Source organism: Saccopteryx bilineata, chromosome X (genome assembly GCF_036850765.1).
Source record: "Saccopteryx bilineata isolate mSacBil1 chromosome X, mSacBil1_pri_phased_curated, whole genome shotgun sequence".
NCBI lineage: Eukaryota > Metazoa > Chordata > Mammalia > Chiroptera > Emballonuridae > Saccopteryx > Saccopteryx bilineata.
Window position 1 is genome coordinate 8,438,491 of NC_089502.1, and position 72,089 is coordinate 8,510,579.

Sequence of the window (72,089 nt, forward strand, 5' to 3'; positions counted from 1 at the left end):
GGGGTTCCCGCCCTTCTCCCGCAGGCTGGATTACAGGCTGCCTGCAGCTGAATTTGACCGCTTTTGCACACCTCCTTCCCCCAGCCAGGCAATATTGAGCTCACACCTGAGCCCAGTGGTGGCCAGCTGGCTTCCGCCCCTGCCAGCAGAACCGCGCTTTTGTCTCCCATTGCCACCAGCTCTCCGGTGCGCCCTCAGCCGCATGGGTGGGGGCGTTGCAGCTCGGACCCTAAGACTCACTACTGTAGACCCAAAAGCTCCCTCCTTCTATGCGACTCTGCTCTGAATGCCGCGGGGAAGCTTGTTTGTCTTCTCTCCTGCTTCCCTTTGCTGGTATTGCTGTTTCCGGGGGAAATATTTACTTCAGCTTTGGGGAGTGACTCGTCCCAGGTGTTAGGGTGGCTATCTCCCAAAATGTTTCTCCCTGTGCCTCCTAGATTACACTCTCTTCCTGTTCCTGTGGTCCTCTCCTCTCTCCCCCTGTCCCCAGGAGCCCCAGGTGATTGTTTTTGAGAGAGATGTTCTGCGCAGTCCCTTTAAGAAGGATCCTGGGTCTGAGAAATCAGACTCTCTCACAAACAGTATCCTGACTTGTTTCCAGCTAAATACTGTCCTTACGCCTCTTCTGGTCTCTGGGGCTGCAGGCTGGGGCTTTGTTCCTGGGGTTCAGGACCCTTCCCCCTCTGCTAAACTCACTTCCAGCCACGTGAGTCTCTCCCTGCTGCCGTTCACTCCGAGGAGCTGGGCAGCCCTCTCTGCGTTTCCACGTTTCCGCTTTTCCTACCAGTCTCGGTGTGGCTTCTGCAGTGTTCCTTGGTTGAAGAGTCCTCTTAGTTTAGTCCAAAGTTGGTTTTTCCAGATGATAGTTCATAAAATTAGTTTGTAATCCACTTTGGTTCTGGGATGTAGATGCTGGTATGTCCGCCTACTCCAACGCCATCTTGTCTCCAGCTCGACATTTTTTTTCTTAAGTGAGTAAATGAGAGGTGGGGAGACAAAGAGACAGACTTTCTCATGCACCCTGACTGGGATCCACCTGGCAAGCTCCCTATGAGGTGATGCTCTGCCTATATAGAGCTATTGCTCCATTGCTCAGCAACCGAGCCATTTTAGCACTTGAGGCTAGGCCAGGGAGCCATCTTCAGTGCCTGGGGCCATGGCTGCTGGAGGAGGAAGAGAGAAAGAGAGAAGGGAGTAGGGTGGAGAAGCAGATAGTTGTTTCTCCTCTGTGCCCTGCCTGACCAGGAATCAAGCCCAGGACTTCCACACTCCAGGCCAATGCTTTACTGCTGAGCCAAACATTCAGGACCCAGAACGATTTTTATGTTTTATTTTTCAGTAAGTTTGAGTGGGGAATCAGGGCAAGAGAAAGTGTATTTCCAAGACCTTGAATGGAAAGTTCTATCCAGGCATGCCACAGACTTATTGTAGTCCAGCAACCTTATTGTACAGGTGGATGAAATTTGAGGCCCCTCATGAAGAAAGGTCATACAGCTAATACTGGGACAATGGAAATCAGTTCCTATTTTTGCAAAAAGTACTCTAATTAAAACTGGCTTTCTTGTCTGTTCTGCAACCAAATGCTCACAGTTACGATTCTTATTACCTAATTCCCCCCCCCCCAAAAAAAATGTTAAGAATGAAGAAGAGAGGAACTCTAGGTAAAGGCTTCCCAAATGGAATAGCAATGCAATACGTCTAAACAGAATGGAATTAAAGGTATGACCTTTAATACCTTTGCATGCCTAGATTTGCCATGTTTCTGCATTTTCAGTGGATAAGAATGTGGCTGAAACCTTGGTGGTCAGCCCTGTTTTAGCCACATCTTCCACCCCCAGGCTTTGACTCAAGGTAATGGTAGAACTAGGCAATACTCCCCACTCTTCACAGGAAGTCCTTTCCAAAGTAATATCAGGTCCAAAATAGCATGTTTATATGGAGATTATAAGCCATAAATTCTCCCTGAGTCTTAATCCCAAAATGGCCAATGCTTAAGCCTAGCAGACTGCCTTTCTATGGATGTCAGAAATGAGGGCTTTACCAAAAAGGAGACCATTCACTCTTCAACAAACATTTGCTGACTGATAATTCTGTGCATGGCATGAGGCTAAGACATGAGGATACAGAGTTGAACTGTGGCTGCCCTCAGTGAGCTCCCAGTCAAGTAGGTGAGTCAGACAGCAAACAATTTCACAGGGCAGCTCAATATCAACATCTACAGTACATAAGGCACAGTGCCCCATCTTGGGATGCAAAGGTAGATAAGACTAGTCCTCACCACCTCAGATACAAATAGGAAAACTATGACAAAGTGTTTAATTGCTGTGAGAAAAGTCTTCCAAGAGAGGTGGGGGAACTCTGAAGAAAGGGACCTAAAGGGACTCTTGTTCTCAAAACCTGGGAAATTGCCAATTGGAATGAGGCAGTAAAGGCCTCTCTGTAAGACTTTGGCAGGTAAATCAGATTCACCACAAGCCGTATAGCCTCAAGAGTGTTTTTGAGAGCATAGGGCAAGGACAGGAGATCAAGGAAAGGTTTTGCCTATACTAGTTGCAGGCACAGTTGTAATGCAGACTGAAGTTTGTTTGCCATTCTGGAGCCTCGTCCCAAGTTCTGTTTCATTTCTCTTTTTATATGAAAGGTCTTTCCCAGAAAGAATCCTAAATTAATTATCCCTAATATGTGAATAACTGGTAATGGCAGTGTCTTCTAGACTTGCCTGAGGATATAAATCACCTGGTGTCATTCTTAATAGTACTGCTGACCTTATTTTTCTTCTGGTGTGATATTGTGATTCATAATAAATCTTTATTTGGTATTCCTCCTGTTTCTAGCACAGTGCTCCTAAAATCTTTGGGATTTCCTAAGTGATGAGAGCAGAAAAAGGTGTCTAGATATTCATAACCCCTTTCAACCACACCTGAGTTTATTTTAATGAGATGACCTTTGTACCACAGCTAAGGATGGGAGAGCTGGTTTCCAACCTCATGGTTGAAACAACCATGTGATTGGAGAGGTGGAATTTTTAGTCCCATCGCATCGCACCCACCGACCTTCCGGGAGGGGTAAGGGACCGAGGTCGAACCAATTACCAGTGGTCAATGATTTAATAAATCATGCCTATGTAATGAAGCCTCCATAAAATCCCCAAAATACAAGGTTTAGAGAGCTTCTACGATGGTGAACCAGAATTCCTCCACTTTCTGCCATCTTGGGCCTCAAAATCCACAGGAACAGAAGTTCCTTTGTTTGGGATCTTGCTTGTGTGTCTCTTCTTCTGGTTATTGATTCTTGTCTTTTAATATCATTCATAATAAACTGGTAATCTAGAGAGTATACTGATTTTCTGAGTTCTGTGAGCTGCTCCAGCAAAGAATTGAACCCAAGGAGGGAGCTATGAGAACAACCTCTGATTTATAGCCAATAGATCAGAAGTACAACACAAATAACAAGCTGGACTTGTGATTGGCAACTGAAGTAGAGGGTAGTCTTGTGGAACTGACCCTTTTACCTATGGCTTATTACATTATTTCTCAGTGGATATTGTTCCTTTTTTTTTCTTTTTTCTTTTTTATTCATTTTAGAGAGGAGAGAGAGAAGGGGGGGAGCAGGAAGCATCAACTCCCATATGTGCCTTGACCAGGCAAGCCCAGGGTTTTGAACCAGCGACCTCAGCATTTCCAGGTCGACGCTTTATCCACTGCGCCACCACAGGTCAGGCCTCTCAGTGAGTATTGTAAAAATTTAGTTGAATTGGACCCTATGATTCCACTTCTGAGTATGTATCTGAAGAAACCCAAAACACTAATTTGAAAGACTATGAATACCTGTGTTCTTTGCAATGTTATTTACAATAGTCAAGATATGGAAACAGCTAAACTTCCCATCAGTAGATGAGTGAATAAAGAATTTGTAGTACATATACACAATGGAATACTACTTGGCCATAAAAAGAAGGAAATCTTACTAGTGAGAGCCATGGATAGACCTACAGAGTATTGTGCTAAGTGAAATAAGTCAGTTAAAGAAAGACAAATACCACACAATTTCACTTATGTGTGGAATCTAAAGAACACAATAAATAAATAAATGAAAAAAATACAAGCAGATTAATAGATACAGAGTAGACTGATGATTACCAGTAGGGAGGGGTTTGGGGGCTGGGTGAAAAATCTGAAGGGATTAATAAATACAAGTTAGTACTTACAAATTAGTCACAGGGACATACTGTACTATAAAGTACAGTATAGGAAGTATAGTCAATAATATTATAATAACTATGTATGGTGTATGTAAGTACTAAAAATATCAGGGGGGGAGGATATTTTGCTGCAGACCTAAAACTAATACAAAATAATATAGAATATAAACTCTCTTTGAAAAATAAAATAAATAAAAAATTTTAAATCTAGTTAAATTGTAGGACACCCAGCTGGTGTCAAAGAATTGGTGGTATAGACAAATCCATATTTTAGAATTGTTGGAACAAAATCTTACCTGGAAATTTCTATTCAGTAGATCTGGGGTAAATTATGGGAATGTGTTTTTTTAACAACAGCTCCCAGTGATTCTTATTCTGTGGCAAATTTGGAACATTGTGATTGAAAACATTATGCTGGAATTCATAATAAAGGCTTTGATTACAAATGTGGAATCTCAAACACACATACCTAAGTAATAGACTATAAAGGTTTCTAAAATTGTAATAATAAAACAGACTTTATATTTGAAGAGCACCCTATATTGGTATTATCACATATGCTATAAATATTACCACATTAGAATATTTTAACAGCCTGGTAAACTGTTAAAAGGATAGATCAAGGATTCTTGTCCCCATTTTAGGAATGAGGAAACCCTGCCATGGTGTGGTTTGTAATATAATTGGAAAGAAAACAAATACACATTAAATGATGAAAGAACAACACAATACAAGATGCCTATTTTGTAAAAGAATGCTTTACAATGAAGAATACAAGGTCTGAAGGGGTATGGAGCCCAAGGGTAGCCTGGGAAAATAGGAGTCCCAAAACTTCCCAAAGGTAAAATATATGTCTGCATTTGGAAACTCAGTTATTTTCTATGGCACCAGTAAATTTTTCTACACTGGATTTTCATGTGAAATGTACCAGTTACATTTTCCACAACCACATACTGTACCACAAACCAGTCTGACCTGCAAGGGAAGTATAAGCTTTGGTCCCTTTGCAATTCTTGCTGCCTAACCAGTTTGTGCTTGCAAAATGACACATGACTGGGTCAAGATGGAGATGACCTAGTGAAGGAAGGGTGGTTGTTATATGAATCATGGCTTAGGATCCTTTCTGAGCCTACTTAGGACCTCAGATGCTGTGTAATTGAAAGACTTCATTTCACCCAATTGCACTAATGTTTTTTCTGGATCAGGCATTGGTGCTGGCAGCTGAGAAATTCATAGTCTATTTAGGAAAGATAGGAAGACATTTATATGACTCATAATTGCATAAGTCAGGGAAAACTGCAAAGCAGAATGAACAATATTCTATGGTGATGGAATACGAGTTAACATTTCTCATGGAAGTCCCATTTGTTTATTTTTGCTTTTGCTTCTCTCAGTCAGGGAGACATATCAAAAAAGACATTACTATAAAAGTGTTCCGATATACCACGGTTGTGGGTTCAACCCCTGATCAGGGCACATACAAGAATCAAGCAATAATTTGGCATGGTTTTGGGGCCAACTTGGACTTGGTGAACATGATAAGGACACTACTCTTTTATAGATTCTTGCTGTATTGGCCAAGAGTTTGCTTAAAGGCTTTAACCACTGTAAAAAAAAATAGAAGACTGGATTAAGAAGATGTGGCACAGCCCTGGCCGGTTGGCTCAGCGGTAGAGCGTCGGCCTAGCCTGCGGAGGACCCGGGTTCGATTCCCGGCCAGGGCACATAGGAGAAGCGCCCATTTGCTTCTCCACCCCTCCGCCGTGCCTTCCTCTCTGTCTCTCTCTTCCCCTCCTGCAGCCAAGGCTCCATTGGAGCAAAGATGGCCCGGGCGCTGGGGATGGCTCTGTGGCCTCTGCCCCAGGCGCTAGAGTGGCTCTGGTCGCAACATGGCGACACCCAGGAGGGTCGCAACATGGCGACGCCCAGGATGGGCAGAGCATCGCCCCCTGGTGGGCAAAGCGTCGCCCCCTGGTGGGCGTGCCGGGTGGATCCCGGTCGGGCACATGCGGGAGTCTGTCTGACTGTCTCTCCCTGTTTCCAGCTTCAGAAAAATGCAAAAAAAAAAAAAAAAAGATGTGGCACATATACACCATGGTGTACTATTCAGCCATAAGAAATGATGATATTGGATCACTTACAACAAAATGGTGGGAGCTTGATAACATTATACGGAGTGAAGTAAGTAAATCAGAAAAAAACAAGAACTGCAGGATTCCACATATTGGTGGGACATAAAAACGAGACTAAGAGACATGGACAAGAGTGTGGTGGTTACAGGGGGCAGGGGGAGGGAAGGAGGGAGAGGGGGAGGGGGAGGGGCAGGGGCACAAAGAAAATTAGATAGAAGATGATGGAGGACAATCTGACTTTGGGTGATGGGTATGCAACAGAATTGAATGACAAGATAACCTGGACATGTTTTCTTTGAATATATGTACCCTGATTTATTGATGTCACCCCATTAAAATTAATAAAAATTTATTTATTAAATAAAAATAATCAAGCAATGAATGCATAAATGAATGGAACAACAAATTGATGTTTTTCTCTTTCTACAAAAATCATTAAAAATAAATAAAAATTTGCCTGCCTGACCAGGTGGTGGTACAGTGGATAGAGTATTGGACTGGGATGTGGAGGACTCAGGTTCAAGACCCCAAGGTCACCAGCTTGAGTGTGATCTCATCTGGTTTGAGCAAAGCTCACCAGCTTGGACCCAACGTTGCTGGCTCGAGCAAGGGGTCACTCCATCTGCTGAAGGCCCACAATCAAGGCACATATGAGAAAGCAATCAATGAACAACTAAGGTGTTGCAATAAAAAACTGATGGTTGATGCTTCTCATCTCTCTCCGTTCCTGTCTGTCTCTATCTATCTCTCTCTCTGACTCTCTCTCTCTCTCTATCTCTGTAAAAAAACTTTTTTTGCCTGATTAGGTGGTTGCACAGTGGTTAGAGCATCAATCTGGAATGCAGAGGACTTATGTTTGAAACCCCCAGGTTGCTGGTTTGAGTGTGAGCTCATCTGGCTTGGGCATCGGCTCACCAGCTTGAGCATTGGGTCACTGGCTTGGCTGGAGACTCCCAGACAAAGCACATATGAGAAAGCAGTCAATGAACAACTAAGGTACCACAATGAAAAATTGATCTCATCTCTCTCCCTTCCTCTCTGTTTGTCCCTATCTGTCCCTCTCTCTCTGTCTCTCTCACTATAATAAATAAATAAATAAATAAATTAATTAATTAAAATATATGATAAAAATCAGACTGATTTCAAAAGTTTACTACCCATGTTTTTGTCTAGGGGTTTTATGGTTTCAGGTCTTATATTTAAGTTTTAATCTATTTTGAGTTTATTTTTGTATATAGTGTAAGAAGAATGATCTAGTGTCACTTTTTTTGCATGTATCTATTCCCCAAAACCACAGCCTACTGAATGGGAGAGTATATTATCAAATGATATATCTAATAAGGAATTGATTTCCAAAATATATAAAGAACTCATATAACTGAATAACAGCAACAAAAATAAACAATCCTATTCAGAAATGGCAGAGGACACATAGAGACATTTCTGCAAAGAAGACACACAAGTGGCCAACAGATTTGAACAGATGCTCAACATCACTAATCATCACGAAAATGCAAATCAAAAGCAGAATGAGATTTTACCACCTCAAACCTGTGAGAATGGCTATTATCAAAAAGTCAACATATAACATGTTGGTAAGGATAGGGAGAGGGACCTGAAGATGGCAGCGGAGCAGGCACATGCACAGACACCCAGCTCACACCACCAAATTGTAATACAAATCAATTTAGGAAAAATAAGCATAAAAACCAACCCTGGACTACAAGAAGAGCTCTCAAAAACCAAGGAGCAAAGAAGAAGCCACAACAAACCTGGTAGGAAGCTCCTGAATCTCCCCTGCTTATAGGAATGGAGGGGGGGGTGAGGATGAGAGCCCAGAGGGGATCTCGCCCCAGGGAAAGAGCAGAAAATACTGCTCACAGCCACTTGCCTGGTGACCAGAGAGCAAGGTGTGTTGAAAAGACCAGCTTATCTCCCAAGTGGAAAGGAAAGAGAGAGGGATAGACTGTGAGGGGCTAAGAAATGCAGGAGACGATCTAAAAAAAGCTGACTCATCCGTGCTGGAGGCAGCGATAGCTGGGGGAGGGACTGATCCTTACCTACAAAACAGTACTGAATTGCTTCCAGATCAGAGATCTCCAGACATCTCTCCAGCTCCAATCAGTGCAACAAGACACAGCTGAAAACAAGAAGTGGGGAGGAGGGGCAGTAACTCAGGTCTCCATGGAGATCTGAGATACACCTCCCCCTACTGAAGCTGAGAAAACATCCTGCCCCCAGTGAGTCTAGCTGGCTAAAGAGGCCTTCAGAGTCTCAGGTTACACCCACCGCATTCCTGGATACAGTTTCAAGGAAGCCCCCTGCTGAGATCAGTAAACAAGACTATCACCTGTTAAGAAAACAAACAAATCAAGACTTCAAAGCTGCCCAAATCCGAAAGTGGATTACAAATAATAGCTGATACCAACCCAAGAAGACCTAGAAATAACACAGCTGAAAACTGGAGGCAGACAACACCAAGCCTAGATTCAACCAACTCTACAAAGAAAACACAGACAATGAGAAAGCAAAAAAAGTGCAATCCAAATGAAACCTTCAGGAGATGAACTGAGTTATATGGACATAATCAAACTTCCAGATGCGGAGTTCAAAATAATGACTATAAGGATGCTTAGGGATCTTAGTACAACAATGGATGGTCATTATGAACACCTAAATAAAGAAATAGCAAGTATAAAAAAGAATCAGCCAGAGATGACAAATACAATATCAGAAATAAAGACCACAATGGAAGGAATTAAAAACAGTATAGATAGAGCTGAGGATCGAATCAGCGAGTTGGAGGACAACTGGAATGAAGGCATGAAAGCTGAGAAGAAAAAAGAAAAGAGACTCAAAAAGTCAGAGGAAACTCTTAGAGAGCTCTGTGACAACATGAAGAGAAATAACATCCGCATCATAGGGGTTCCTGAAGAAGAAGAGAAAGAACAAGGGATAGAGACTTTGTTCAATCATATCATAGCTGAAAACTTCCCTAAATTAATGCAGGAGAAACTCTCACAAGTTCAAGAAGCACAGAGGACTCCATTAAAGAGAAACCCAAAGAAACCTACACCAAGACACATCATAATTAAAATACCAAAGCTAAGTGATAAAGAGAAAATATTAAAAGCTGCAAGAGAAAAAAAAAGCTATCATCTACAAAGGAGCCATAAGGATGACATCCAACTTCTCAACGGAAACACTTGAGGCCAGAAGGGAATGGCAAGAAATATTCAAAGTAATGCAGAACAAGAACCTACAACCAAGACTAATTTATACAGCAAGGCTATCATTTAAAATCGAAGGAGAAATAAAAAGCTTCCCAGACAAAAAACAACTCAAGGAATTCATTACAACCAAACCAATGCTACAGGAAATGTTAAGGGGCCTGTTGTAAACAGATCAAAGTGGGGAAAAATATAGCAAAAAAGGAATACAACTTTACAGAATAAAATGGCAATAAACAACTACATATCAATAATAACCTTAAATGTAAATGGATTAAATGACCCAATCAAAAGACATAGGGTAGCTGCATGGATAAGAAAACAGGACCCATACATATGCTATCTACAAGAGACACACCTTAAAACAAAAGATACACATAGATTGAAGGTAAAAGGATGGGAAAAAAACATTTCTTGCAAATGGAAATGAAAAAAAGAAAGCTGGGGTAGCAATACTTATATCAGACAAATTGGACGTTAAAACAAAGGACATAGTAAGAGATAAAGAAGGCCACTACATAATGATAAAGGAAGTAATCCAACAGGAAGATATAACTATTATAAATATCTATGCACTTAATATAGGAGTACCTAAATATATAAAGCAGACTTTGATAGACTTAAAGGGCAAGATCAACAGCAATATTATAGTAGGGGATTTCAATATCCCACTAACATCACTAGATAGATCCTCAAGAAAGAAAATTAACAAAGAAACAGCAGACTTATTGGACACAGATCAACTCGATTTAATAGATATCTTCAGAACCTTTCACACTAAAGCAGCAGAATATACATTCTTTTCAAGTGCTCATGGTACATTCTCTAGGATAGACCACATGTTAGGGCACAAAAGTGGTCTCAACAAATTTAAGAAGATTGAAATCATATCAAGCACTTTCTCTGATCACAATGGCATGAAACTAGAAATGAACCACAACAGAAAAGCTCAAAAATTCTCAAACACATGGAAACTAAATAGTAGGTTGTTAAATAACGAATGGATTAAGAATGAAATCAAAGAAGAAATAAAAAAATTCCTAGAAACGAATGACAATGAGCATACAACAACTCAAAATTTATGGGACACAGCAAAAGAGTACTGAGAGGGAAGTTCATAGCACTACAGGCACACTTTAAGAAGCTAGAGAAAGCTCAAATAAACAACCTAACCTTGCTTCTAAAAGAACTAGAAAAAGAACAGCAAGTAAAGCCCAAATGTAGTAGAAGGAAAGAAATAATAAAGATCAGAGCAGAAATAAATGACATAGAGGCTAAAGAAATAATACAGAGGATCAATGAAACTAGGAGCTGGGTCTTTGAAAAGATAAACAAGATTGATGAACCTTTAACTAGAATCACCAAGAAAAAGAGAGAGAGGACTCAAATAAATAAAATTAGAAATGAGAGGAGAAATAACAACTGACACAACAGAAATACAAATTATTGTAAGAAAATACTATGAAGAACTGTATGCCAAAAAACTAGACAACCTAGATGAAATGGACAAATTCCTTGAAACATACAATCTTCCAAAAATCAATCTGGAAGAATCAGAAAACCTAAACACTATGGAATACTACTCAGCCATAAGAAATGATGACATCTTATCATTTACAATAACATGGATGGACCTTGATAACATTATATGGAGTGAAATAAGTAAATCAGAAAAAACTAAGAACTATATGAATCCATAGATAGATGGGACATAAAAATGAGACTCAGAGACATGAACAAGAATGTGATGGTAATGAGGGTGAGGGTGTGGGGGAGGGCGGATGGGGCGAGTTAGGAGAAAGGGGGTAGGGGAGGGGAGGAGCACAAAGAAAACCAGATAGAAGGTGACAGAAGACAATTTGACTTTGGGTGAGGGGTATACAGCACAATCAAATGTCAAAATAATCTGGAGATATTTTCTCTCAACATATGTACCCTGATTTATCAATGTCACTGCATTAAATTTAATTAAAAAAAAAAAGAATATAAGGGCCCGTGCTGTCATGCTCGCTGGCACCGGCCCCATTGCAGGGCAGACTCTGCCTTCTGCCTACAGATCCAGATACTGCTAGACGCTCTGAGCGTCGCTCCAATGAGATCCTTTAATATGAATTCATTCCACCACAACAGCCTCAGCAACACCAGGGAGCGAGAGCCTACCACGCCTCCAAGGAGACCATGGGCATGGCAGCACCCACTTGGGATTTTAGGTACAATGTGTGCCCTTTATACCTACTCCAGGAGAGAGAAAGAGAGAGAAAGAGAGAGGAATTAATAGGGTGGTTTAGTCCAGATGGTTATGTTAACTCTATATATTGGATAATCCTCCAAATTTATGTTGAATAATTGTATAATAAAAACAGTTTTTGAAAAATCTAAAAAAAAAAGGAGAGGGAGAAAAGGGAACCCATGTGCAGTGTTGGTGGGACTGCATATTGGTGTAGCTGGTATGGAAAACAGTATGGAGATTCCTCAAAAAACTAAAAATAGATCTACCATAAAAGCCAGCAATTCCACTTCTGGATATTTATCTGAAGAAAACAAAAACACTGTATCAAAAAGATTTATGCACCCCTATGTATACTGCAGTATTACTTACAATAGCCAAGATATGGAAGCAACACAGGTGTCTATCAATAAATGAATAGATAAAGAATAGAATTATGCAGCCATAAAAAGAATGAACTCTTGCTATTTGCAACAACATAGATGAACCTAGAAGGTATTATGCTAAGTGAAATAAGTCAAACAGGTAAAGACAAATACTGTATGGTTTCACTTATATGTGGAACTTAAAAAACAAAACAAATGAACAAACAAAACAAAAACATACTCATAGAAAGAGACCAAAAGAATGGTTGCCAGCGAGTAGGAGATGGAGTACTGGTAAAAAAAAGAGAGAGAGAGAGAGATAAGGGGAATATAGTTAATAATACTGTTATATGTTTGCCTGGTGAAAGATGATTACTAGAATTAGTGGGGTGATCACATTGCATGATATAAAAATGGTGAATCACAACATTGTACACATGAAACTAACATAACTAATATAATATTGTACACCAACCATATTTAAATTCAACAATTACAAAAATAGTTCTCAGGAAGATTGTGGAAGGTTTATTTGAGGACATGGCATTTCCCCTGGGCCTTGAAAAAATAGGTAGTATTCCAAAGACAGAGAAGGACATTATAAATGAAGGGAATCTGTGAGCAAAGACATCAGTAGCTTGAACACAGGGAAGATCTGCTCACAGCTCATTGCTCATTTGGACAACTGAGGAGAATTTTTGGGCCTTATACTTGTTGGGAGGGGAACCTGTAGCAGTTGCAAGTTAACCTTCCTTTCTGAAATCATGAAAATTTAATTTTTGAAAATCCTGTCATTGATCATACTTCCAAGGGGTCTATGAACATTACAGACTGGGAAGATTTGAGGTAGCCAGTTCTAGTTGAGTTATCTCAGGTCCTGTTGTCTTTCATGGACATCCAGTTTATTAGTTTAAAGTATTGGGTGCACCACAAAAGGATTACAGAGGGCCCTATATACCATGCTAAGGGGTGTAGGTACTTCTGAGACATTAAAAAGGTTTTAAGCAGAATAATAATACTCCTATACATCTTAGAGAAATCCCTCTGGTTGCTGTCTGGGAGATGGTAGAAAAAGGCGAGAGTGAAAAGGGAGAGTCCAAGCAATAGGCTAAGTGAGCAAAGGGTCATTGGACTTAATAAGAGCTTGTAGCACTGAGGATGGAGTGGAGAAGAGTTGTCAATAAGACATGCCTCAGAAGTACTATAAAATCAACTAGCCTTGGGTACTCGCTGGATTTGTGTGTAGGGAAGTAAGAAACGGGAGGAGTGGAGGATGGCTGCATAACAGTGCAAAAGCAGGTGGCACCTCTGTAAAAGTTTCCAGTCTCCCGAAAGAGTATTGGGAGAAGAGAAAAAAAGAGAGGAGAGTGGCAGATCAGACACAGGGAATAAGTTTGTTGTATCAAAAAGGAAGAAACCGGAAAGGCCAGGTGGCAGTAAGAAAATCCCGCCTTCTGATCCGGCCCCGTCCCCGGCTCCACCTCTTCTCCCTTCCCCCTACTTCCACCCCAACAGCAGCTCTCATGCTAGAGGGCGGAGAGGTGGCACTTGAGTCCGCCGGTATCCCAGCAGGCTGTGCAGCCTAGAGACACTGACAAAGGACCGGAGGAGCAGTTAACAGCTGCTTTCCGAGGAGCTGGTGTTACTGAGGTGAGAGTCCCCCACCATCCCGTCACCCTGTTCCTCCGACTTCGGGAAAACGTGGACATTTACGTTGCTGAGAAAGCCTGTGGAAAGAAAGAGCAGTCCCCAAACCCTGAGCTTGGCTTGTTGATTGACAGCAGGGCTTCGTGCCGCTGGGATGTGGGTGGGAGTTGGAGGGAAGGAATCAGAGTCTTTTCTGCTCCATCTCTGACTCTCAGTTGCTCCGCCGTACGCGGATCCCAGCCTGGTATGCAGATATGATCAGCCTGTGTGTGTGTCTCTCTCTACCTGGTTGGAGACAGATCTTCACTGTGCCTAAACGACAGAATTCGGTTACCACGGGGATGTGACTCCGGGGACAACTCTTTGGCGATTGTTTTGAGGAGGGCTGGGGGACAGAGGTTGAGTCCCTGTTCGGGGTGACACTGTGCTTGCCTTTTCCTCCTTCCTCCAGCCCTGCTGGTCCCCGCATTGAGCAACTTGAAAGAAATCGGCGGGGCTGAGCCAGGCATCCCGGGGTGTCTAGAAGGACACAAAAGTGGGGTGGAAGGCAGGCAGGGAGAGCGAACGCCTTGGAATAATGGCAGGAGGTGTAGGGAGTACGTGGCCTGTAGGCTTTCCCTTTCCAGGACTTCCGCACGGATCCTCTTGGTTGCACCAGCTGCTCAGCTGTAAACAGGCTCACATGACCGGTTTTGCTAGGAGCCGGCCTGTGTGGGGATAGGGGATGGAAAGGCTGGGCCTGGACCAATCAGGTGGAGCAGAAGTCCTAGGACAGACAGTTTGATACTCCCTCTTCTGTCCCCTCGCCCTTAATCAATGTTCTGCCATTTCCCCTTCTAGGTAAAGTAACTGACATCTGTCCTCTGAGGACTGTAGTAGCATTTGTACACCAGCAGACTCAAAGACACCTCTCATGTTGGGAAGCAAGAGAGCAAATATTAGGTGAAAACAGTCCCAGATTTTTGACCTTTGAAAGGAAATGAGATCGACGCAAAACTAAAAAAAAAAAAAAAAAAAAAAAAAAAAAAGTCCTTTGTATCTTTTGGAAAAGCAGTCCTGTTCTTTAGGAATGCATTACATTCTTACTGTGAATTCCAGACAGCAAAAAGTCTACTTTTTCCAGCGAGGCACACATGGGGTTTAATATATTCTTGATGATGAAAATCTTGTCGACATTTCTTGGAAGTTCTGGGAAATCTCTCTGACTGTAAGATGCTATATACAGGATATTTTAATTTCTCTTCAGGTCGTGCAAATATTTCGCCTTTTACTAAATATTTCTGTGGAGAATAACAAAAAAAAGATGCTCTATACAGGATATTGTATAAAGAGTAGACATCAACTTTTACCTTATGTTATATTTGGTGATATAACAGTGATAAATTTGAAAAATGTGGTCAAATGTGCCTTTCAAGTTGTTCAGCTCTACATACTCAAACAATGCAAGTTAAAATTAGTTTCTGAAACATTTCTAGAACTCTCAAAATAAGAAGTTTTCTCAAATACCAGGTATTTGAAAATATGGAATTTTTCAAATCTGTGAAGGGTAGTTATGACACATTCCCTTTACATGTGATATATAATTAAATATAATGCATGATATTCAGTATAAAGTTACCCCTATATAGGCAATGACAGAAAATAAAACAAATAGCTTATAAAAATGCATGTTTCTCCCCTTAAACTGTTCATGCACATTTTCTCTCCAAATATTTTAATTTATAAATTTTATTTATTATTTTTTAAATTTATTTTTTATAATTTTTATTTATTGATTTTAGTGAGAGAGGATGGAAGAGAGAGACAGGAACATAGATCTGTTCCTGTATGTGCCCTGACCAGTGGTGGAACCAGCAACCTCTGTGCTTCGGAACAACGCTAACCAACCAAGCTATCTGGTCAGGGATATTTATTGATTTTAAGAAGGGGGTGGGAAGAGAGAGAGAAATAAAAAAGGAAGGAAGGAAAAAAGAAGGAAGAGGAGGAACAGGAAGCATCAACTCATAGTAGTTGTTTCTCGCATGTGTCTTGAGCCTGGCAAGTCCTGGTTTCAAACCAGGGACTTCACTGTTCCAGGTCGACAGTTCTATCCACTGTGCCACCACAGGTCAGGCTACTTTTTTCTTAAGGAACTTTTACATTTAACTCCAATTCCTGAAAACATAAAACAGGAAACTACGAGAAAAGCTTCCTCATTCTCTAACAGCCCAACAAAGTAAGTGATTTGCTATTTTTCTATTTTTGAAAGGTTTAAGATAGAAAATAGAGGAATTTAAAATATTGTCTAAAATTTAAAGAGACAGGTTATCAGTATTGCTCTTAGTCTTGTTTTGCCACCTTATAGCATTGTGGAGAACGTTGTCCTACAATAAACAGATAAGTGATTTTTCTTTTTTAAAGACTTTATTCATTTTTTGAAAGAGGCAAGACAGAGAGAAAGGTGGGGATGGGGGAAAGCAGCAGGAAGCATCAACTCATAGTTGCTTCCTGTGTGTGCTTTGCCCAGGCAAGCCCAGGGTTTTGAACCAGCAACTTCAGCATTCCAGGTCGATGCGCTATCCATTGTGTCACCAAAGGTCAGGCAAGTGATTTATTTTTTGAGGCCCTCCATTTCCTCATCTGTAATATTAAAGTTTTGTTTTAAACTCCAGGGTCTTTTATAGTTCTCCAATTCCATAAAATAGTGCAGTTTTTGATTGGGAATTATTCTTGGCCAAAAGAAGATAGTCAAATAAGTCAAGATATTGGTATCAACTAAAAGAACATGCAGTAAGTATGAAGAGGTATCCAGAGTCCTAATAGAAATAGAAATTTCACTCTGAAAAACTGTCATTAGATAATTTAGCCAAATAGGTTGACCTGTACCTCTCTTTTCCATCAGGGAATTGAAAATTTCCTCAGCTAAATCCTGCCTCCAAAATTAGAAATGACAATTCTGCTTGATTTTCTTGACTTTCACGGCACAGTACAAAGTCTGATTCTTTCACTCATTAAAACTTTTTCTTGAAATAAGTGGGCTATGTGATCAGTGGTAAAGTTACTATAAATGAAGGTGGCTTTAGCAGGACTTTTCCTTGGTAATACCTTGGTTAGATCAACAGAATTTATGTATCTTTATTTTTAATTTTTTTTTAGCTTTTCAGGGTTTGAACTTCAGTTTTTCCAGCACATGCAGAAATTATTTATCAGTCTCAGGGACTGATTCACACTAACCAAACTCACAAAATATTTCTGTTAATATGTGAATGCCAGTTTACTAACTTAATGAGAAATAGAACTGACAAGCAGACTATTAGATTCACATACCAGCCAAGACACCCTTTGTTCTTGAGATTATGGAACACATAGAAATTGCTCTTGACTTTCCCTTATTCTATGGTCTATGTGGATCATTTTTTTCTTAAAACATCTAGTGGTCAATACATTCAACAAGAGTGTGACATGCTTTTATATAAAAACCATTTTAGTTACACCTTTGTGTGGATCTATCCTTGTCACTTGCCAAACATCTCTAAAATGTGTTTCCTTCCCATTTTTACTGCTGTAGTCTAGGTCCTCGTCATTATTCTATGCCACAATCAACAGCTTTTTTTTTTTTCTTTTCTCACTATCACTACTCTGGAGTTAAGTGCTGTGCTTAACTGGTCAATAGCAACTGGTTTCCTCCTTCAAATATTATCTACTCAGTGCACTGCTTAAGATCTTCTGGAGGTTCCCATTGCCTGCAGCTATGGTTCTCAACGTGTAGTATGCATCAGAATCATCTGGAGGGCCTCAACCCCAGAATTTCTGATTCAGTAGGGCTAGTTCATGATGCAAGAACTTGCATTTCTAACAAGTTGTCAGGTGAAACTGCTGCTGCTGTTCCAGCACCACATATTGTGAAACACTTGCATTTATAATCAAGTCTAAACCCTCAAACTTGGTTTACAAGATTTGTCTCCATCTGCCTCCCATTCTCCTTTCGAGCCACTCCCCCATAGATACCATTTTTTTAACCATATCCAGTGTGAAAGCTCATTTTAATATTCCCTTTGATGTCTCAACACAGATTTTTCCTGGAATTCACCCCTCTCTCCACATCTAGTGCAAACTCCTATTTAAGGCAGACCATCACCTTCTTTCTTTCTTAGATTTTATTTATTCATTTTTAGAGAGAGAGGAGAGAGAGAGAGAGAGAGAAAGTTTTGAACCAGTGGCCTCAGCATTCCAGGTGACACTTTATGCACTGCGCTACCACAGGTCAGGTCAAATTATTTTATTTATTTATTTTAGAGAAGAGAGACAGAGAGAGAGAGAGAGAGATAGAAGGGGGAGGAGCAGGAAGCATCAACTCCCATATGTGCCTTGACCAGGCAAGCCCAGGCTTTTGAACTGGTGACCTCAGCATTCCAGGTCAATGCTTGATCCACTGCGTCACCACAGGTCAGGCAGTTTCTCCACATTCTTTTTTTTTTTTTTTTTTTTGTATTTTTCTGAAGCTGGAAACGGGGAGAGACAGTCAGACAGACTCCTGCATGCGCCCGACCGGGATCCACCCGGCACGCCCACCAGGGGCGATGCTCTGCCCACCAGGGGGCGATGCTCTGCCCCTCCAGGGCGTCGCTCCGAGACCAGAGCCACTCTAGCGCCTGGGGCAGAGGCCAAGGAGCCATCCCCAGTGCCCGGGCCATCTTTGCCCCAATGGAGCCTCGGCTGCAGGAGGGGAAGAGAGAGACAGAGAGGAAGGGGAGGTGGAGAAGCAAATGGGTGCTTCTCCTATGTGCCCTGGCCGGGAATCGAACCTGGGTCCCCCACACGCCAGCCCGACACTCTACCGCTGAGCAAACCGGCCAGGGCGCTCCACATTCTTTAGCACAGTGTCTAGTATATAAGTGCTCAGTAACTATTTTTTAATGAACTTGATTCTAAAACTTTTGAAAGTATAATGTATAGCAACATATATATTTCATATAAATAATTAATATGGATTTTGCTTTGAGAATTGCACATACATCTTGAAATAACTGAAGACTTTGAGATATTATAAAACAAATGTTGAAAATAAGTAATTTAAAATATTTTAAAAAAGACATTTCTGGAGGGTATCTTTATTTTTAAATGCATAAAGCATACACTACTCAACTTTACATCTTGAATATGTAGTAGACTATCACTATATATCATTTATAGCACTCAATCCCATTAGTAAGATACTAAATTATACAAAAAGCCTAGAAAATATATAAAAACAAAACTGCCTGATATTGAGCATTGAGCCATTTAAAATTTAAAACTATAAATTAATATTATAACATCATTTGTGAAAGATTTGACTTTAAGAATATACCAGCCATTAAAGATCCCAATAGATGATACTGAAATTCCAAGAGGCAGAGAACTCTGTGAAATGGGAAGGAGAAAGGTTTTAATACGATTGAGAGTAAAGCAAAAGATCTTACTGCTAACTATTTCATGTTTAGTTGGCCATTGGCAAGGACTGCACCAAGTGTGGAAGAAGAAGATAGCCCCTGTGCCCAGATAAAAGGGAGTAGGCCTGGAAGTGGAGCTAGAAACACTAATCAGAGTAAACATGAGAAGCAGGGACAAGTAAGTAGTAAGTAGCAGCTGCTCTGAAGCCACGTACATAGGTCACTAGTTTATGGGGAAGTCTGTGCTTTGAATCATCTCTGTTTCAAACGTTGAACCACTTTAGTACAAGAATACCTAAGTTTTGCTTATTTCATTTTATTTTTCTTGCAGCCTCCTCAAAAAAGGAGGAGCAAATGACAATATGCTTTTAAAGTGTTTTCTGTGGTGTTTAAATTTTTGAATCAATGGTGGTAAACGACGTTGAAACTCCCCTGTTTATCTCAGAGTATCATCTTTTTCTTCCTCTGGTCAATCTAAAGTGAAGGAAACAGAAAATAATTACACTTTTGTGGTACTGGTCTCCCTGGACTGGTGGTGGAAAGTATGCGTGAGGAGTTCGTTGTGTTTAGGCTCTTTTTTGTGGGAGAGTCGTTTGCAAACTGGTCACAAAGTGGTGTATACACATTGCGTTTTCTTTGAAATTTCACTCAGGATTGCATTTCGTTAGATTAGAAGGAAAGGACAAGGTAATTTCCTGCGGCACCAGTTCCCAGCTGCACTGTCCTGTAAGGTCGAAGGTATGGGGATATGTTGAGGCCTTAGATCTAAACACTGCTGGCACAGTTGAGCACTGAAGAACCAGAGGAGATGATGGGAGGGAGATGGAAGGGAAAAAGGGAAGGATGGGAGAGAGGCATATGGGATTGCTTATTGTCTGTTTTCCTCTTACCCCAACTCCTGGCAAGTAGCCACTATAGATCAACTGTTACTGTAATGGGAGTCTGTTGCCTGTGTTTGGATAAGTGTGTTACACTACAAGGAAGGGAGTGTTCTTTGATGAAGGAGACAAAAGTTAGTAGACATCTCTAGATTAACTGCCAAGCTCAGTACCTGCTAAGAGTCTAACACTGAGCTTGGGTATATGAAGGATGAAAAAAAAAAAGAAAAAACTCACAGGAAAACAATATGGCATTATGTCTGAAGTCTGGGGAGTCAAAATTAATCCACACAAAACAAATGTCAAAATAGCCAATCCATACAGTAAGTATTAAAAATAGAATAATAAAATAAGTGAGATCTATGTAAATTGGGCTAGTAAAAGAAGCTTGCGAGGAGAGGGAATTTGAATTAGGCTTTGAAGAATGAGGAAAATTTTGACGTCCAGAGAGATTGAATAAGATAAACCTTGGTTATTAATGCCCTAATGAATAGTTATTGACAACTATAAGTATTCTTTTATAACCAGAAAAAGAAAGTGTGCACAACTTAGTAAGTGGAATTGTCTCTTGATTTTTTTCTTTATAATACTGAAAACATATAAAGACTTGAATTTTGGATCATCTTTTGAGAACTCTCTGGAAAAGCAGGGAAATTTTGTACAGTTGCGCTTGTGCATGGATGTCAGCATCAGGGAGGCAGGACTTTTGAATTGAAACACAAAGGAAATTATGACTGTATAGGGAAGTGTGAGACCAGAGTCTGGCCACCGATACCTTTGTAAGTCCTCTACTCACACTGGGCCTGCACTGCTCAACAGTAAAATGATAAGAGTCAGGAGCTCACATTCTTTGACTTTGTGCATGCTCTTATGAAAGCAGCCTTATAAACACATTTTCAGGAAGGTTTTACTGGCTTAGTATTAATCTCTCCCCAGAACTTTTGTACTTGAACATTTTGCAGTATCAACTGGAGCAAGGAGAATAGAAAATGTTAGTCTCAAGAAAACTATCAAAGGCACGTGTTAGCTTCATTAGGTTTGTTGGCAGTCTCTAATATTGCACTGGTGACCTAGTGCTTAATCCTCCCTAATTTCCACTAGTTGAAGTTTAGGAGGCAACTTTTATCTTAGCCAAGATAAGTGAGAAATGGAAACAGGAATATGAAAAGAAATAATAAACTGCTAAAAATAAACACTATGGTGACCAGGGGATTAACAGCCTATTCACAATTCGTGAGAAAATGTGTACATATTCAACTGTTAAAAAGAAAGCTTGAAAATTAAAAGAATGAGAATTTCTACTAAACCAATATATAAAGCTAGTAAAATTTCTACTCTGACCTGTGACAACTAACTTCTCCTTAAAGTTAGAACCAAGAGTTTAGCACTTCTTCTGTATGGTTAATTTTAATTTCCTGGCTAAATTTATAAACCATTGTTTACTTTTTTGTAACAAAAAGTTTTAACATTTTCTTAAATCTGTAAGTCATCGTAAATAAACTTTTGTTTTCCTCATTGCAATGAGTTTGTTGCATGTAAAATTATTTTAAATAATTGAAATTCTATTTTACACACAGTTTTAAGGTTTTCAATGTTATTAGAAGATCATAAATTGGAAATACAATTAGCAGATGTTTCATACATTGTTTCTAAATTGCTTCTTGTATTTCAAAACTGGCATCTTTTTGAAATTAAGTCTCAGCAATGTTGTTTAATTTGAATTAAAAATGTGCTTTTGAATAGGTGTTCATAGCATTGAGAATTCAATAGATACAAAGGGTATCTGGAGAAAACTCTCAAACTCCTGTCTCTCCAGGGGTAACCCTGGTTATCCTTCCAGATGTTTTACGCATATCTAACAAAATATCTTTACATATTCTTTTATCTCCCTTTTCCACACAAATGGCAGCATACTTGACACTCTGTTTTATACCTTGATTTTCTCACTGAATGCTACATTTGAAGATCAGTCCTAATGCACATTACCCAGAGAGTGTCCTCTTAATTCTTGACAGATATCTGCTATCCCAACAAAAGGCTATATCATATTATTATTTTTTAAATGTTGGGCCATACCCATTTACTGGAGGATAACAAAGACAGGTGAGTGAATAAACAACAAATGGAAAAGGGCTAATACACAAAGAAAAACTTGCTTTTCACAGTAAGGTCAAGGGAGCAGGCTGAGGCAGATTTAATGGCGGATGCACCGGGCACATGCCCTGGGCCCTGATTTCTGAAGGGCCCCGCAAAACCCCATCTTTACACTTTTTTCCAATGACACCAAGTTTGGTTTTATATGTGCACTATATCATATTATTTAATGAATCCACTATTAATGAACAGTGGGCTGTTTCCAATATTTTGCTATTGACACAACAAATTACTATTGAGTGTCAGATTTTATTCCATGTGCTTCACATGAACTTTATTTAATCCTCAGTGATAAAAGAGAAACAAAAACAAACAAAAAATTTTCACATGCACTATTTCATACAGCAGGAATATTTATACTGGATAAATTCCTAGAAATAGAATCTCTAGATATGAGGGTATATGCATTTAAATTTGGCAGATATAGTGGAAGTGCCAATTTATATCCATGCCAGCAATGTTAAGAGCATGCATGATTGCTCCCAACATGTGTTATCAAACTTTTTTTATTTTTGACAATCTGACAGGTAAAAACATTTATTTTAGTATATAGCTTTAGTTTGTACTTCTCTTGTAAGGTCACACAATCATAAGTTCAAGAAAAATCTGTATGTCCTTTCTATAAATATTTTATTGTTTGCTCATTTTTATAGAGTCATCTTTTTCATAATGATTTGTAGGTCCTTTAGATATAGTAGGAAAATTAGACATTACCTATGATATGAATTGAAAATGTTCTTTTGGCTTTGCTTAAAAAGTATTTTGCGCCTTGGCTGACTAGCTCAGTTGGTTAGAGCATTGTCCCCTAAGGGTCAAGTTTGCAGGCTCAAGCCCCAGTGAGGGCACATACTTGAAACAACCATTGAATGCATGAATAAGTGGAAAACTAGATCAATGCCCCCCTCCGTTTCTCTCTCTCTAAAAAGTAAGTTAAAATTACCATTGAAACCCTGGCTGGTTAGCTCAGTGGTAGAGCGTCGGCCTGGCGTGCAGGAGTCCCGGGTTCGATTCCCGGCCAGGGCACACAGGAGAAGCGCCCATCTGCTTCTCCACCCCTCCTCCTCTCCATCCTCTCTGTCTCTCTCTTCTCCTCCCGCAGCCAAGGCTCCATTGGAGCAAAGTTGGCCCAGGCGCTGAGGATGGCTCTGTGGCCTCTGCCTCATGCACTAGAATGGCTCTGGTTGCAGCAGAGCGATACCCCAGATGGGCAGAGCACCACCCCCTGGTGGGCATGCCAGGTGGATCCCGGTTGGGCGCATGCGGGAGTCTGACTGCCTCCCCATTTCCAGCTTCGGAAAAATACACACAAAAAAATTACCATTGAAAAACATATTTTGCCATGCAGAATTTTTAAAGTTTTAAGATTAGTTGAATTTAGTAATATTTTTTTGTTTCTGTTTGTTAGAAAGCCTAAGATTATTTTTAAAAGAGATTTCCCATGGTTTCTAGTGTTTTATTTCTTTACATTTAAAGCTTTGATTCATTTCGAATTTACCCTAATAAAATTTTGGAATTTTAAAAAGAGTGAGGGATAAATTTAACCTTTTTCACCCTAGATGGGATACTAGTTGTATCAACATTTATTGACTAAACTATCTTTCACAAATCAGAAATTCTACCTTTTATCAAAAGCTTAAATTATCATCCTAACAGTTTTAAAATATGTTGGATTTAATTTAGTGATGTCAAACTTGGATGTTTTATTCCTAATAGCCAGGCTTACTAAGAAAGTAATTATAGAGCTTATGATTTTTTTTTTTTCTTCATTTTTCTGAAGCTGGAAACAGGGAGAGACAGTCAGACAGACTCCCGCATGTGCCCGACCGGGATCCACCCGGCACGCCCACCAGGGGCGGTGCTCTGCCCCCCAGGGGGCGATAGAGCTTATGATTTTTTATTGAAAGAAAATAAAATACTAAAGTTCTGAGAGCACATTTTCCAAATACAAACATGTATAGCTCTTAGGGGGAAAAAAAGAAATTTATGGCAAATAAAATTCAAAATTAGAATTATTTATTCATGTGCATTTCAGAATAATCTGAGTTTTATTTTATTGAAATGGACAGTTATTTTGATAGAGCAAAAAGAATACTAGACTAGGAAACAGGAAGCCTGCTGACACTTTTTGTCTTAATTGGTCTCTTCCTAATTTAATAACAACAACAAATACTTAGACTGTTGCCTGGCCTAGATTAAGTGCTAAAAATTTTACATATATTAATTCATTCAGTATACGTAACTAATGAAAAGTTTGCAATTTGTTATAAATTATACAAACATTAAATATTATTACAAATAAATATGTTGATAGGTATTTTTGGTAAAAAAAAATGAACACTGTTGTGAGCTACATGCTATGAAATATGTGGATATAAAGTAGCATGATTATCTAGGAGAGCCTGTGAATTATGACAACCTTTTCAACAGTCTCCTTTACCTTCCTGTTTCTGCAACATTTGCTTATGCTGTTGTTCCCTAGGTCTGAATGCCCTACCTAGCCACCCCTACCCCACACCCCCAGCACAGAAGTATGCCTCCTTCTTTTCTTAAGAACTACCTCAAATGCCATCTCTTGACCTCTCTTCCAGGAAGAATTATTTATGAAGTCTTCTAATTCCCTTGTACTTCATATACAACAGTATGTATTACAATAAAGGTAGCTTAAATACTTATTCTGTTTTATCAATGAGACTTGAGATTCTTGAGGACAGGGCCTGTACATGATTTATCTTTGTACCTTTGTGCAGCTCCTGACATAGTGACAGACCTATAATAGGCACTCAGCTGAAAGAAAAAGATAAAAATGTGCATACTTCACTATACAGTATCCTATTTGATAAAAGGTGGAAATGTTTTCATAGAATCAGAGTACATGAGCCCCAATAACTGGTAAAATAAAAAACAATAATTTGTTATATTTCTTTTTGAATGTATGAGAACCTGAACACAAAGTATTAAATGTTTTATGACCGATTTTAAAGGTGTGATCTACAGGGTGAAAATCAGACATATTCTGTGATTGTATGTTTTAGCTTTGGCATTTTATCTGAAAAAGTCACACTTTGGTTGCTAGCTAAATAATATTGTTGCTTAAAATTAGATTTAGGAAAGAAATACAGAAACATTTCACTTATCAGACAGTCAGACTTCTGCCAGTTACAACTGTCTGGAACATATTCAAGAACTCCAAGAGGAATCCAGAAAGGCTTTTGAAGTTGGAAGAAAACAGCTCTAGTGAAGTCTGTGCACTTGACGTAGGAGGGGAGGCACAGTGCCACTTGCATGCCAAGGCTCACTTACTGACTTTCAATTTTCATAGAAAACTCTCTTTGGACAGCTTTTAAAAAAATTGGATATTTGGTTTTTCTTCCAGACATTTTTGCTTATCTTGGGTTTGACTAGGAAAAAAGATTAAAAGACCTATCCCATCCATGCTACCTGAAGGCACTAACTAAAGCATTGTTGAAATGAGTGGAAAGTGATTCTCATGTTTTTCTCCCATAAATCATGGAAATTTACTTTGTTTTATATTCTTTTAGTCTTTTAGAGTTCTGATTGACTCACATAAAATTAGTGATAACAGTACTTAATTTCTTCTACTTAAAAAAGTCTGAGGTTTAAAAAGAGTAGTATCTTTCTAATCTTGTCTCTTTGAAAGGGAGTGGTTAATTTGAGGTGGAAAGCCTTTATTCATTCATTCATTCAAATATTGTTATTTACTATAAATTGAAATCTTGAATGTGAAAGGAACATGTATAAATCTCTTTGCCCAGTTCAGTAAAAGCTACATAACTAAGACAAGAGGAAAAGTCAAAAGGTGTGTTTAAATGATTTGGGGGCTTATTTTATTGCATGCTGAATATACTTTTTGTGGCAAGACAACAAATGAAAACAGCTATCATTCACATTCAGTTTTCTTTCTCTCTTCTCTTTCTAGATTGCCAAAATGCTTTGGAATTTTTAACTGACTTTAAGAAAAGTCCAAAATAGATTTGAGACTGTAAGAACAGAAGCTGCAGCAAGGGGGATTCAGTGCCAATGCATCAACAAAAAAGACAGCTAGAATTAGTGAAAGGAAATCTTCCAGTTTTTGTGTTTCCCACTGAGCTAATATTTTATGCAGATGACCAGTCAACACATAAGCAAGTGTTGACTCTATATAATCCCTATGAGTTTGCCTTAAAGTTCAAAGGTGAGTCTCCTCCTTTGAACTATTCAAAGGTAGGTCTATTTGATGGATATTAACTAGTCCTTACTAATTTTATATTTGTAGAAACTAATTTTTTAAAAAATACTAATGGCCTTTGTGACTTTTTCTTTCAGTTTTATGTACTACTCCAAATAAGTATGTTGTTGTTGATGCTGCAGGTGCGGTAAAGCCTCAGTGTTGTGTGGATATGTAAGTCCCAATCACTTTTTAGTAACATCTTTTAAGTGTGTTAATATTTATGTGTTTAACTTGAAAAGAGTTTTTTTCTTGAAGCTGTTCCCACATCGGCATTTATTATACTTTAAATTTTTACTGAAGGTTTTAGTCTTTCAAAATTCCAGAGGGAGGTAGTACAAGGTAAAAGGGTCAAACATATTGTGATGAAAGAGGACTTGACTCTGGGTAGTAGGCACACAGTGCAATATACAGATGAGGCATTAGAGAATTATACACTTGAAACCTATATCATTTTATTAGCCAATGTCACACCAATGTATTTAATTAAAAGGAAGAAAATTCTTGTTAAGAAGTTCTAAGAGGGTCAACCAAATACTTAATAATATTTCACTATGTTGGAATTGATGTCTGTGTTAATATTTCCAAGAATATTTCCTCATTGTTGTGCTTTTAGTCATAATGGACATATTTATAAAGGTCAAGTTCTAACTCAGCGATTTTCAACCGGTGTGCCGCAAGAATTTTTAAAACATGCAATACCTGATGATTTAGTCAGGGGCACTGACCTCTTTTTTTCTTAGATTGTCAAATAAAAGTATGACAGTAGCCAGCACAACAGTAGCTGTCCAGTGTGAATTAATCAAAATTATACCTATTTTTTTTCAGATGGGTAAAAAATAGATTTTTTGGTGTGCCACAGAATTTTAGTACAGTAATTAGTTTATGTGTGGCATGAGATGAAAAAGGTTGAAATCGCTAACTTCCTTCTTTAAATTTCTCTAACTATAATAAGGAATTTAGTTTTCTTTGGAACATTTTGCTATTATAGTGACATTTGGGAAACTAATAGTACTATACTCTCAGAACAGTGGTTATATAAATTCATCTGAATGACTCAGCTAATAAGTTTGGAAGTTAATCTATACAAACAGGAAGCAAGTGCATAACAATTTATCTGTAAAAGGTTATCTGAGCTCTTCCAGATCACTTCTTCTTAGAGTGTCAGATAAATTCTTGTTTGTTCAAGCTGTTCATATTTAATTTTCACATTAGAACTTTTGGTGACCAGGTGGATTCATTTGATCAGCCCTTAATTTAAGCCACCAAGTAAATGGTATTTGTTTAAATTTTCTGTGAGAATGAGAAGATGTCTTTTCTTTTGACTAAACTTAAAGCCTTAACATGATGTATCTTTAAGGATGTTTATTCACTTTTCCTTTGACTTTCATTCAGTACAAAATAAGCAAGGACTATTCCAAAGAAATGTAGTCTCTAGCCAAGTATTATGTTACCAATGACCTAATTGTTCTGTGTTTTCTATTAAGAATGAAGCAAAATGTATGGAATTGCAGGTAACTTGTAAAAATTAAAGTGTGTTATACTCTTCTCTTTAGAGAGATACAGAAGTATATTGTTAGCCTTCTGTTGAATTGGTCAGACTAGATTACTTATGCTAATACCTATTTTTATCTGCATTCATGGATTTCAATTTTAAGTCTGGGTGAGGTTTGTTAATTAACAATAAAGTGGCAATAGAAGTGTATGAGATTTTTGTAGGAGAAGAAACAATTTCATATACCTTATTTAGTAATCTTTTTTTTTAATAAATGAGAGGCGGGGAAGTGGGGAGGTGGAGAGACAGACTCTTGCATGTGCCCCAACTGGGATCCACCCAGCAAGCCCCCTATGGGGAGATGCTCTGCCCATCTCGAGCCGCTGCTCTGTTGCTCAGCAACCGAGCTATTTTAGCACCTGAGGCAAGGCCATGGAGTCATCCTCAGCACCCAGGGTTAACTTCTCTCAAGCCAATCAAGCCATGGCTGTGAGAGGGGAAGATAAAGAGATGGAAGAGGGAGGGGTGGAAAAGCAGATGGTCACTTCTCCTGTGTGCCCTGATCGGGAATTGAACTCGAGGCTTCCACATGCTTGGCTGATGCTCTATCACTGAACCAACTGGCTAGGGCACTTATTTAGTAAATATTACTGCACACAGATATCCAGAATAAAATATCATTGCCAAAAGGAATTTTCCTTACCTATCATTCTTTAACTTAGGACTTTTATTCTATGTTTAGAGTATGTGCTTTTATAAAATATTTTAGAATGCTCCATATCTTTTTTGGTTATATTGTGATTTATTTTTAGTATCATTAACAAATTTCTGTACTTAAGTATTTGATTATAGTCATTTAATATTGTTTTACTGTATGAAATCTTTTGCTGAATTCTGTTTGACAGGTTCCCAGAAATCTAAATAGTATTTGTTATTTTTAAATGTTTTCAGTGTGATTCGTCATAGAGATGTTCGATCCTGTCACTATGGTGTGATAGACAAATTTCGTCTTCAAGTTTCTGAGCAAAGTCAGAGGAAGGCTTTAGGAAGGAAAGAGGTTGTGGCTACTCTTCTCCCTTCTGCAAAAGAACAACAAAAGGAAGAAGAGGAAAAAAGAATAAAGGAACCATTAAGTGAAAGTTTATTTTTTGAGCAGTCATTTCAACCAGGTAATTTTGGGTTATTTTTAAAGCCCTTTTGAGGTCGTACACATTTTTAACTTTAAAATAATTAGGGGCTAAGAATAATTACTAGGAAAATAATCTGTTGCTTTAAACCTAACCAACTATTTTAAAACAGAACCTAGAGATTCGGTACCTAAAATCGAGCCCAAGGCCTAGAGCTGGACTTTCAGAGGATGCTGTAAGGAGAGAGGATTGATGTTGTTGTAAACCTTTACATTTATAAAACCTGATAATGCAGGCACTGTACTTTATAATGTTAGCATAATTTGACAATTATATACTTTTGTTTCTGTGACTTTCCTATATCCTTTCTCTTTTAATTAGTTCAAAGAAGGAGAGATTTGGCAATAGGCCAAGCTTGGTGCACTGTTCATATTATTTTGAAAAAAAATCATTAAAGTTGAAGTTAATTAAACTATGTACATTATATTATCCCCTGTAGGCTATTAATTGAATCCCTCTCCATTTCTCATTTTCTTCCAGCTTATTCAGAAGTGTTATGATATATTCTTTCAACATTGACACTATCCTAATCTTCAACTCTTTGGATGTCTTTTCCTCTATCTCTTTAACTTCTCATTATCTCCCTCTCCAACCCTATTATATGAGGAGGAAGACAAATTTTCCATAGCAAAGCAAGGAAACTTAGTGATGGTGATATATGAATGTAATAGCAGCTGTCCTTGAAATTGCCACAGAATATCCACTTGTCATTATATTAAATCATAAATCCCTATCAATTTGTTCATCTTACCTTATTTATTTCGATAACACAGGGAGCAATGCCTTTTTGATTACTGTAGTCTTAGTCCTTGTAGGGTGTGCCCGATTTTTCTGGTGATACCAAGATTAGGGACTAAGTATTAGCTAGTAGATTGTTTTCTTCTCAGCAACTATTATAGACTGACAGGACCAGCCTTTCATCTTTTGAAGCTGAAAAATATTCTCTGTTAAATGTCACTTTGACTTCAAATCAATATTAAAATGACATATAAATATTTATGAAATGCAAGATTCCCCTTTTGAAAGCCATTTAATGAATATTTGTTTTTGATGTTAAGTTCATAATTTAAAATAAAGTGGTCTTTGGAGCTTGCCTTAGTATTTAACAGACTGGTTTAACCTTTTGAGTAGTAGGAACATTCATGTACGTCTTCATGCCTCCTGACCATCCAGAGTACAATCGATTTATTTTAAAAATGTGTAAGGCAACATTTAAAAAAAAGCATATGTATGTTCTTCTTGTTTCCATAAATTGATTATCAAACAAACATGATTTTAAGTTAATAAAACTGTAACTGTAACTAATTTCATATTTTGAAAAAAAAACACAAAAACTCACTGCCAGTGGTTAGCGAGCATGAAAAAAACTCACTACTCAAAGGCCAAGAATAATAAAAGTTAAAGGTTTAGTTATATTTTTATCCTCTTTTATTTTTAAATATATTAGAATTCATGTGAAAAATCATCCTGAAAGGCTAAGTAATTACAATGTGTCTTATTCTTATTTTATAATAAACTTTTGGTGTATGAAGTATATTAAAATATTCTTATAATTGTAAAATTGGAGTAGGTAGATGAATAAAGATAATAGAATAACACGTGGTGATCTCTGTTTTGAAAAAAAATTCTCCAAGCAATCATTTACAGGAAGCTTAGTGAAAGCAGGCCTTTTATTTTTCTTATTCACCATCACGTCTTTGGCAGAGTACAATCGTCCCTTGGTATTCAAAGGTGATTGGCTCCAGGGACCCTTCCCTCTACTCTGAATATCAAAATCTACAGATACTCAAGGGCCTTATTTGGCCCTTTATATCCATGCGTTCTGCATTCTTCAACTGCAAATCAATGGCTTGTTGAATCTGCGGATGTGGAATCAGTGAATACTGTAGTTACATGGGAATTGTATGCCTGGGTTACACTGGGAAGACTGGATTTTTTATTTGGTAGGGTCTGTTGCATTGGTCTTCTTTGTCCTACAAGGTTTTCACCTCTTTGGACACTCTCTAGAGCAAGGGCAATACACCAGTGAAGTCCCATATATAGTCTTGGCCCATATGACCTGTTTGTGGGTAGTTACCCCAATTTTTCTAATATGGAATTGAGTCAAGTTTTCTTCTTTAATAGAGCTTAATGGTGACCGATTCAGTGTATGTTAACTTTGTTATATTTTAATGTATCCTATTTATTATTTTAATAAGTCACATGATACTTAATGACTGGGATATGTTCTGAAAAATATGTAATTAGACAATTTTTTTTGCAAATATCATAGAATATACTTACACAAACCTAGATGATATAGCCTACTATATACACCTAGGCAATATGGTATAATAGCCTATTGCTCCTTGGTTACAAACCTGTACAGCATGTTACTGTACAAAACAATATGAGATTAAATCAATCACAGGAGAAAATGATGCAATCAGGAGATGTGGAAAACACGAGAACTATGAGGCTGTTGTTGCCTGCATAACTTGGCATACTGTTTTATATCAAACTCTAAGTAGAAAAAGTACACTGTAAAATAATGATAAAAGTTATATATAATATAGTAAATACAGAAGCCAGTAACAATTGTTTATTATCATTATCAAGTACTGTATACTGTACATAAATGTATTGCTATACTTTTATATGACTGATAGTTTGGTAATTTGTTTACACCATATAAAAGTAATGTGCTATGACACTGTGATGACTATAACATCACTAGGTGATAAGAATTTTTCAGCTCCATTATAACCTTGTGGAACTACAGTTGTATATGTTGCCTGTAGTTGACCAAAACATCATTATTCAAAACAAGACTGTAATAAATTAATTGTGCAGTTTCCAGTATGTAGAATTCTAAGGGTGTTTGCCTGACCAGGTGGTGGTGCAGTGGATAGAGCATTGGGCTGATATGCAAAGGACCCAGATTCAAAACCCTGAGGTGGCCGGCTTGAGCACAGGTTTGCCAGCTTGACTGTGGGATCATAGACATGACCCTATTGTTGCTGGCTTGAGCCCAAGGTCACTGGCTTGAGCAAGGGGTCACTTGGTCTGCTGTAGCCCCCTGGTCAAGGCACATGTGAGAAAGCAATCAGTGAACAACTAAGGTGCCACAACGAAGAATTGATGCTTCTCATCTCTCTCCCTTCCTATCTGTCTGTCCCTGTCTGTCCCTCTCTGTGTCTCGCTCTGTCTCTGTCACAAAAAAAATGCAGCTGAATCTCAGTGGGTTTGTCTTAATTGCATTACTAATGAATTATATCTTTGCAACGTTTGAGTCAGTGCCCTCTGGCTTAAGAGAATTAGCCAGATTTATATAATAATAAAAGATTGAAAATGACCTAAAGGTCCGTATCTCTATAAAATTTTTACAACAATAATGAAAAGAGCTATTTCCATTTTGAAAAATTTAAGCATTTATGCAAATGATTTTAGAATTTCTCTAAATACTAAAGGTTTCTTGAAATTATCTTTATTGTGGGTTTGTAATGAACAGTGTAATTGTCATCAATAAATGTTTTCCTTGAAAATGTATCTTTGCAACAAATATAAATGGAAAGGTACTTTATTAACTAAAATAAGACTTGTTTTTAAGGATTTATGCTATTGTTTCACTTCAAGCAATAATCACTATAAAATTTGAATTTCTTTTTACCTACCTTGCTTTGGCGATGCTCAATTAAACTTTGCACAACAGCTACAGTATCAATAATTTAGAATAGCTGCATTTAATAATAAAACGAACATTATTTCATTAATAAAATACAAAGATTGTGCTGCTGTTGGCTATTCCTCTTAATGAAAGTAAGGGTAGTGGGGAAAGTCGTATAACAGAAAGTGCTGTTATTAGTTTCTTAAAAACATGGGTATGAATATTGTACACATATACCCAGAACTGTAGAATAGCAGGCCTAATAATAATGTTTTATAAATTTTATTTTATTATGAAGGTAAGAACACTTAATATGAGATATGCCCTGTTCACAAATATTTCAGCGTACAATATACTATGGGTAACTGCAGGCACAATGTTGTACAGCAGATCTCTAGACTGTATTCATCTTGTATAATTGAGACTTTATGCCCATTGATGAGTTACTCCCATTTTAAATACCTCCAGCACCTGGCATCCACCATTCTACTCTCTGATTATATTAGTTTAACTATTTTAGACATCTCATATAAGTGAAATCATGAGGTATTTGTACTTATGTGACTGGTTTGTTTCACTTAGCATAATATTTACCAAATATTGTTTCTGCTGCTTTCTTTTTTAAAATTTTTATTTATTGATTTTAGAGAGAGGAAGGGAGAAAGAGAGACAGAAACATCAATCTGTTCCTGTATGTGCCCTGACTGGGGATCGAACCGGCAAACTGCATATCAGGATGATACTCTAACCAACTGAGCCATTTGGCCAAGGCTGCTTTATTACTTCTTTGCTGTAAATGAGGGTAGAGCAGAGCACAAGAATTTTCATAGGCAGCTTTAAAACACTCAAGTAGTGCCTTTTTGTTGTCTTAACATTTTCAAATATGGTAGAAGAATGATGCAGTTACTAGGACCCCACTTGCCTGGACACCTACCCAAGATACTCCCAGGAGGTAGAAGACCTCTAATGCAGTGGATTTCAGAAAAGAATACACAGAAGCAATCCATTAGGGTACAGTAAGAAGATATCATAATTTCAATGTCTATTTTTAACCCACTCTTTTACAATTCTATTTGTATATATATTAAGTTTAAGAGTATAGTATTTGTGCATATAATTCATAAACCTACACAGATGATATATGTTCAAAAACATTCTACTGATTATGATGAGGTGGGGGTGGAGTGGAGAGAATGGTAACCTTTCAGTGGGAACTCACTACCTCACAGTGTCATTTCAACATTCCATTCTCAGTAATGATTCAGAGAAGTTACGGGCTTCCAGATAAGTCCAGAAGGTAAGTCCTCATGAAATGGGAATGATGGGGAAAGATTCAAAGAAGTTAGATAAAACCAGAATCCTGGTTAGTGGTGGACACCAAATTTGAACAAACTTTTGTCTAAGTTGTTTTTAAAAGCAAGCTAGTAGTTTTTGTCTTTTTGCAGAAACCAGAACTGTGTCCTCAGGACCTAGTTTGCTAACGGTCTTCCTGGGAGTGGTGTGCATTGCAGCTCTGATGCTTCCTACACTGGGGGATGTGGAATCACTGGTGCCTCTCTACCTCCACTTAAGTGTGAATCAAAAATTAGTGGCTGCTTACATCTTAGGCAAGTGTTTTAAAGATACATTTGGGGCATATGTGTAGGCAGTTTGTATGGCTTAGAGGTGATAGTGATGGTCTTATGTTTGGGATGATGTGGTGGTGGTGCTTTGATTTTGTTTTCTTACAAAAACAGATAAAAGATGCTTTAAGAAGCATGTTGAGGTAAAGTGCATTTTAAGATTTAACTTTTGGCTTACATTTAGTACTTTTCAAATTGTTATCTAGTACGTAATACTGTATTTCTTCAATTATTTTCTTTTTGTTAACTTACAATGGTATAAAACATGTAAAATGCATATATTCCATGATATAGCATTTCTACTTCTAGGAATTGACCCTAGGGAAACACTAGTGTACACAGTGATAAAGATGAACAATGCAGCCTTGTTTAATATTGTGAACCTTTCTCTTTAAACCAATTCCCAGTTTTCCTGGTAAGTGATCATTTCAGTCATCCTGACTTGAAATCTCATAATTAGGTGAACTGAAACATTTATTCATTACTCAGTATCTACCTAATGTGTCAAGGATTAGGGTTCTGGTGCTGAATGACTCTTTTCTCACAGTCTCTGAATTCTTTTCAGTACCCTTTCTCAGTATTCCTTGGTGTGCTCTCTAATTTCAAAATTGTTTTCTAAGTTGTTTTCTTAACGTCTGTCTGTGCCCTCTCTTTCTGTTCCTGTCCTCTCCTACTGCTTTTCCCCTAAAACCATCTATTATATTGCTGTCAGACTGCTTTTTGTTCTGCTTTGTTTTCACCACCACCATTCCCTACTCAAAAACCTTCAATGCTTTCATATAATTCCATACTTTGGCATTTAAAACTCTCCATACTCTGAGACCTCTCTGAGCTACTCTTGTCTCGCTTCTTCCCTACATAAATCCATGGGTACAGCTGTGAGTTTATTTATTGATCCCCAAAAAGCTCATCTGGTGTCCCAGTCTGATCTTCATGCCCTCGCCCTTCCTTCAGATGAATGCCCATCATATTGTTCTATATTTTTCCTGTTCATCTTTTAGGCTTATTTCAGCTTTACCTTTTGGAATATCTTTTCTGGCTGCACCAGTCCTATGTGATTGTTCTCTTTTTTAACCACTCATTTGGTACTGAGCATGTTATTACATTTTTATGGTTTTATGTATGGAATCTATTCCAAAGAGACAAGCCAAACAGGAACACTATGCTTCTATCTCTGTAGCCCTAGGACCCTGTGACGCAAATAGGCCCACAGTGTTTTTGTTGATGAAATCAGCTGGCTTTACTGACATTTAAAGGCATGTCTGATATTATTCTTGATGATGTGACCAGATAAAGTGGGTGGTATATTTGATGGTTGAAAAGTTAGCTATGTTCAGTGACTGCTCTTTACTACAAATTGGAATTTTTTCTGTATAATATCAACTAAATTTGAATTGACGTCAAGTTCTTAGTAGAGTACCTGCTTATATGCTGTATTTTATTTGCTCACTGAGGGCTAAACAATTGCTGAATGGAAAATTTTGTAAAATGCATATCTTTAACTGTTCTCCAATTTTTGTTTTCCTTTCAGGACTTATCACAATGGCTATACTTAGAACATGAGCAAGGAATTCAATTGACTTCTGAAGTAAATTTATCTTGAAAATATGGATGTGGACTGCCTTTTATCTCTTTTTCACTCCATTAACATGGTACTTACTATTGAATGATTTACAATGATTATAAATGTATAATATATATTTTAAATTACCCTATAATTTTATTCAAAGGACTCTAGCACATTATGTTATAGACAACAGTATGCTTCTGAATGACCTAGAAAATTCTTTGAAGAAATTCTTTTTATATCTAAACATATTGTGCAAAAGACTTTAATTAAAACATTTATTATTTTATCACCTTTCTAATTTACTTTAAAGATACTTTAATTGTTAGGCCCATCTGCCCTTCAAAGTTAAAGGCTTAAAGCACCAAATTGACCAGCCTAAAAATAAAATTACATTTATTTCCTAGCTACAAACGTCAATGTTACTATGTAAATTATACCTGGGTTTCTATCATTATAAACAGTTGCTATGGTGTTTCTAAAATAAGAGTTTTTTAGTTAATGTGTGAAGGGTTTTTAACTGAGGAATCATGCTTATCCTAGGGCTTACAGAAGACAGGGCATATTTAATTCATCTTCTGAATTATAGAATAGGTTGTGGTCCAAACACCAAACATGGGGTTATTTTAAACCCCATAAAAATAGGTGACCTCTCTCTTTGGTCTAAGAATTCTAACAGAAGGCACGAATGTGTTTAGTTAGTTACTTCACCTTGGCTTTACCTCTGAATAATGCTTTAGGTTAATAGCAGGAAAATTTCTATCTTTTCTGCAGTCTCTTGCCTGATTGTAAGCGACTAGCCCAGATTGCTGAGTGATTTATGTGAAGATAAACCCTAAGCCAAGTATAGAAAATCCTTGATATCTGTGTCTATTATATATCAGTCACTGAGACATTTTTAAGGTTTATATTTATTATTAACACAAAATGATGGCAGAAGTCCCCAAAATTCAACTATTTATATTTCTTTATAGCATCTTCTGACCTCTAACATATATATGCAGTTTTAACTGTTACTGTCATACTTAGGATTTTTATTTGAGAGCATGATGCATTAAGAATCTCTTGAAATTCATTTTTCAGATCTTTTTACAGAATGGACTTATGAACTGCTACTGTAGTATTCTCAAGGAGTATGTATAAACACAAAATGTATGCTAGAGGTTGGTTTTTGCTGGAAACAGTACTTTGCTTCTAAACTACAAGCTTTTACATATACTCTTTCATAGTTAATGTGTGAAGGGTTTTTAACTGAGGAATCATGCTTATCCTAGGGCTTACAGAAGACAGGGCATATTTAATTCATCTTCTGAATTATAGAATAGGTTGTGGTCCAAACACCAAACATGGGGTTATTTTAAACCCCATAAAAGTAGGTGACCTCTCTCTTTGGTCTAAGAATCCTTATTAGTTTAACCATTTGGAGTGCATAAATCATTAAACGGATCATGTAGGTACATTGTGTAATGACTGAAAAGCACATAAATGTTAATGTAATCTATTTTGAACTTTGTAAAAATAAGTTGTTTAGAGGCTATCCTTGTCTCTCTATCCATCTCAAATCCTGTGTGTGCATGTGCAAGTGTACACACGTGTGTATGTGCGTGTGATAACACATTGTAAGAAAAATTGACTTTAAAAATAAAAGAAAATGAAGATCCAAGTTTCAGATTGATTTATACATTTTATTTGTATTACTCTGAGGAACTCAAGGTTTTAGCTGTCTTAATTCCTAAAGCTGTCTGTTCATGTAAGTCAAATAGGAAAAATAAGTGAAACATGTGAGCTTAAATGTCTTAAGTTTCTTAATATAACAAGGCAGTGATTTTTAAAAATTATTGAAAAGGTAACAGTTACATGCTTCAAAAATGAAAAGCTATAAAAAAAAGTATATAGCGAAAAATTACTCACCTACACTTCTGCCTGCCCCATTCCCTGTCCATCCAGCCCCTCACAAATGACTCTTATTAGTTTAAATATATTTCTATTGTTTCTTTAGCTAAATACATATATACCATTATCCCATGCTTTTTGAAATTTAGCTTTATGCCACTTCTCTTTTTAAAAAGTCTTATTTAGTACCTGTTTCCTCTAACTTAAATCCAAAGAGGATTTTTGCTTTTATGAAAAAAGTCAAAAAGCAAACATAGTGACTAATATTTTTTTGCAGCATGCACCCCAAGAAGCAAGAGTGGCCCCATCAAGCTCCTTCCCCGGAAATTATACTCAGCATGTCAGCATCAAGCTGCCATAGCTTTGAACTCTGTCTGTGAGCATGTGTAATTTATCTGTATCCATTAGCAACGTGTCTTAAGGAAATTGTGCCTTCATTTTACACCATTTCAGCTTACAAAAGGTTTCATCAGGATGTAATTAGTTAAAAGCATAAAAATGAGGATAGTTTCAGACAGTAGGGGAATCCTTATTTTTATGCCTTAAATTTTTTAAATTTATTGATTTTGGAGAGAGGGAGAAAGACAGATTTTGATTGTTGTTCCATTTATTTATGCATTCATCGGATGCTTACTGTATGTGTCCTGACCAGGGATTGAATGCACAACCTTGGTATATCAGGACATTGCTCTAACACTGAGCTACCCAGAGAGGGCTTCTTTTTATGATTTCATATAAAAGTGGTAACATGTTTTATATACTATACTGCAATTAGCTTTTTATTTTACTTATTTACTTCATTTTTGCTTAACACTATATCAATAATTGAACTTTCTGTCTCAGTAATTAAAAAAGTATCTTTATTCTTTCTATTACAGCTGCATAGTATTTTCTTGTATGGCATGTAGCAAAAGGCATTTTACCAGTTCCTTACTGACCAGTTTTATCAGCAATGCATGAGTGCTGATTCTTCCCTAGTCTCATCAGTCACGTCTGTGGTTTGGGGGAAGACAGCAAAGAAAATGAAAGTCAGACAGCCTTTGACCCAATTTCGTGTGGAAGTGTATGGCATATGCTGCACCACAAATGCTGCAGGAGTTGGGAGGACCTGAGCTGGCTTTTAAAGGGTGGCCTTGATATACGGAAAGAAGTTGGATTCACAAGAAAAAACAATGATGAATATGCCAGAACATAAAGAGAGTTGTTTTAAAACTGTTTGTTGGAAGATAGGAGCCTGCAATGTGAGTGCCATTATTACCTGTCTACCATGAAGAAAACTTTTTCCTGCCATGAGTAAAGGGGCCAAACATAGGGTGTTGAGGAAAGAACCAAGCTTTCTGAGGGGCCACAAGTATTACAAATTTTAATCAAGGGAAGGTAAAGAGGTAGTTGTCATCATGAAAACAATTATGATTCATCCTAAAAAAGAGCTAGCAATCAGGAAAGACACAGCAAGAGCGTGGTAATAGTTATAATTATCTGTCACTGCAGGTGTTTCTGCTACCTCAGAATTATTAGGCTTGCACAATTCTGCCGCCCGAGTTCACTTCAAAAGTAGTTGTACAAAGTCAGCATGTAAACTTTCTGGTTTCTAGATGGGAGTCTGGAAATGGGTGTCTCCTAGATATTTTCATTTACCAAACAATTGAGTGGGAAAACTATATAGTAGCTGCCCAGAAGACATCTGCAGGATTTCGACGTGAAAATGGAAATAGAATGCAGAGGTTTCCAAAATTTGCTATTATGAAAGAGATTGAAGGTTTTAAGTAGCACCTAAATCCCTGAGATTTTGAGAGATCATGCTTAAAGGAAACAATTTAAAATATACTTAAAAAAATCAGGGGGAGAGGGGTGAGACTGAGACCATGTAGCTACATGAAAAGATTCCCTGCAGAATGTATTATCTCAGAAGCAGAATGTCAATTTAGTGATTATTTCATTAGGAAAATATTTGCTACATCAATAATCTGGAAGTGATAAACAACATGCCAAAGCTAAACATTACTCTCCAGGATTAAGTACCAAACAAAATGACCCAGATTTTGGGAGGAGGCCTGGTCCAATTACCACCTCAAAGACCTTTAATCCATAGGCAGAAAAAAAAAGAAAAAGTAGGACTCACTCTATTAGGACACTGGTTTGGAGAGGCTTTCTATAACTAAGAGAAAAAAGAAATGCAAGTAGATCAAACTCAAGCTGGCTGTTTCCTTTATTTTGTTAATTTAGTTTCTCTTTGATTTGCCTCTGTCATTTGGTTAATCAAAAGGTGTCCAAAATTTTAAAGTGACACCTACCCCGGGTTATGTCAGATTAGTACCTAATAAGAACTGGGCTCAGTAGGAAGATGATGAGGAGAATATCAGATCACTAAATACATTTCTTAATTAGCTGGGCAATTGCTTTGTGAATTACTAACTTAAAAAAGCCACAAACCAGGAAGCTTAGAATATGATCCAGGTAGGTGGACAAAAATCTCGACTCAATAATGAAATGACTTCATGAGATGTAGACAGATTATAGTCCACCAAGGTAGGAAAAAACAATGCAAAATCCATCTTGACAAAATGAGGTGTAAGCGTTGCTAATGCTAAGGGGAAAATATGCTAACTCCTGGGATGAGTGGCAAATCACTTTTGCACAATCATGACATGAGAGGCAAGGTTATGAATGGATTAATTTAGAGAATTGAAGTCCCTCTCATCCTAATGAACAGGTTTTTGAAAAGAACCACTGTACTGGGTAAACCTGTATCTTTTGCTGTTTTCAGGCTGTTAGGCAACAGGTGTTTTCTGTTTGTGCGTTTTTTTCTTAATAGACTTTATTACTTAGAGCAGTTTTGGGTTCACAAAAAAAACTGATCAGAAGCTAGAGTTCCCATATACCCCGTGACCCCTCAAACATATTTATAGCCTCACTCACTGTCCACATCCCAAAGTGGTGCACTTGTTAAAATGGATGAACTTACACTGGCACATCATTATCACCCAAAGTCCAAAGTATATTTTAGGGTTCACTCTTAGTGTTGTATATTCTATGGGTTTGGACAAATGTATAATGACATATATTAACCATTATAGTATCTTACAGAATTGTTTCACTGCTCTAAAAATCTTGTTGGGAGTTTCTTTTGTAACCTGAAAAATTATTACGGGATATGTTAAATATGTATAAAAGCAGACAGAATAGTATAATGAACTTCCCCCATGTACTTATCACCTGCTTTAAAAAATTACCAACCATGGCCAGTCTTTCTTTTTTTCTTTTGTGACAGAGACAGAGAGAGGGACAGATAGGGACAAACAGGAAGGGAGAGAGATGAGAAGCATCAGTTCTTCATTGCAGCTCTTCAGTTGTTTACTGATTGCTTTCTCATATGTGCCTTGACTGGGGGCTACAAAAGAGCAAGTGACTCCTGGCTCAAACCAGTGACCTCGCACTCAAGGTGGATGAGCCTGCGCTGGCGGCCTTGGGGTTTTGAACCTGGGTCCTCTGTGTCCCAGTCTGACACTCTATCCACTGCACCACTGCCTGGTCAGGCTAACCATGGCCAATCTTAAAAGAGACATTTTGCAAAGACTATACATAGGAACATAGCTACAGGCAGACAGGTATTACTTTTGTGGGAAAGGGGTTTCTTCTCAGTAATTTTTAAGTGAGAGACTGAATTATTTTGGAGTGGCCATGTATTAAGCACTAACTGTGCTAGGTACTTTACAATTGATATCTAGACCCTTGCAACTCCAAGTGTTCCTGTGGACCAGCAGTATCAGAGCTTATTTGCAATGAAGACTTGCTGGCATCACCCCAGACCTACTGAATCAGGGTCAGTGGTTTAACAAGACCCTCTGGCAATCTGTGTGTATATTAAAAATTAGGGAGCACTGACCGACTAGCCCGAGTAGACACTTAAAATAACCTCCTTTTACACAGCACTGCTTATATTGCCTGTAATTAAAAATAATAAATAACAATTAAGGAGATTTTAAAAAATAACCTCCTAACAATTCTGCAACAACACTTCAAGGCAGATATCATTATTCCCAATTTATAGATGAGAACACTCAAGTTCAGAGATATCATTGGCCTTTCTAAGACCTCCCAGCTAATAAACTTAGATCTTTCTGGCTTCAGAGTTTATGATTTTACCACCTATAGCATGTTGTCTCCCCACTAGGGAGTTCACTTTTAAGTCAACTCAATAAAAAAAAAAGATAGAGTATGTGTTTACACAACACAAAAACAATCAGTCATCATCATTCTGTTACTGATGATAACAGTAACAGAAAACTAAATTGCTGTCATGCAAGTAATCATGCAAGCAATCATCTGCTCCACTGAAAGACCTTTTCAGTTTTCAAGAAGTTATTATGGTATCACGTGGACAGCTAAATATTTCAGTGCAGCCAGAAAAAAAAAATCCAAAACTAAAAACTGAAGTGATTATCAAAGTTATTACCATTGACAGTAATTGTTCATCTAAATATGAATCAAACTTCAAAACACAAGCTCTCCCAGAACAAAAAGTTTTGTTGTGCCCTAGCCAGATAGCTCAGTTGGTTAGAGCATTGTCCAGAAAAGCAGACATTGCCGGTTCAATCCCTGGTCAGTGCATATAGAACAGGTTGCTGTTCCTGTCTCTCTCTTTCTCCCTTTTCTCCTCTCTCTAAAATCAACAACAAAATAAACATTTAAGAAAGTTTTGCTATAAACCTAAATAACTGGTAAATGAATTTAAAAATCAGACCAGTTTGAAACAGATAGACAGTAAGGGCAAGTATTTGCCTACTATTCACTTTCCAACCAGCAGGTGTGTGGGGTGTGTGGGGTGTGTGTGAGGGGTATGTGGGTGTGTGTGTGGAGTGTGGGGTGTGTGTGGGGGTGTATGGGGGTGTGTGGGCATGTGTGGGGTGTGTGTGAGGTGGTGGAGGTGTGTGGGGGTGTGTGAGGAGTGTGTGTGGTGTGTGAGGGGTGTGTGTGGGGTGTGGGCGGGTGTGTGGGGGTGTGAGGGGTGTGTGTGTATGTGGGGTGTGTGTGGGGTGTGGGGTGTGTGTAGGGGTGTGGGTGTGTGTGGGGGGGGTTGTGTGGAGGTGTGTGTGGGGTGCGTGTGGGTGTGTGGGGTGCATGTGGGTGTGTGGGGGGTGTGAAGGGTGTGTGTGGGGGTGCATGTGGGGGTAGAGGGGTCTGAGCCTATACAGCTCTGTGGGAGCATGAATTGCTTACACTGAGAAGGAAGCCTTAAATGCCTGAGCACTGCTGGACCATGCAATAGGCCGTTTTCCTTTCTGGGTAGCTTTTTGAAAGGAGTAATACAGGGAAAGCTAGAAAAATCATAATTCCTGGAGAATGCCCCCAATTTAGAAGGAACTCATTAGCTCTCAGGAACTTCTCCCCTCTATCTCTGGGAGAGTAGGCCATTTCCTTCTTTCTACTGCCCTAATGACTCTGGGGACCTGCATTAATGGATCAGCATGGCTACTTGGTATTGCAGTGAGTTGATTTGATGATTAATTAGCCTCTAGCAGGAACTTGATGAAGTTCCCAGCTCAAAGCCCCAGAGATCCAGTTCAGGGCAATCTGCAGCACCCCCGCACACACATACAGGGTCAGGTGAAAAGGCAGGCAAACTGTCCTGTGATAAGCTGCCACAGGGGTTATGATTCACTTTTAACTTTACAACCAGATGATGACCTGGACACAGCTTGCTGTTGTGAAATAGTAATCCTACTGAAAAGTAGTAAACCTATTGGTTCAACAAAACTAACTGACTTTATGTGTGAAATCAAATTTCTAGTGCATCTCCTCTGCTCATAAATAACTATTGGGATCACTTTATCTCACGTTTTTCTTTTTTTTAATTGCACATTATAAATGGATGGCAAGAGAAAAATTTTAAGATAGTCTAAATTACAGAAGCTGGAGAGTAAGAAACAGGAAACGTTAAGCAGTTAATCACTGTGGGGCAACTACCAAGACTGTCCACATTCCTGAAGTGAGCCAGAGTGCGACATCAACCTCCAGGCATCTGTCAAACCCACTGCAAGATGCCACCACATCCTGCATAGGTATGAACTTTCAGGACTGTGGCCTGGAACCAACCAAAAGTAGTAAATGTTTCTTCCTTAAGGACTGTGCCCCTGCTTCACCTTTTCCTGCCCCCTTTATCTGTAGCCAATGTAAATTCATTCAAAACAACTTACATCTTTCTTCTCCCAAACATAATGTACAAAAGTCTGCAGTCGACCTGGAACACTGAGGTCACTGGTTCAAAACCTTGGGCTTGCCTGGACAAGGCACATATGGAAGTTGATGCTTCCTACTCCTCCCCCTTCTCTCTCTTTCTCCTTTCTAAAACTGAATAAATAAAATCTTAAGAAAAAAAGAGTCTGCAACACCAGGACAGCGAACATGTTGTCTTTTCCATCTGGCCATGCTGCTGGTGGTTTAGACTTCCTGCCCCAGGAAATCCTTTTCTGGATAGCATATGGCTCAATAAAACTTCTTTAACACAGAATTCATATTTTATGGCCAAGATTGTCCTCATGCTAAAAATATAATAAATACTAAGAATTGACTCAAAATAGGCCAAAAAGTTTATCTAAGATAAAATAGACAAAATTTTAAGTTATTTTCAGTAAGTTTTTCTAAACATTAAAGACAATTTAAATTTTTTATTATTTATTGTTTTTGAGAGAGAAGAGATAAATGATTTGTTGTTCCACTTATTTATATATTCATTGGTTGATTCTTGTATGTGCTCTGACAAAGGATTGAACTCACAACCTTGGTATATGGGGATGATACTCTAACCAATTGAGCTACCTGGCCGGAGTAGCCAGGTGAAATATTTAAACAGTATTTTTAGTACTATACTTAAATGTTTGAATCACTATATTTTCCCCCTGAAACTTTCACAATGACTTTTCTGAGATCTATTTATCTAACTTTGTAAAGTTACGAGGACAATTATTATTTATCCCTGTTTTGCAAATGAAGAAACTGAGGCTCTGAGAGTTGAAATTACCTGTAATCCACAAGAAAGACCCCCAGTGAGGAAGAGGTAGAGCCAAAAATGTCATCCAGACCGTAATTTGTCCCTGTCTTCTTTATACTTGCCACAGGTTGAATAAAAACACAGCATAAGTGTAGCCAAACAATTGTTCCCTAATAATAACCCAGGTAGTCTTACAAGGCAGTGGTGCAGTGGATAGAGCATTGTCCTGGAATGCTGAGGACCCAAGTGTGAAACCCTAAGGTTGATGGCTTGCACATGGGTTCATCCAGCTTGAGCACGGGGTTGCTGGCTTGAGCGTAGGATCATAGACATGACCCCATAGTCGTGGGCTTCAGCCCAAAGGTTGCTGGCTTGAACCCAAGGTTGATGGCTTGAGCAAGGGGTCACTGGCTCCGCTGGAGACCCCCAGTTAAGGCACATATGAGAAAGGAATCAATGACCAATGAAGTTGCCACAATTATGAGTTGATGTTTCTCATATCTCTCCCTTCCTGTCTGTCTCTCTTGTACACACACACACACACACACACACACACAAAACAAGGCAGCTGAGAACATCTCAGATTTATTTAATCAGTTGGAAATATCTCTTCCCTTTGGAAATTACAAATTATTCTCAGATTATTTGGTGAAAGGGAAAATGGTGAGACATGAGTAGCTGCATGCATCATGCATATTGAAGGTCTTTGTGCTGTAAGCTGTGATGTAGACCCAGAGTGATGGCACTTGGAGTGGGGCACATAGCTAGCTACATTCTCTCCTTCCCTCCCTTACTGCTCCACATCCTTTTCCCAACCAAAGGGAAGTAATGAGTGTTTTGAAAGGCAGAGTCCACTACTCAGAAAGCCCCATCTGGTCTTAGCATGATCTTGAGTCATTATTTTCTGATGTCCTGGGAGGTGGGCTCCAGGAGATTTGAGCTCCCATTCAGGTTATGTCAAGGAATGACTTTTGTAGAAATATAGATAACACACTCACAATCAGCCCGGGAAATACATTCCATACATGAACCACTTACTCGAAAGGCCCCAGTTGCTGAAGGCTAGACTTTTTAATCTACAGTTAAGGAAAGAATTTTTGGAATTTTCTGTGTGACTTCCAGGACTCCTGCATCTCATCCATCTCATTAGGTAAAAGGAATTGCAAAGAGAGATGCTTGTTTTGGACAGTATAGGGTGTGATGGGAAAATCAGCACAGGAGAGGGCATTGTGTAACATTTAATCTAAAGATAAGAGTTTTGCTAATTATTGAATATGTGTATGGAAGTAAACAACATCCTTGATCTAAAAATTATATATCAAATACCTCAACACTCCCAAAATCCTGGAGAAAGTTATAGATGGACTCTTGGAACAGATATTGAAGAGAGGTTATTTGGGGCAGGAGCTTGGGCTGAAGAAGTCACTAACTCAAGCCTGAGATTCTGTGAAAACTAGAGGTGTTATTATTATTATTATTATTATTATTATTATTATTTAATTTATTGACTTTAGAGAGAGAGGAAGGGAGAGAGAAAAACATCAATTTGTTGTTCCATGTATTCATTCTCTGGTTGATTCTTGTATGTTCCCTGACCAGGGATAGAATCCACAACCTTGGCACATTGGGAAAACACTCCCACCAACTGAGCTACCCAGACAGGGCACAGAAGTGTTAATCTATTTTATTAAGGAAATGGTACTCTTTAAAGTACAAAATTATAGCGATGGAGAACAAATGAATATTCATCAGAGTTAGGTATGATTGGGAGGGTATAAAGTAGATGTGACTATAGAAGGGTACACCAGGATGATTTCTATGCTGATGGAATACTTTTGTATCTTGATTGTGGTGGTGGTTCCACAAATCTATACATATAATAAAATAACTATTCATACATGTTGTACCTATGTCAATTTTCTAGTCTTTATATGGTACTATAATTATGTGTGATATGATGTAATCATTGGGGAAGACTGGGTGAAGGGCAACATCTTGTCAATTTATAATTATTTCAAAATTAAAAGTTTAAAAAATCTCAAGTACAATCTTGCATTTTTTAAGTGACCTACAAAACACTTCAGTTATCCAATTTTTCTTTTGATAGAATGCAACTTCCACAGACCATAACTCCCTGATTCTTGAGAGTTAGAACTACAGACTTAGGTAAAAACTTTTCCATCTTAATTTCTTCATTGTGGCAAAAAAGTCAGAGAATGCATGTGCCCTTCTTTTATTTTAACTGACATATCTGATGTATCAGATGCAGCTGTTTGATTGGTAATACCTTCAGCATACTGGAAGGATTCTACATTTGACTAAGTCAGTTCTTCTCCCTGTCATGGAAAACAAACAGAAACATGTTAAATTCCTTTCATGCTTTTGACATAAATGGAAGTATAAGGGTAGAAAGGAGGGATAGGGGTCTCGCCGTTCTGAAACAAGAAGCACCAGGCCACCTCACAAAGCAGAGAGGCTCTTTTCAGCTCATAGGGAGCTGTACTTCTGGGGTAAAGAAACATGGAGAAATTGCCCCAGAAGGTCAGGCACTTGGAAGAAAAACAATTTAGCTAGCTTCAGAGAGGGGACAGATTGAGTGGAATGTAGAGATGAGAACCAGCTTACCTTTTCTACCTCCCCAAGTACACCAGAAGAGGATCCCACCGAGGCTTAGCCCTTCAGTACAAACAGGGAGTTGTAAGGGGCAGTATATAAAGGGATTTGGAGGGGAGCACCTGCTGAAGACTGACCGTTTCCTATCTCCCACAGGTGCCATCTTGGGCTTCATAGATACCATGCATCTCACTGAAACTTCCTTCATTACATCTCATCTGGCCCATGAAACTGAGCACTTGACTATAAGCTATCTTATATCATTCTCTTATTTTGAGTCACAAGGGCCTGGATTCAGATCTTACTCTACCACTTACTAGCTATGTGATTTTCGACAAGTTGTCTTAACCTTTCCGACTTGCAGTTTGCTTATCTATTAAATGGGAGTAATACCTGCATTACAGGGTTTTTAAAGTGTCTGGCACTCAACAGGTGCTTAGAAAATGTAACCTTTCTCCTTGTTCATTGTTTCCCATGTGAATGCCATATTCCTCACTAGACTAGAGTTTCTTGAGAGAGTTTCATTCTGTTCTTTTTCCTATAGTACCTAGCATAGGGTTGGACACACAACATGTTGTTAATGAGTCCCTGTTGGCTAGGCTAAATGGAGCTTCCCTGGCTACTTCAGTGATATTGATGAAGACCCAGAAATAGGTATAAGGGAACATCAATATTCCATTTCGAAGATATGAAGGTAACATGCTGAATTCTTTAGTTCCTTGATACAGTGCTATAATAAAAAGGTCCATGTAATAAGGCCTACCTTTTGGTACAAGTATAATTTTAGAGAAATATTATGTAGCTCAAGTAAAATTAAAGTCACTGGCTTAACAACTTGACAGAATAGCTTCTTGATCAGTGTAGCAGGTGTGGAAGAGGGGGAAATCAATTATAGACTGATATACTTATAAGCACAGGATTCAGAAGGTCATCAAATATAGCAAAAGAATCTGAAATTGACCCACTCACGTCTATACTCCAGTCATTGTCTTGAGACCATACTTCAATTTACAGTTATTTGTGAGGTACAGTAGAAGGAGCAATGGATCTGGGAGTGACCAGAGCTAGAGTCTCATATTTAGCCCTTTATTCACACATTTATCCAACAAATATTTAATGAGTTCCTACCACAGAGCCAGGCTCTATGCTTCACAGAAATGAGTCTGCTGTGCACTGAATTTCATATCAGTAGCTGTGTGATCTGTGGGAAGTCACTTCACTTATCTGAGTCTCATGCTCCCCATTTGTCAAAAGGTGACAAATCTATTTATCATAATTATGAGAATTCTATAAGAATTTCAGGGGCCAAAGCCTTACAGACTGCGGATAATTCTCTATTATTGCCCTCTATGTAATGGTTACATGAATAGCTTGTGATCACTTGAAAATTGTGTCCAAAGTCTATTTGAAAGGGACTGAGCATGTTCTGCCTGCTTGGTTTCCTTCCTTACACGTTGGTAAATTCAACTAAGACTAGAGTAAGCAGGAGGGGCTTAGGACCATGTTACAATGGGCTGATGTACTTTAGCAAATGGCACTCCACTTTGTTTTCTCAAATGGGTTGGTTTTCAGACATGGTTCCTGTTATGAGTTAAACTGGCTCCCAAATAAAGATATGTTCAAGTCCTAGCCCCATGCACCTGTGAATGTGACCTTATTTGGAAATAGGTTAAGGTGAGGTCATTAAGGTAGTCCTTAATCCAATATGACTGATCTTATAAGAAGAGAAAAATTTGGATACAGCCACATACATAGAGAGAATACATACAGACACAGAGGGAAGAAGACCATGTGAAAATGGAGGTTGAGACTAAAGTTACATAACCACAATCCAAGGAATTCTGGGGGCTATAAGAGGCTGGCAGAGGCAAGGAAGGATCCTCCCCTAGAGGCTCCTGAGGGACCGTGATCCTGCCACACTTAATTTCAACTCCTAGCTCTGGAACTGTGAGAGAATTTTTTTGTTTTGTTTTGAGCCACCTAGTTGGTGGTAGTTTGTCACTATAGCCCCAAGAAACTAATACAGTACCCATAAGAAATAGCCTCATCACTCACTTCTCTCTGCCCTTCATGTAGTTATGGTGCCCCCTCCTTTTCTGTATGTGAATCCACAACAATGATGCCTTGGCACCAGTGCTTAAAAATGTGGGTCTCCAGAATGGCAAAAGAGCTTGTGTGGAATACAAAATTCCATTTCATGTTGTTCAAATAAGTCAAAATAAAAGGCAAGTGTACCCCCCCCCCATTCCTATACCGACTTTGTCTCCAGTTTGATGGAAAATAGTAAGAGTGGGCAGGCATGGGGCCTACTGAGGAAACAGCATAGAAACTATCTTAGGAAAGCATAGAGTCAATTATGGGTCCTGATAAAGGCCAGCAGGGCTTACAGAAGAACCAACTTCATCTAAAGTGTCCAAGCACTGCAAAGTATCATTGCGTTTGAGGGCCAAACTGCTAGCTTACTTTTGCCTAAACCCCACTCTTGCAGCCAGCTAGAGGCTGTTGTACTAGTGAACAAGGCATCCCTTCTGTAGGAATAATTCATATTAATCAGTGTGTATGTATTATTTTGAAAATATTCCATTTGGCAACCACCATGATAATAATTGATCCAGGCAAGAGTCATAAAGGTATACTAAAACTAATGAGTGAAAATTTTATGAGAAGTATATTATTTATGTACTCTCGAGTATCTTCCTATACATTAATTATTAAATACAAAAAGAAAAACAGTATCTTTACTGTGGAAAGAACTGGCAGACATCTGTTTAACCAAGTAATCAAAGATAACATCACCGACAATCATCATGTGCCTTTTTATGTTTTACTCCTGTTATAAATGCATAACCTCTCATCATGAGGGCATATCAATCAAACCCTAATTAAAGAACATTCTACAAAATAACTGCTATGTACTCTTCTAAAATGTTGATCTCATGAAAGGCAAAAAAAGGTTGAAAACTGTACCAGACTTTTTTTTTTTTGAGAGATAGGGAGGGAGAGAAAGGGGAAGGGAAAAACACAGAAAAGGAGAGTGATGAGAAGCATCAACTCGTAGTTGTGTCACTTAAGTTGTTCATTGATTGCTTCCAAATCATGCCTTGATCCAGGGGCTCAAGTGGAGCCAGTGACTCTTTGCTCAAGCCAAGTGACCTTGCATTCAAGCCAGTGACTTTGGGGGCTGAAGCCAGTGACTTTTGGGCTCAAGCCAGTGACCTTCAGATCATGGTTATACTATGCTCAAGTTTGCAACCCCATGATCAAGCTGGCAAGCCTGAGCTCAAGCCAGATGAGCCATGCTCAAGCTGGCAACCTCAGGGAAGTGGTGGGATTCAGCTGGTTCACACCAGTTTAGCAGAGACAATACCCATTTTTTTGTTGAGTTCAGTGAACCGGTTGTTAAAATGTCACTTGTAATCAGGGTTCTCTCTAAGGTGGGCGCCTGGGCAGCCGCCCAATGTGAAAATGACAAATTTACATTCCTTACACTTTTTAAGTGTTCATCTGTGCAACAGCATATTCTAAACGCTGGTAGTAATGTTCACTCCACCCATAGGTAAAGAATCTTAGAACTGAGTACGCCCATCAAGAAGCAAAATACAATTATCTTAAAAACAGTTTTATTGGGGTTTTTTTCAGGTATTATTTAAATATTTTTTGTTAATATTTTAAAATTATATCTTATAACAATCTAGTTTTGTGCATCTCTTTTATTGTTTTTATTTAAGTATTAAATGCATGAAATAATAAACTACCTCTTGGTATAGTGTTTATACTTAAAATGGTCATTAGGGCAGAGAACTGGTTGTTAAGTTATTTGAATTCCACCACTGCCTCAGGTTTTGAACTTAGGCCCTCAGCATGCCAGATCCATACTCTATCCCAGGGGTCCCCAAACTACGGCACGCAGGCCGCATGCGGCCCCCTGAGGCCATTTATCCGGCCCCCACCGCACTTCCAGAAGAGGCACCTCTTTCATTGGTGGTCAGTGAGAGGAGCATAGTTCCCATTGAAATACTGGTCAGTTTGTTGATTTAAATTTACTTGTTCTTTATTTAAAATATTGTATTTGTTCCCGTTCTGTTTTTTTTTTACTTTAAAATAAGATATGTGCAGTGTGCATAGGGATTTGTTCATAGTTTTCTTTATAGTCCAGCCCTCCAACTGTCTGAGGGACAGTGAACTGGCCCCCTGTGTAAAAAGTTTGGGGACCCCTGCTCTATCCACTGCACCACCACTGGTCAGGCAGAACTGTACTAAATTTAAGGAGACTTCAGAGAATCAAGAGGCTTGACAACTAAATTCAATGAGTGATACTAGAGTGGATCATGGGCTAGGGAAAAAAATGTGATGAAGGACATTCTTGGGACAATTAACAAAATATGAATATGAGCTGTGTATTATATAATAGTATACAGTATCAATGTGATACTTGTTGAATTTTTTAACTGTACTGTGTTTATATAATATAACGTTCTTTTTTCCTTAGGAAGCACATTGAAGTATTAAAGGGCAAAGTGATATACTATCTGCAACTTTCAACTGTTTCAAAAAAAAAAAGCAAGTGTGTGCTTGTGTGTTTGTGTGTTTGTGTGTGTGTGTGTGTGTGTAGAGAAAGAGAAAAAAATGTAACCAGATGTTAACAACATGAATCTTCATTAAGGGTATGTAAAAGTTCTTTTGTTATTTTTGTATACAATTTTCTGTAAGTTGAAAGTATCTGTGCCCTGGCTGGTTGGCTCAGTGGTAGAGTGTCGGCTAGACGTGTAGATGTCCAAGGTTCAATTCCCAGTTAGGGCACACAGGAGAAGCGACCATCTGTTTCTCCACCTCCTCCCCCTCTCCCTTCTCACTATCTCTCTCTACTCATCTGCAGCCATGGATCAGTTGGAGCAAGTTGGCCCCAGGCACTGAGGATGGCTCCATGGCCTTGCCTCAGGCACTAAAATAGCTCAGTTGCCAAGCAATAGAGCAACAGCCCCAGATGGGCAGAACATCACTCGGTAGGGGGTTTGCTGGGTAGATCCCATTCTGAGTGCATGCAGGAGTCTTTTTGCCTCCCTGCTTCTCACTTCAGAAAAATTAATAATAAAAAATATTTGAAGTGGATATATATATATAATTTTTATCAACTAAACATGTGCCTGATGTCATGCTAGGTGTGAGATATTCAAAGGAGAAGATAAGGTCTCTATCTTTAATCCAGGAGTGCATAGCCTGGTGTGCACAGGACAAATAAAGAGGTCAGCACAATTCGATGTGATAAAGGATCTGTGATAGCAGAGAGGAGGTATGCAAAACCCAGACTTCTGAAGGAAAGGGGGTAAGAGGAGACTCTTTACAGAGGAAGTAAGAAGGCTTAAAGTTGGGGGGAATAATTAAGTTTGGGGTGCTAGTGGGACATGCAAACAGAACTGACTGACAGATTATGGGATATAGAGATGATTCCTGGGCCTGGAGACAGCAAGAGAAAGCCACCTGCCTCCTGAGAAACAAAGTATGGATTAGCATGGACCTGGGGATCAGGCCAAAGTCACTATAGCCTCTAACGTCACATAAGCATAGACATAAACTAAACAACTTGAAGCTGAAAGGCTGAACACAAGTGTGCTTTCTGATGGCTTGTGATGAGCTTTTGTGGAGCTGTACAATGAATGTCCCAGAGACACCAGCCCCTAGAGTTATACTCAGATAAGTATAAGTTACTTAGATAAGGCATGGCCCCAAATTAGTTAGGATTGCCAAGAATAGACTATGAAGTAGGAAGAGAATGTCAAATGATCATAAGAAACTAAAGAAGTGATTTTTCAAGAACAGGATGAGCTTCACTAGCAATAAGGACAAGGCAGTACCCAATTAACACAACAGGATGGGGAGAGATTGTTGTTAATGAGAAAAATCCTGAGAACAGTACCAGGTTCTATAATAAAGGGAAATCAGTGAGGCAGTACTGCTGTTTGAGAAGTTGATTGGGGAATGGAAATTTCCACTCAATTACAGGATGTAAGATTCAGGATGAAAAAGTATGTGAATGTTCCTAACAAGGGCCTGGAAGGAGTTGATTTTTTCCCTTTTCTTTGAAAACTTTTATATTATGGAAAATTTACAAAAAATAATAATAACAGCATTAGCTTAAACCATGTGAAGTTGCCAAAACGTGACCATTTTTGAGCTATAAAAATGGCAGTTTTATGTTTCAAATGAAAATGAACCCCCATATACCTTTTGACACAGTCAATTTCATTTCATCCAAAACCCACCCATTACCCTTGCAAACTGATTACTTTTTAAAGCAAATCATGATAAGAGTTTTAGTTACATTATTTTCTCAGTAAGTAATGTATTCACATGACCCAAAATTCAAAAGGCAGGTCACATTGTACACCTTTAATATATATAGTTTTTGTTAATTATACTTCCATAAAATAATATATATACAAAACAAAAGGACAGTGTAGAGTCACCTTCCAAACCCTGTCACTAGCCAATAGCTGTCCCTCATTGGAGACAACCAATATTAAGTTTTTTATGTATCCTTCCAAAGATGTTTTATGCATAAGTTAGCAAAGAGAATGCAAACTACTCACGCTGATCTGCACTTCGTTTCTTCCACTTAACAAAATATTTTGGAGATCATTCTACATCATTGTGTAAAGTGCTTCCTCCTTTTTTTTCTAGCATTCCATTTTTGAGCCATACTTTATTTAACTAATCAAATCACTGTTGATGGACATTTGGACTGTTTCTAATCCATTGCTATTACAGACAATGCTGTAGTGACTTACCTTACACCTTTATCTTGCACAAAAGCAAGTAAGTATATTCATAGGAGAAACTCCTCAAAGCCAAATTGCTGTATGAAAGCAATTTATGCATTTGTAATTTTAACATATTACCAAATTTCCCTACATCATGTAGGAGTTATTTTAATGCTGTCTTTGCTCTTTTAGCATGCAGTTTCCTTTTGCTTCTTTCTATTTACTCCCAGGGCTTCTAGGGGACCACTTCAACATTCAAATTCAGAATTGCCCTTCCCTCTGACCTCAGACTCCTATGGGTCTCCTTCTGCCACTCTCCGGCCCCCACAGCCACCAGCTTGTTTTTCCTCCCCTTTCCTTTTTCAGGGGTCATATGTGGCCTGGTGCTTTCCTTTCTTCCTTCCCACTCAGCCTCATGATCAGCCATTTTATCGTTCTACTGTTGACCTGGACTTACTGTCCCGATGACCTTCTGTAGCATCTGTTCTGCCAATTCTCAGGCCTGTGAAAACACCACCATCCATTGTCTCCACCCCCCATTCCCAGGCTGCTTATTTTTGTTGGAGAAGGTCATGAAACTGGCTCTGCTACAAAGCCAGGCTAGCTAGCCTCAGAGGGGCCCCAAGGGTTGGGAGGCAATCCTTTCATACACCTGTATTGAATTTCTCTCAGGGATTGTTCCAAATCCTCTCCTTCTCATATACCCTACCCCTCCTTACCCCAATCCTTCGGCAGAAAGCTAAGTTTTGGATATCAATGACGAAACACAGGTCATTTACCAGGAGATCCCTCAATTGTCCCCTCTTTACCTTGCCCTTCCCTGTTTTTCTACCTTTTCCCTTATACCCGCTCATAAAGGGTGGGGGCACCCTTCAGCATCATGAGAATGAGGGGACTTCTTCAAGGCTGCCTCTCCCACCTGTGCCCTTGACACTAGGTTCTCTTGCCTTCTGCTGCACTTGGCCCGAGGAACCATGTCCCTCTGGGCACGCTCTACCCACTCATTAGTTTTTTTTTTCCACTTAGTGGAAAAACATTTCCGTCTGTGCTACTGTCCCATACTACCATCAAACTTAAATTTTAGTCTTCTTTAAAATTACACAAGTAATTCATACCTGTTGACTTCACTTCCTCCTTCCCAGTCAGTCTCAAAATTTACCAGAAAAGTCAGAAGATAATGATAAGTAAAAGAAGAAAATAAAATCACGCACAACTGCATATCCAACTGTTAATATTTTGATGTATTCCTTTCTACTCATTTTACATGCACATATAATATTTGTATATCTACATGTATTTTTTCTTGCACAAGTGGACCATGGTATATATCCTGTTTTGTTAAAATATATTTTGAACATTTCAACATTGCTATATGAGTTTTCAGACTCTGGGTAAGTAAATTCCCTTCCTTACGTCCACTTCCTACTGTGTAAAATGAAGACTATTTTAAGGAACTACCTCATAGGGCTGTTATGAAGATTGAATGAGATAAAAATATATAAAAAACACATCGCAGTGCCTGACACATAGCAAGTTGAATTATTGTTAACTACTATGATCTTCCCACATCAATAAATATAGCTCTACATAATAATTTAATGAGTTCTGTCACTGCTATGCCTAATAGGAGTGACTAAAGCACAGCAGTGACTCAACAACACATTCATTTGGTACATGAGCAAGTTTATCTGTGGGATAAAATCCCAATAGCAGACCCACTGCTTCAAAGGCCACTTGCATTTGTAATTTTGATAGATGTTACCATATAACTGCCATCAAGTGGGAGTTTCCATGCTTTCTCTAACTTATCCCTTGAGACTGTTTCAAAACGTTTACTGATACAAACCTAGACTGTGCAAAACATTCTTACAACTAAATCTTTACATTAAACCATGATTATTTATCAGGGCAGAGGAACGAGTATGAGTAAATGCAGAGATGGGGGAGTAAATGATGTTCATGGGAAACCACTAGTATAAGTGATACACAGAGGGGAGAATGACAAGAGGTGAAGCTGGCAAAGATAATGGGACCCGGTTCTGAAGGACTGTGAATGCCTCATTCAGTCAGTCACCAAATATTTAGTGACCACCTATAATAAGCCAAGCACTATTTTAGGCCTCCTTTTCACTTAGTGAATAACCCCCCCCAAAAAAAATGGTTCCTGCCCCACAGGAGCTTACATTCTAGCAAAGAGAGACAAACAATAAAAATAAGTAAACTAGAAAAGAAAAGTTAAATGGTGATAAGTCCTATAGAAAAAAAAAGGTAGGACCAGCTAAAAGGGATCAGGAAGGTTGGAAGTGGGCAATATGAATATTACTAACTAATGTTAATATTGCACAGTAAAATATTAAATAGAGTGGCTAATCCAGTATGGGGCTTGAATTTACTCTAGCAATGAGGGATCACTGGAGTAGGCATTTTTACATCATCACCATCTTTGCCATATCCACATACCACCTGATACCTGATATCTAATGATTTTCTTTAAATCAATTTAGGCTGCCCTATTTACATTTATTTTAAAGGAAGCTTTATAATACCAGCATAAATGGAAACCAGTATTGCATGCAATGAAGGTCTAGAAAGGGAGACTGAAGGATACCTAGCACTGGCCTCTTCTCTTCCTTTCATAAACCAGCTTGTAAATAAGAGCAATAACAGCAAGCCCTTTTCAAAGTCTGTGCTTCTTATTTCTCAAGTAGCTTAGAGTTCTAAATGCAGCAGATAATTTTATCTTCACAACAATTCTATGATATAGTTGCCATTATTGTTCCCATTTGTTTAGAAAAAACTTGACACATGATTAACCCTCTGAGGCTCCAGTTTCCTCCTAAATAAATGCGGATAATAATGGGGATAAAGGAGAGAAGGACCCATGGCTTCTGCCAAATCCATGTCATTCTTGGAGGAGAAGAAAGGGACAGAATCTCTGAGCTCCTACTTGACCACTATTTCCCCAAATTCTAAAGATTAAGATTAGAACTAAATTACTGCTTTAAAATAAAATATCTCCCCCCAGAATTAAATTTATTGGTCACTTTAATTTTCTTGTGAACTTTAATCAGAATGTTCAACTTGATTTCAGACTAACTAGGATAGGAGTTTTTATTAGAAAAGGGGGAGAGGCCCTGGCCGGATAGCTCGGTTGGTTAGACTGTCGACCCGAAGCACAGAGGTTGCCAGTTCAATCCCTGGTCAGGGCACATATAGGAACAGATCTCTGTTCCTGTCTCTCTGTCTCTGTCTCTCGCTCCTCCACTCTCCCTGGCTAAAATCAATAAATTAAAAAATACAAAAATAGAAAAGGAGAATAAAATGTACCTTTTGAGCATCAGCCCTGGCTTCTTTTGGAAGAGGGCACACCTGGGAAGATTCTAATTGGAGCAGGGGGGTTGGCAGATGGAAGAAAAGAAGCAGCAGAAAGGAAGGTGGGAAGAACTGAAAAACAAACTATATCAACCTCAGTTGTCTCTAATTCAAGTCCTTTGGAGAAAAGAAGCAGAATATAAGTACTATAAATAATATATCATTAGAGAGATGGTGCTTAGGATCTGTTAATGTACTTAGTCTCTCAAAGCATATTACTGCTATTCAACTTCCTGAGAAGTGTGCTGTTTCTTCTTTTTCTTTTTTAAAGTCACTTCATTCATAGAAAATATCACAGAAGTTAGAACCACTCAACCAAAGAAATATGATGCAGAAATATGTCTTTCCCAGGTTTCAGTTACCACTGAATAATGAGAAACCCACAGTTTGCACAGATGAACCAAGGTTCCCTGAAATGCTTACAACCAAGAAGCATTTGCTCTAATGTAGTAACCCTGGAATGTGAGCACCAATGCTGTCCTTCAATATTTGATTTATGAAGAGAAGACAAACCCTTTTATACAGTAAATCATAATATTTTAAAATGGCTTAGAAAAAAATGGAGACTAAGGAAAACTTTTCATGGAAACAAAAAACATAGGAGCAGAAAACATTTAAGATCTCTGGTTCAGAGCAGGCATTACCTAATGACCACACATAGTCCACAAATGTAATGTGTATGTGGGTCCTATGTCTCAGAGAAAAACAGTGTTGGAAATGTTTGGTGCAGACCATCTTTGATAGGATAGAAATTCCCAAAGGTAAGCATACTATCCCTGGTTCCACAATTTAGGAAAAGAGGCATCAAAATTCTTTATTTGATAGCCTAGTGAATGTAGCACCCCATTTTTTAGTACACAAATGGCTTACTTCTCCTGCCCAACATTTAAGGAATCCCAGAATCAGACACTGGAGTTTTTATTTGGTAAAATGACATTAGTAAAGCTAGTTGCTTGGTAATATGTGCTCTATAAACCCTTGGATCTTGAGTATGGTAAAATAGATAAAGTACCTACACTGTTTTGTTTTGTTTTTAAATTAATTTCTTATCACTAAGACACAAAGGCTGATTCCACGTTTCATAGCTTTCTAGATACCCACAGCTTCTAATCAACAGGGCACTGGCAAAAGTGTATGAAGTCAGACTCCTTTCCTGCCAGGAGGTGAGAGAGTTCGGGAGGCCACATGCACATAGCTTCTCTTGAACTTAGCATGATTTATCTGTGAGTTTATTTGGAAGTTAACTAAAAGAAGTGGAAAGTCACATAAAGCTATTTGTAAGAATTTTAGGAGCCTCTGGAGACAATCAGGTCAATTTATTTTCTAAATCAAATAGGATTATCTTTTGAAGGAAGCACACATTCTAGCTGATCATTTTGAAGAGTAATGAATAATTGCATTTGACCAAATACCAAAACCCTGGATATATAAAGTCAATTCTTTGAAAACAAATATAATCTGATGGACATTTTTGATAAAGTAAACACATTTACACATATTTCCTCATGATGACTTTCTTATCTCAAGCAACATTTAACACAACAAATATTTTCGAAACATAGGATCTCAAATTCAAAAAATTGTTTCAATAAAATAGTGTATGTGAATTATATAAATGAATATGCATGGCTGGTGGAAATATAAAATGGTAAAATCACTTTAGAAAACACTGATAATTGCTTATAAAGTTAAACATGCATTCACCATTATATTATACTAATTATACTAGGTAATTACTCAAGAGAAATGAAAATGCTCATCTACATAAAAACTTAAACACAAATATTTACAGCAACTTCATTCATAATATCCCCCAATTAGAAACTCAAATGTTCATCAAAAGGTAAATGGATCATCAAATTGTGTAATACACATACAATGCAATACAACTCAGCAATAAAAAGTAATGAGAAAGCAACATGGATGAATCTCAAGGATATTCTAAGCAAAAGCAACCAGACACCATATATATATATATAATTGTATAAAAGAGAAATTAAATCTACTATATAATGATAAAGAAAAGATCAGTGTAACCTAGAGCCAGCAGTAGGGATAAAAAAGATAGAGTATAAAGGTACAGTGAACATTTTCTGTGGTAATGGAAGGCTGTCTATATCTTGATCACAAGCTTAAAATGCGTGCAGTTTATAATAAGTATGAAAATTATATCTCAATGAAGTTGATTTTTAAAATAGCATAAATGGAATACTCTTCAAAAATTGAAGATTTAAACTTATTTCTGCAGATGAACCTGGAGATTATTATGCTAAATGAAATAAGGCAGGCAGAGAAAGACAAGTACCACATAATTTCACTTATATGTGGAATCTAACAAAGAAAATAAACTAACAAACAAAATAGAAACAGACTCATAGATATGGGAAACAGACTGACAGCTGTGAGAGGCGAGAAGGATTGGGGGCTGGGTGAAAAGGTGAAGAAATTAAGCAAAGAAAAGAAATCCTAAACAAACAATAGTATGATGATTGCCAGAGTGAAAGGGGGTGGGGGAGGTAGAAGTGGGTAAAGGGAGGTGGGGGGGAGATGTTGATGGAAGGAGACTTGACTTGGAGTGGTGAACACATAGTGCAATGTAGAGATGATGTATTATATAAATGTACAATTGAAACCTATATAATTTTATTAACCAATTTCACCCCAATATATTCAGTTAAAAAAATAAAGTTATTTTTGCCTAGCAAGTATCAGAATGAAGTATCCTGTGTAAACCGTGTACCAAAATGCAGTCTGTACAATCAGAAAACTACTATCTTGAAAAAACTAAGCACACAGGCATATATGCTCAGTAGAAGGCATTGGGTTTGATGCTATATGGAGCTGGTATACAGTTTACCAGGCTCTTTTGAATAATGCCTACCAAGAAAGGGAATATGGTATGAAACATTTTAAAACTGTTTTACCTAAGTTCTCTAGGAGGTCATCTTATGGGATTGTTGTTATACAGAATACCCTTTGGGGAATATTAACTGGCTTAAACAAATTACAGCCCATTCATTCAATGGGAATATCTACAACCATTAAGAATGATGACACAGTCATATATCACTTGACATAGAAGGATATTTAAAATATATTATAAAGTAAAAAATTAAAAACAAAAAGAGTGTGATTAATGGAATCTCATTTTTGTTTTTAAAAATTATATATGTATATGTAATATTTTATATGATAAATAGCAAAGTCTGTTAAAGCTGTATGCCAAAATGTTCAGGTCTTTGGGAAGTGGGGAGATGGAAGAGTTTGTTTTCATTTGCTTTACTCTTTGTACTTCCAGATTTTTCAACATGAAATATCTATTACATGTATAATCAAGAAATAAATAAGTTAAAGTAAATGTATTTTAGAAAGTCATATGTCATTATTAATTGTGTGAGGGAGAGTATGAGAGTATCAGGACTCCCTTACCACTGCTGGGCTCTTCACTTCTATTTGAACTTTCAAAGAAGGAAGGTAAGAGCCCAAGGTCACTAGCTTGAGTGTGGGGTTACTGGCTTGAGCATGAGATCATTGACATGACCTCATGGTTGCTGGCTTAAAGTTCAAGATCTCTGGCTTGGGCCCAAGGTCGCTGGCTTGAGTAAGGGTTCACTGGTTCAGCTGGAGACCCCTGGTCAAGGTGCATATTAGAAACAATCAATGGAGAACTAAACTGTCACAATTATGAGTCGATACTTCTCATGTCTCTCTTCCTTCTCTCTCTATGTCTCCCCTTCCAGTCTCCCCTCTCAAATCAATGGGAAAAAATATTTTAATGTTCACAATTTGAAGGGTTTTGATATATACCATCAAACTTCCTCCAGAAAGGATATTAGGAATCCACCACAGTGAATTCAAATATCACTTTCCCCACATTCAACAGCCTTGCACATCACAAAATATTTTAAATCTCTGCTAATCCATGTGACAGGGGAATGTATTCCAAATCAAGGTTAAGGGAGTTTCAGTGACTTTTCCTCAACAGCCCCAACATCATAGTCTCAGCAACTTCCTTCCAACACTTATGAAAAGATTATTCAAGAATAAGACTCAATGTAAACCACTGCAGAGTTTAATATAAGTCTAGTTAAGGAATCAATCTAAACCTTTCTTCTCAGAGGAGAGACTAAAAATATAAAGTATAATTAGGTTTCTCTGCTACATAATGTAATTTCAAAGTATTTTCATCCTCAGTACAAAATTACAGATCACCTGTTTGTGACTTTTAAATGTGTCCTTTTTCCTTTGTGTTCAACAGAGAATTACCAAGCACAAGAGCCATTCTGGAAATCAACTATACTGAAATTAAAGTATTTTTCTTATAGCCATATTGGAAAAAAAGAAAAAAGCTATTTTGCTGGTAGTTTGCTTTTTAGTACTTCCAAAAGTGTGCTGGGGCAGTTTTCATAGTTGATGTAGCTTTTGGCCCTGTCTCCTTTGCTTCTTTGAAAAAAAAATCCATCTTTATTTTGTTTTGTCTTAAACTGTAATTACAGTTGAAATAAAATTTTATGGTGAGTGGTTTGTCAGTGGGAAATTGTTATTAATATGTCAATCCTGAAAGGGTAATTTATCCACACAAAACAAGAAACCAGGGGGAAATTAGCTTTCCACATTTCATGATAAAGCATGCATAATTCATAGAAGAGAAAAAACTATTGAGGCTAAATAAGTTTCTTATTCCAAGAAAGAATAAAAATGTTAGATATAAAGCTCTCTTATTTCCAAAATATTTTCTGAAAGCCTTTTGAAGTTTAATGCCATCATGACTTTCACTGTCATGTTCACAAAAATGAAGGCTGATGTTTTTTTACAGAATCAATTAATTTTGCCCTGTTCGGATAGCTCAGTTGGTTAGAGCATCATCCCGAAGCAGAGGTTGCTGGTTTGATTCCCAGTCAGGGCACACACAAGAAAAGATAGATTTCCTGTCTCTCTCTCTCCTTTCTTTCCTCTCTCACTAAAATAAACATTAAAAAATAAATTTACTTTTTTTAGAATCAATAAAATTTTACAATGCAGAAAAAGCCTTATAACTATCTAGTTCACCTGAGCAGCTGGTGGTTCAGTGGGAGGAGTGTCAGACTGGTACACAGAGGAACAGGTTAAAAACCCAAGGTCACCGGCTTGAGCGTGGGCTTATCAGCTTGAGTGCGGAGTTAATGGCTTGAATGTGGGATCATAGACATCACACTGTGGCCGCTGGCTTGAGCCCAAAGGTCGCAGGCTTGAGCTCAAGGTCACTGGCTTGAGAAAGGGGTCAGTTGCTTTGCTGTAGCCCCCCCAGTCAAGGCACATATGAGAAATCAATCAATGAGCAACTAAATAGACTAAGGTGCTACAATGAAGAATTGATGCATCTCATCTCCCTTCCTGCTTGTCTGTCCCTATCTGTCTGTTTCTCTGTCTCTGTCACATACATACACAAAAAAATAATAAAATAAAATGTTTAAAAAATATATCTAGTTCAACTATAGTTTACAGAATGGAAATCTGAAGCTCTGAGAGGTAAAATGATCTGCCCAAAAGTCATACAGAGCTATTACAGAACCAGTTTTATAAGTCAGGTCTCCTGACTTCTATACTCACTAATAATGTAGTCTGGCCACTCCCTTAAGAGATTGACATTAACAATTATGTAATCAATTTATTTTGCTGTCAGTAATCCACAGAAATCTCCAATTTCATACATTTAGCTCACTGTTCAATTTATGAGTCAGTTAATAACTGTATTAATTTAATGCATTTCTTTTGAGAGACCATGGTTATTAAGTCTCCATTGTTTAAAAAGTTGAGAAAGTTGCCAAGATTCCTATATGATATATGACTCTTTCCACCTATATGTTATAGACATTTATAAAAATCAATTTTACTTGCTCTTGGGTTAAGAACCACATTTTAAGAAATCTGTGAAATATCATGGAATTTAAAGGAAACGAAGTAACCTTTTTTCAGAGTCCTTACTGTTCTCTGCCCTTTTCTAAATGCACAATTTCAACTATTTGACAGTGAAGTCTACCTATATGATAGATTTTTCAAGCTCATCTTTTAAGATCTAAAATATTTAAAAACACTTCAGGCAAATTGTAATTAGTTTTATCCATAGATATCCAAAGTACCATACATGCATTTTCATCATGGATATTTATACATAGTTGCTTATAGGTGAATTTTAAAAATTCATTTAGGAGATGAGATTAAATATATCCAGTAGTGGGAGTACTAATAATTTAAGGAGCAGGGTTGAAGATTAATGAAGAATTAGAATCTTAACTCATGGGCTTTTAATAGCTCATTTGATTTGCTTCAATTCTGAAGAGCCAAAAAAGCAGGCCACCTAGATACAAATTCTAACCTCATCCCCTTTTTATTGAATGTATTGGGATAACAGTGGTTAACAAAATTTTACACAGGTTTCAGCTGCACAATTTCACAAACCACCACCTGTACACTGTTTGGTATGTTTATGATCTCATCAAGTCTCCTTCCGTCACCATTTGTCCTCCCTATACCCTCCTCTATCTCACCCTGCAATCACCACATTGTTGTCCCTGTCCATCAGTTTTTTTATTTTTCTTTTTTGCTCAATCCTTCCACTTCCCTACCCAACCACCCAACCCCTGCCTGATAGCGGTAACCCCAATTTCCATGAATCTATCTCTGTTTTGTTTGTTCATTTTGTTCATTAAATTCCACACATGAGTGAAAGAGAGTTGTCCAAAAATAGAGTGAACTGTCATGTGAGAGAGTTGGTTCGTTACTACAAGATTTCAAACTAAGGTTAAAAGATAATCTGTGGATTTGGCTGGTTGGTTCAGCAGTAGAGTGTTGGCCCAGCATGTGGAAGTTCTGTGTTCGATTCCCTGTCAGGGCACACAGGAGAAGCAACCATCTGCTTCTCCCCTCTCCTCCATCTTCCTCTCTCTCTCCACCCTCTCCTGCAGCCATGGCTTGATTGGCTCGAAGGAGTTGGCCCCAGGCACTGAAGATGGCTCCATGGCCTTGCCTTAGGCATTAAAATAGCTTGGTTGATGAGCAACAGAGCAGCAGAATATCAGTCCCAGTCAGGGGCTGCAGGGTGGATCCTGGTTGTGGCACATGCAGCAGTCTGTCTCTTTGCCTTCCTGCCTCTCACTTAATAAAAAATAAAATAAAATGTAATCTCTCTGGAATTCTTCAAAGCAGTGGTTGTCAAATTGCGGCTCGTGAGCCACATGTGGCTCTTTGGCCCATTGAGTGTGGCTCTTCCACAAAATACCATGTGCGGGCACTACCTCGATAAGAAATGTACCTACCTATATAGTTTAAGTTTAAAAAATTTGGCTCTCAAAAGAAATTTCGATTGTTGTACTGTTGATATTTGGCTCTGTTGACTAATGTGTTTGCCAACCACTGCTTTAAAGAATTCTTGCATTAAAAGGTAGATTAAAAGACTTCTAAAATCCTTTAAGTTCAAAGATTTTATGATCCCAATATTGTCTTTTTCTCCTGCTTTTATAGCACAAACAAAACAGAAATAGACTCATGGATACAGAGAACAAACTGACGGTTGCCAGATAGGGGGCTGGGTGAAAAAGGAGAAGGGATTAAGAAATAAGTACAAATTGGCAGTTACAAATAGTCACAGGGATGTAACATACAGCATAGGGAATATAGTCAATAATATACTTAACAAGGTAATCACTTCGTAAATAATATAAATGTCTAACAACAATGTTGTATACCTGAAACTAATATAATATTGAATGTCAGCTGTAATTGAAAAATACAAAAAGCCTGACCTGTGGTGCCACAGTGGATAAAGCATCAACCTGGAACACTGAGGTCACCGGTTCAAAACCCTGGGCTTGCCTGGTCAAGGCACATATGGGAGTTGATGCTTCCTGCTCCTCCCCACCCCTTCTCTGTCTCTCTTTCTTCTAAAATGAATAAATAAAAATAAAGTGCTTGGCTTTAAAAAAAAAACAAACCACTCAGGTTTAAAAAAAAGAAAAATACAAAAATTAATTTTTATTAAAATAATACAAGGTCATGTGAAAACACAGGGGACACAGGGAGAATCCCATGTGATAATGAAGATAGAGATGGCAAGGATTTTAAGCAACCACCAGAAGTCAGGATAGAGACATTTAACAGGTTCTCTCTCTCTGAACCTTCAGAAGGAATGAACTCTGCTAATACTTAGATCTTGGAATTTTAGCCTCCAAAACTGTGACATAACCCATTTCTATTGTTTTAGGCCACTGGTTTGTGGTGGTACTTTGTTATAGAAGCCACAGGAAACTATGTCCTTCAGTACAGAAAACTGACATGACAATTCTTTGGCACATTTAGGATGGCAAAATAAATCTTATCAGAATTTTGAACAATCAATGACAAAAGACCATGTAAAAGTTAGATTTGCTTTAATCTGAAAATCAATAAATGGAAAATCATTTAAAAACTAGATCTTCCTAATACACAAGTTCAAAAGGCAAAAGAATGAAAAATCCTTGATTTTGAGCATATAATGAGTAGTGGCATCCTAGGTACAACTAAAACTGAATAAACTGAAAGAAATTGTCATACATGAGAAAGTATATTGAGACAGTCAAGATTACCAGGGTTTACTGATTAAAATTCCTTATACAACTGAGTAGTAGTCTCACCCCTATTGTTCACTTTCTCCATCCTTAGTCTTTGTATTTGAACATTCTACAAAAAGTAATTTTCCCCCTAAAGTATCAATAATGCATTAGGACCTTTTTGTCTGTCAATGATTAACAATTTCAGCAAGGAACATCACTGCAATCACACTGCACTTCAATTGTTCACAATTGTCCCAGTAACAGTCTGGCAAATAAAGAGGCTGAATAAAAAAGGGCAATATTGATAGTTCACTTGTTATTAGCCAAATAGAATCCTGTCCTGGTTTCAGGAGAATCATCAAGATCACAGTCATCTCATAAATATTGTTTCATTTATTCTCAGGTGAATGGAATCTTCCCCTACATATATATCCATTCTAATCAATTCCATTAGGGCCACTGTCAAAAAAATTCTTAGTGTCACAGTCTTTTTTCCCATGTGGGACATACCTACATCAAATTTCCATCGTGATGATAATTTCCAATGACAAGGATAAACTTTTAATAAATATTTTAAATAACCATTCTTATTTCATTAGTGAGGAAATTTAAACCAATTATAAACTTTATTCCATTAAGATACAATTCTATTTTTCAAGATGTCAAAACTACCCTCAATTACTTTAAGCACTTGAGATTAAAAATTTTTAACACATTATTTTTCTTATTTAAAAATACTTTAGACTTTTGAATAAAATATTGGAATTTAAACAAATATTTGTAGCCCTTAGGGAACAACTAGAATACATAATTTTTGCAGAAAAGCCCTAACATATTAAGTTTGCACTTAATAAAATCAGTAGTCATGGTGATGAATAAGAGGTAATTCACAGAAATGTAAAATACCACAATTTATCATCACTGTCTTTTTTCCACACTTAATTAGAAAACAAAATTGAGCAGGGGTAATCAGGTTCAGTACAAATTGAGTGGAGCCTCAATTATGTATTATTTTCTTCCTATTCAATTAGCTTTTATTCATCTTGCTTTCCATATTGCTTCACAACAAATTAAATATCCAAGGATCCATGTATAAAATAGGTAATCTTTGGCTCAGTATGCTATAACTAGCATAGTTTTAGAAACTTCTTGCAATAAGAGATTTTTCTTTAACAAGTGGAAACTAGAAATTACTGAAAATATTAAAAACTAACATGGATATTTATGGATTTAAGTACATAATCTTAAAAATTATTTGACCCGTTGAATAATGCGACAGTTATACTTCATTAGAACCTATATTTTATTTATTTATTCACATAAATAGAGCTCTCAATTATTTTTTTAAAAAGTCAAGGTACAGCATGTTTTTATATATTAGCAGCTTGAAGATACATAATTGTATCTTCAACATAGCTCTTATTTGGAAAACATCTTTGAAAATATTACTACGTTACTTTTTTTTTATTGATTTTTTAATTGATTTTTAGAGAGAGGGAAGAGAGAGAGAAGGGGGAGGAGCAGGAAGCATCAACTCCCATATGTGCCTTGACCAGGCAAGCCCAGGGTTTCGAACCGGCAACCTCAGTGTTCCAGGTCAACGCTTTATCCCACTGTGCCACCACAGGTCAGGCTACTACGTTACTTTTAAAGGCATATACAAGAATTAGACATTCCAGTTCTATAAATAAACAAAATTTTAGGGAAAAGGATAAATAGTCTAAATTATATCATACAATTCTGTTATTGCTTTAATTTGTGTGTGTATATGTATATGTATATGTATATGTATGTGTGTGTGTGTGTGTGTGTGAGAGAGAGAGAGAGAGAGAGGTATATGAGTGGCAGAATGCCCATGAGTGTTTCTCCAATAGTAAGAAAGTCTTGAGATGGGTGCATCACTTAGTTGAAAGTTCACCTACTAAAGTAAATGGAGAGAATCATCAGGCAACAGAAGAGTTTGTGACAGTTCTGATTTTAGCTGGGGAATTACAAGGAGACCCTATACTGTTGTTGTTTTCATCAAGAACATCTAAAAAGATGATAGACTAGGAAAAGAAAATGTCACTTATTGATAACAGAATTCAAGAGATCTCTGTGCACTTTACTTTGTCTAAAAACAAATGCACAATATACGAAAAAGAAATGGCACTATTTATAAAAGCAGTTTCCCAAGAACAGTAATACAAATCAATGGTAACTATAAAAAATCCATTCACTGAATTTCCCATTTTGATGGTTAAAACATGCCTTCTCGGCCCTGGCCGGTTGGCTCAGTGGTAGAACGTCAGCCTGGCGAGTGGGAGTCCCGGGTTCGATTCCTGACCAGGGCACACAGGAGAAGTGCCCATCTGCTTCTCCACTCCTCCCCCTCTCCTTCCTCTCTGTCTCTCTCTTCCCCTCCCGCAGCCGAGGCTCCATTGGAGCAATGTTGGCCCGGGCGCTGAGGATGGCTCTATGGCCTCTACCTCAGGCGCTGGGATGGCTCTGGTTGCAACAGAGTGACGCCCCAGATGGGCAGAGCATCGCCCCCTGGTGGGCATGTCGGGTAGATCCCGGTTGGGCATATGCGGGAGTCTGTCTGACTGCCTCCCTGTTTCCAACTTCAGAAAAATACAAAAAAAAAAAACAATAAAACATGCCTTCTCTGCACACTTTTCAATAATAAGCTCAGCCTAACAAGGTACATAAAAATCCAAGGTAGCAAAGATGGGCAAAAGACGTTTTTCCAAGCTTACATTTTTATGTATTTCTCTAATACTTTGCCAGGGGTCTCAAACTCGCGGCCCGCGGGCCACATGTGGACCGCCGAACAATTTTGTGCGGCCCACAGACTAATCCACGGGCTTACTTAATTTTATCCAAAATATTTTGAACTTCGTGGATTAGTCTGCAGGCCGCACAAAAGTGTTCAGGCTGTGAGTTTGATACCCCTTAAACTAATGCCAAATCCCACTTTTAAAAATGTATTCACCATATATTAATGTCACACATAAATACTACAGAGGAGAACTAAAGTTAATAGTATCCATTTGGGGTGTTAGTTTTATAACTTCTAAAAATATTTAATAATATACATACATCTAAATATATACAATAGCCAAAATAGACTTAAAAACTAACTGAAAAATGGCCAATCAATGTTTAAAACCTCATGTTAAGACTCACCACAGTGACGTCACGGAAATGGCGCCGTGAGCAGCGCGTCCGACAGATCTCCTCAAAATCACAACAAATTTATCAACTAGAAACAGAAAAATTTATCCTCGGAGCATTCCGGAGTTCCACACAAACTGAAAGCGAAAGGACTGTTATCACTTGAATCTGAGAGACGAGGGTGTGGAGGAAGCTAACTACTGCAGGGACGTTCATTCAGGCCGTGGAGGAAGTGCGCCTGTGTGCTATCAACAAGACCACCCTCAGATGCCAATAAGAAAGAGGAAATCGAATATTATGGATACAAAAGAAAGAGAGGTAACACAAATAGATGTGGAAAAATCTATGGAGAAAAGATTTAACATATTGGAAGCCTTGGAGCTAAATGACAGAGAATTTAAAATAGAAATCTTAAAAATACTCAGAGATATACAAGAAAACACAGAAAGGCAATTTAGGGAGATCAGAAAACAACTCAATGAACACAAAGAATATATTACCAAGGAAATTGAAACTATAAAAACAAATCAAACAAAAATGAAAAACTCAATTCACGAGCTGAAAAATGAGGTAACAAGCTTAGCTAACAGAACAGCCCAGATAGAAGATAGGATTAGTGAAATAGAAGACAAACAACTTGAGGCACAACAGAGAGAAGAAGAAAGAGATTCAAAAATAATAAAAAATGAGAAAGCCCTACAGGAATTGTCTGACTCCATCAGAAAGAATAACATAAGAATAATAGGTATATCAGAGGGAGAAGAGAAAGAAAATGGAATGGAGAATATACTCAAACAAATAATAGACGAGAACTTCCCAAGCCTGTGGAAAGAACTAAAGCCTCAAATTCAAGAAGCAAACAGAACACCGAGTTTTCTTAACCCCAACAAACCCACTCCAAGGCACATCATAATAAAGATGACACAAACCAATGACAAAGAAAAAATTCTCAAGGCAGCCAGGGAAAAGAAGAGTACAACATATAAAGGAAGGCCTATTAGATTATCATCAGATTTCTCAGCAGAAACTCTACAAGCTAGAAGAGAGTGGACCCCAATATTTAAAGCCCTGAAAGAGAGGAACTTTCAGCCAAGAATACTATACCCATCAAAGCTATCCTTCAAGTATGAAGGAGATATAAAAACATTCACAAATACAGAAAAGATGAGAGAATTTATCAGCAGAAAGCCCCCACTCCAGGAAATACTAAAGGGGGTTTTCCAACCAGATTCAAAGAACAAAAGAAAACAACACCACAAGTAACAGCTCCACCAAGAACACAATAAAACCAAACTTAAACTGTGACAACAAAGGAAAAAAAGGGGGGAGAGGATGGAGATTAACAGTAGCAAAGGATGATGAAGTGCAAAAATACTCATAAGATAGGGTACTACAATGAATATGGTAGGTACCCTTTTCATTACTTAATGGTAATCACCCTTGAAAAAACCACCACAAAAACACTTGACTTAAAAAAGGTAGCAACAGAGGAAAGAAGTATGGAACACAAACAAACAAAAACGAATGATAGAAAAACAAAAGAGAAGAATCAAACAAGATACAAAACTAACAGAAAGCAATTTATAAAATGGCAGTAGGGAACCCACAAGTGTCAATAATTACACTAAATGTAAATGAATTAAACTTACCAATAAAAAGACACAGAGTAGCAGAATGAATTAAAAAAGAAAATCCAACTATATGCTGCCTACAAGAAACACATCTAAGCAACAAGGATAAAAACAAATTCAAAGTGAAAGGCTGGAAAACAGTACTCCAAGCAAACAACACCCAAAAAAAAAAAAAAAAACAGGTGTAGCAATACTCATATGTAATAATGCTGACTACAAGACAGAAAAAGTACTCAGAGACAAAAATGGTCATTTCATAATGATTAAGGAGAAGTTGAATCAAGAAGACATAACAATCCTTAATATATATGCACCAAACCAAGGAGCACCAAAATATATAAGACAGCTACTTATTGACCTTAAAACAAAAACTGACAAAAGTACAGTCATACTTGGAGACCTTAATACACCGCTGACGGCTCTAGATCGGTCATCCAAACAGAGAATCAATAAAGATATAGTGGCCTTAAACTAAATACTAGAACACCTGGATATGATAGACATCTACAGGACACTTCATCCCAAAGCGACAGAGTATACATTTTTCTCTAGTGTACATGGAACATTCTCAAGAATTGACCATATGTTGGGCCACAAAGACAATATCAGCAAATTTAGAAAAATTGAAATTGTACCAAGCATATTTTCTGATCATAAAGCCTTGAAACTAGAATTCAACTGCAAAAAAGAGGGGGAAAAACCCACAAAAATGTGGAAACTAAACAACATACTTCTAAAAAATGAATGGGTCAAAGAAGAAATAAGCGCAGAGATCAAAAGATATATACAGACAAATGAAAATGAAAATACGACATATCAGAATCTCTGGGATGCACCAAAAGCAGTAATAAGAGGAAAGTTCATATCACTTCAGGCCTATATGAACAAACAAGAGAGAGCCGAAGTAAACCACTTAACTTCACACCTTAAGGAACTAGAAAAAGAAGAACAAAGACAACCCAAAACCAGCCGAAGAAAGGAGATAATAAAAATCAGAGCAGAAATAAATGAAATAGAGAACAGAAAAACTATAGAAAAAATCAATAAAACAAGGAGCTGGTTCTTTGAAAAGATCAACAAAATTGACAAACCCTTGGCAAGACTCACCAAGGAAAAAAGGC

The 72,089-nt window shown here is 37.9% G+C and overlaps 1 protein-coding gene and 1 non-coding gene across 3 annotated transcripts; both read left to right on the top strand.

Annotated features, from left to right (window-relative positions):
- Positions 1-13,668: 13,668 nt before the first annotated feature.
- MOSPD1 (motile sperm domain containing 1) lies at positions 13,669-36,495 on the top strand. 2 transcript variants are annotated; one of them, XM_066249692.1, is made up of 7 exons: positions 13,677-13,805; positions 24,834-24,883; positions 26,183-26,437; positions 26,569-26,644; positions 28,917-29,134; positions 34,244-34,405; positions 35,952-36,495. In XM_066249692.1, the coding sequence occupies exons 3-7, from the start codon at positions 26,284-26,286 to the stop codon at positions 35,981-35,983; spliced, it is 642 nt and encodes a 213-aa protein (XP_066105789.1). In that variant the 5' UTR covers positions 13,677-13,805; positions 24,834-24,883; positions 26,183-26,283; the 3' UTR covers positions 35,984-36,495. The 2 variants fall into 2 exon arrangements, with proteins under 2 accessions (XP_066105788.1, XP_066105789.1); XM_066249691.1 differs by lacking the exon at positions 24,834-24,883 and having other exon boundaries at positions 13,669-13,805.
- LOC136317931 (U5 spliceosomal RNA) lies at positions 15,029-15,148 on the top strand. The gene has a single exon (XR_010727921.1). It is a non-coding gene; the product is annotated as a U5 spliceosomal RNA (small nuclear RNA).
- Positions 36,496-72,089: the final 35,594 nt, after the last annotated feature.

Excerpts from the sequence above, each read along its gene's own strand:
- MOSPD1 (XM_066249691.1), top strand. The coding sequence starts at position 26,284 with ATGCATCAACAAAAAAGACAGCTAGAATTAGTGAAAGGAAATCTTCCA. Across the intron at positions 26,645-28,916 it reads CCTCAGTGTTGTGTGGATAT|TGTGATTCGTCATAGAGATG; the intron begins GTAAGTCCCAAT and ends AAATGTTTTCAG. Across the intron at positions 29,135-34,243 it reads TGAGCAGTCATTTCAACCAG|AAACCAGAACTGTGTCCTCA; the intron begins GTAATTTTGGGT and ends GTCTTTTTGCAG.